Here is a 66,059-nt window from a genome sequence, read left to right as displayed (position 1 = left end):
CCTCAGAAAGGGGAAGTAATAATCCTGTAGCTGATAAGCAGAAGGCAGAATTTGAGAGAGGATTACTGACTCCCAGGCAAGTATAATTCCCACAATACTGTTGCTTTTCCACGGGGTTCCACCCCCAAAACCCTGGAAGGATCCTTGGGATGTCCGCCAATAATGTACTGCTTTCCGGACCCCTCATGGAGGGGAGAAGAAAGCCTGGGTTCTGAAAGGCTCTGCTAGAAGTCCATTTGGACAGAGGCAGAGAGGCTCCTGGGGGAGGCTCAGCTGAGACCAAGTTCTGGGAGCATCCTCCCTGGGGAAGGGTGTGGCCACAGCAGCTGGTACGGACAGATACAATCTGTGCCAGCCAGTGGCAGGTGGGCCGGCTGCAGCCACCCAGGACCTGCCACTCACGGTCACCTCTCTCTGAGCCTTGATTTCCCTATCTGTGAAAGGAAGGAGCCAGACTAAATGACCTCAGAATGCCTTTCTAGCATTGCTCTGATTTTGCCTTGTGCCCACACCACTGAAATCATGGCTCTCCTGAAGGACAGAGAGAGAAAATAGGGAGATGATTTACAATGACTTTCAGGAGTGCTTGTTATCCTTTGGGGCTCACAGCAGGTAAAAACCATAATCCTTTTCACCGGCTCCTCTGGCTACTACTTCTGAATCAGCCAAACCTGTCAGTCAAGAATGTGGCTGGGACCTGCATTTGCACTCTCCTAGGGGGCTGGCTCTTTAGGGTCCATGGAAAATTGTGTTTTTCTTACACATCCTAGGCTCATAAAATATTAGAGATGGCAGATAACTTGGAGGTCACTAGTATAACTCCTTCTTCTTACAGGGGAGGAAACTGAGGCAAAAATCAGACAAACCCCCCCCAAACTCAACCCACGGATGTGGGACCTTGAAGGTGCAAAGTACTTTCCTCCTAATGAGTCAGAAATAACATGTGATTTAGCCTTGCATAGAGAGTGCTTCTTCCCCTTGCCTAGAGACGAGGCTGGCGGCACAAAAGCATATCCCCTTTTAGTGCTGCATGGCGTTAATGTCCCTTTGTTGGCAATTTGTAGTTTCTGAGATCTACATCCACCATGTCATCTGTTTCTCAGAATAGCCTCACACATGGTAAAGCTCATAGAAGAACCATTCTCCCCATTTATATATGGGAAAATCAAGGCTCTGATGGGCTCAAGGTCACATAGCTGTTCATGGAGAAGCAAAGACCGGAATCTGTACTTTCTTTCTTGGAACCCATGGCCGGCTCTGCTGAAGACAATCCACCACCTGGAGCCAAGACCGCACTGCAGTTCCCTTTTGACATCCCACCAAACTGTTCTGGGTGGGTTTTATAATTCTGTCTCGTCAGAAACGTCAAGGTCACTGACTTTGATTAGCCTGAGTGGCAGCTCTTGGTCAAAAGCCTCAAATATTCAGAGGGGTCATCGCCTCCAAGTGGGTGGTCCCAGGATTTGTTTTTTCGAAGGCTTGGTCACTTCCTTCGAGATCATTTTCACTCCAAAACCACGCTAGATAAAATCCCTTCCCAAACAAAGGTGAGATGGAATTCATCTGGGGGCGGGGAAGCACTTGGGGCCTTTTTCAAGAGAGCCAATCATAAATGTTGATTGGGCTCCTAATCTCACCACAAACTACAAGTTAACCCTGTTTTTGGTAGGCAAATCCCGTTGAATCCATCAGATATTTCTTAAATGTCTGCTATATGTACAGAGAATAATGCCATACGAAGAAAAGGTTCCTATTCTCCTGAGAAAGGTGGGTGCACATACATGACACATGTAAGTATTTACATGGCTATTTGAGGGAGAAGGGGACATTAGCTAAGAGAGGGGACATCTAACCCAATCCTTGGTGGGGATAGGGGAGAAATCTCTGGGATCCCTTCCAATGATCTCTGAGATTCTTTCTGACTCTGAGGATCCATGAAGCTGTTAATCCTGCCTCTGTCCAGAAACTTCCAATGATGGAGAAGCCATCAGCTTGTTCCATTTTGGCAACAGTTCTGTGTTTTTTTTTCTTCTTCTTCTCATATTGAGTAGAACTCCTGTTTTCTTCTGGGTATCAGGGCCTCATAGAGTGTTTTATACAAAGTAAGAACTTCATAAATGATTTTTCAATGAAATGTATTTCCCTAAAACTTCCATCCTTACGAATGTCACTGACTCTCTTTAACCACACAGGAAATCAAAATGTAGTTCCTCATCTGTTTGCTGAGAGAAAGCTTTCAGTGAATGGGGTATCCAAAAAAGAGGCATTTAAGCAAATCCTGAAGAGAAGAGCGGCCCCAGAGAGCAAGCAAGATCCTGCCCCTCAAAAGATGAACCTGATCCAGCCACTTCTATGGCCTTAATTTCTTTATCTGTCAAAGAAATCATCAGACCAGTCAGTCTCTAAAGTCCATGTCACCTGTCATATCCTAAAAATCCAGTGAATCTGAGTGATCTGAATTTTTGCACAAAAGAGCAAAAAAGAAATAACAATGGCCAGAATCTCTGGAATTGGTTCAGTGCCCTTGATCGATCAACAAGGGGATTTCTCAGAATCACAGAACCTCAGGGTTGGGAGGGACTTCAGGGACAATCTAGCCCCCTTCTAATGCTATCTCTCTTCCCCAAAATAAAGTCCTTCTATGGGAAGATGATACCAAACAACAGAGAGGGGTTAGAGTTGCTCAGATCTTCCTTTGCTTTTGCTTTCTCTGCAGAGGAGATGGACTAGTGTGTTCCAAAGAAAGGAGCTTCATTTAAAATCCTGAGGAAATTCTAGGATAATTTATGAATCTATGCTATGATGGTTTGTTAAAATGTAAAAAAGAGAAGTGGTAATTTCAAAGAGCCAAAGTATTCTTTCCTTTAAAAAAAAAAAAAAAACCCAGAATTATTTTGCTAAACAAATAATCCCATGGGTATAGTTAACTAAAAGCTTTTAACAAAGCAGCTCATGTATATAAACAAATAAGAAGGGAAATAGGTAACTTGGAGAAAAATCTTTGTTATGCATTTCTCAGGTAAAAGTTTCATTTGCAAATTACATAAGAAATTCAAATTTATAAGTCATTTCCCAATAAATGGTCAAAGGATATGAATAGGCAGTTTCCAAGGGAAGAATTCCAAACTATCAATATTTGATGTTCTAAATTACTTGTAATAAGAGAAATGAAAATTAAAGGATCTATATGATTCTACCTCAGATTTAACAGACTGAAAAAAGATAATCAAAATGAAAAGTGCTAGAGAGGCTATGGGAAAATGAGTGCATTAGTACACTTTTGGGGAAAATGTAAATTATTCTAGCTCTCCCAAAAAACAATTTGGAATTGTGGTCAAAAAGTTGTTAAACTGTTCATCTTCTTGTGCTAATTGTGCTAATACTCCAAGAAATCAAAGGAAAAGGAGCAAAGAATTGTATATAAAAATACTTATGGCAGCTTTTTTAATGATAGCCCCAAATTGGAAACTAAGAAGAATTTCTTCTGTTGGGGAGTGGCTAAACAAATTGAGGGATGTCTATAAGTAATGGAATTTTGTTGTACCAAAAAAAAAAAAAAATGACAAAGTAGTTTTAGAGAAAATGGCAAAGACCTTTGGGAACTGATGCAGAGTCAAGTGAACAGAACGAACAGAACAAACAGAACGAACAGAACGAACAGAACAGTAAAAACAACTTTATAAGAAAAATCGCTTGGAAAGACTAGATTTTGATGAATGCAGACATCACTAGTCCACGAAAATGAAGGTGAAACATGATCTGAGGCCCTTGCAGAGAAGTGGTGGATTTAAAATGAAGCCGTGACTAATGCAGGAATTTGTTCTGCCTAATTAGGTAGATATATATTGAGGGATTTGGTTTTGATTTTTTTTTTTTATTTACTCAATGTCATAGGGAGAGAAAGGGTAGTAGTGGCAGAAATGGATTACTTTTTTAGCTTTTTATTTGAGAAATAAGACAAACAAAGTATTTCATTCTTATGGAAAAGATGGAGAGATAATAAATTAAGACAATTTATTTAGCACAGAAAAAGTGCTAAGTCAATGTTTACTGACTGACTGACAATACAATTAGAATGCTTTGGAACTGTTTGAGTGACTGGATTAAAAAACCAACCCTCAGTTCAAATACCACCTCAGATACTTGACACTTTCTAACTGTGTGACTTTAAGCCAGTCACTTAACCCTGATTGCCTCCCCCTCCCCCTCCAAAAAAAAAGTAGTTTTTAATGTTTCAGTGTCAGGATGGGAAGAGATTCTCTGATGGAGTAATCCTGAGATCCATGTTTGGCCCATATTTTTATCAGTGACTTGGATCAAAACATAGATGTTATTGATAGATGATGTAATCAATAATTAAGAGAATCATTAAGCATTTATCAAATACCTATTATGTGCCAGGCACTGTATAGTACATGATAGAGTTGAGATCCACAGGAGTCTTGCTAGGTACTGACCTAAATATGCTAAGATGCAACTCAATAAGGATAAATGTAAAGTCCTGTTCATAGGTGCAAATAATCAACTTCCCAAGCAGAAGATGAGGGAGGAAACTTTTCTCAAGGGGATCTGGGAGACTTGGTGAAGCTCAAGCTTCTCAGCCACAGTGTGACACATGGGACAGAGAATTAATGCTCTCTTGGGATGCATTAAAAATGGCAGCGCTTCTGGAAAGGGGAGGGAGGTCATCATCCCTCTGTGTTCTGCCTTAATTAAGACTCTTCAGCAGTGTTCCCTTAATTCAGACTGTCATGATTTAATGAGCCCAATGATAAACTGGAGAGATTCCAGCAGAGAACAGCAAGGGGGATGAAAGGCCTTGAGTCCATTTAACTGGAGAATGGGTTTAGGAAACTGAGAATGTTTAACTGAGAGAAGGGAAGAGTTGAGGAAATAACAACTGTCCTTAAATATTGGAAGATGCCATTTGAAAAAGGGTTTAGACTTGCTAAGGTTGGTCGAGTAGGTAGGAGCGAGAACAAGGGTGAAGGGGGAGGGGAAGCAAAAAGGGGACAAATTTATCATTCAGACAAAATTCCTTATAATGAGAGTTGTCCCAGAACAGAATGAGCCATCCATGGAGGCGGTGGGTTTCCCTTCCTTGGATTTCTTCAAACAGACTGGGTGGTTACTTATTGCATTTATAATAATAACAACTAGCATTTATGTCATATTTTAAAGTTTCCATAGCATTTTTTGAGGAAATGGAGACAGGAAGGCATTAAATGGAGAGCCCAGAATCGCCAGATCCTGCTCTGTTTTATAGTAGAAATTCCATCCATCTACATCTTGGACTCTGACTGCTTGGTCAACATGATCTCACCTCTCAAAATACATGATTCTGTAATACCTGAAGACAGATGCTACCCCCCTGCCTAATTCTCTCTTTTTGGACCTGAAAGACCTCAGTTCCTTCAATATGATTCCCTTGGTCCCGCTATCTTTGTCATCCTTCTCTAAATGCTCCCCATATTATGAATCCAATTTAATGTAATAAGCATTTATTAAGCACCTACTATGTTCCAGGGACCAAATGTTCTTCCCAAACTAGGACAATCAGACCTGTCTCCAACTGTAGTATCATTAGGGGCACCCCGGTTTAAGAAGGACATTTACAAACCAGAGAAAATTCAGAAAAGGGCCTCTGTGGTGGTGAAGGGCCTTGAAAGTGAATGATACAGTCCCCTGAAAGCCATCTAGCCCAAGACAGATGGGTTGATGAGGTGGATAAAAAAGAAGTGATCCAAGTCGCATGTATTAGTGGAGAAGAGACAGGATTGGAACTCCCATCCAGGCTAATTCCACTATGCTGGCTAGCTTTGCCCGGCCCCTCTCTTGGGTCAGTATTCAACCCTCCAGTGACCTGGACTTTGTATCTTACTATGTGTTCCCACCTCAGGGCCAAGATCTTCAAACTGTCCTATTCCGACAGGATGCTGTTTTCTGGGACTTTGTTTTAAATAGGTCATTATAGCCACTAAAAGAACTGTGCCCAGAGCATGGACTTCAGAGTTCTGATTTTTATGGCTCACAAGAAGGGGACTTTTAATGCTCTGAGCACTCACAACCCTCCCGGCCAGTCCCTCTGTCGAGGGACTGCCAATGGGAGGATCTGTTTGTGAGTGAGGCATCCATCCTCCAGGTGATGTGGCCAACCACGCTCACCTCCCTGAAATAATAACTGGACTTTTAGAAAGTGCCTTTAACTCCTTAGGAACCGGGCTCTGGCCTCTGCTTCACTGCTGGAAGTGGAGGAGGAGGCTGAGCCCTCCATGTGACTGGCAAGCTCAAGTCAAGGAAGGAAGGGAGGGAGGGAGGGAGGGAGGAAGGAAGGAAGGAAGGAAGGAAAGAAGGAAGGAAGGAAGGAAGGAAGGAAGGAAGGAAGGAAGGAAGGAAGGAAGGAAGGAAGGAAGGAAGGAAGGAAGGAAGGAAGGAAGGAAGGAAGGAAGGAAGGAAGGAAGGAAGGAAGGAAGGAAGGAAGAGAGGGAGGGAGGGAGGGAGGGAGGGAGGGAAGGAGAGAGGGGAAGAGAGAGAAAGGAGAGAGAGAGGAGAGAGAGAAGAGACAGAGACAGAGAGAGGAGAGAGAGAAGAAACAGAGAGAGGGGGGGGAGGGGGGAGGAAGAGGGAGGGAGGGGGAGGAAGGAAGAGGGAGGGAGCTAGGGAGGAAGAGGGAGGGAGGGAGGGAGGGAGAGAGAGATCTCAACTCAGTCTTCATTCTATCTTTTTAAAGGATTTTTACTACTTTAGGCCTGGATTTCCAAAAGGTCTTTCAGAAGTGACCAGAAATCAGCATCATGGGCGACCTCTGACTATTCCTCTCCCTGCCTTCCCCATCACCTTATTAAATATCTTGGATTTTGTTTCCTCCAGTTCGTGTTTGGCGCGTCTGCCTGAGATTGTGCAAGAAAATAAAAATCACAGAAAGAACTGGAACAGATCATATGAACTTAAAGGAACTAAAGAATGGTGGACTTGGAAGGGAGCTGAGAACTTAGTGTTATAACACAGGCCATAGAATGCCAGAGCTGGACAGAACCACAGAGCAAGATTATTAGAACTAGATGGTCCTCTAGGATATACTATAGCATATTTAATATGTATGGGAATGCCTGCCATCTAGGGGAGGGGGTGGAGGGAAGGAGAGGAAAAATTTGGAACAGAAGGAAGTACAAGGGATAATGTAAAAAAAAAAAAAAATTACCTATGCATATGCACTGTCAAAGAAAATGTTATAATTATAAAAATTAATAAAAAAAAAAGAGTGATAAAATAAAAAAAAAAGAACTAGATGGTCCTGGAACATAGAGTGTTAAAGCAAAAATTGATTCTTTGGACATAGAATATTAGAAAAGGAAACTTAAAGCTACAATAGATCTAAGATAAAAGAATGTTAGAACTGAGAGCAAAATTAGAACCAAGAACGTTGGCATTGAAAGGAACCTTAAAGCATAGAATGTTAGAGCTTAAAGGAACTTTAGACGCAAAATGTGTTAGAACGTAGAACATAAAATGTCTGAGCTGAGAAGGATCATAGAACCAAGAATAGGGCAATCCATAAGACCTAGAGGTAGAATGGTCCTTAGAATACATTGTTGGAACATGGAACACAGACTGTGCTAAGTGTTAGATTGTGCTAAATGCCAGAAGTAACTGACCAACAAAGAATGCTAGAACAATTATTTTTTTTTATTATAGCTTTTTATTTACCAGATATAGGCATGGGTAATTTTTCAGCACTGACCCTTGTAAAACCTTTTGTTCCAACTTTTCCCCTCTTCCCCCATGTGGCAGGTAGACCAATACATGTTAAATGTTAGAGTATAAATTAAATACAATATATGTATACGTGTCCATACAGTTGTTTTGCTGCACAAGAAGAATCGGACTTTGAAACAGTGTACCATTAGCCTGAGAAGGAAATCCAACATGCAGGCGGACAAAACTAGAGGGATTGGGAATTCTATGTAGGGGTTCACGCTCATCTCCCAGAGTTCTTTCTCTGGGTGTAGCTGGTTCTCTTCATTATTGAACAAATGGAATTTGGTTCATCTCCTTGTTGAAGAGAGCCTCCTCCATCGCAATTGATCATCCTGTAGTATTGTAGAACAATTATTTTTTGAGGTGGAAGAGATCAAATGGACCATCTGGTTCAAATCTGTCATTTTAAAGATAAGGATCGTATGATGATACTTAACAGTCAATCCAAAAACTTCTCTGGGGCATTAAGCTGAGCTCTGGGCAGCTAGGGGGCAACGTAGTGCACGGAGCAGTTAACACTGAGTTAGGAAGATTATGGTCCCGAGTTCAAATCCAGCTCCAGACCCTTACCAGTTGGGTGACCTCGGGGATGTCACTTAATCTTGCTTGCCTCAATTTCCTCATTTGGAAAATGGGCTAAAAAGTAAATGTCAAACCCCAAATAGAATCACAAACAAGACAATATGATGGGATGGAGGGCAACATGATGTAAGCATTCAGCTTAATAAAATAAGATAAAAGAAGAGATGTTTGTTTGGAGCTGGAGAGAGTCCTAGCAGATGAGACGTTGACACGCGTTGGATGACGCGGAGGAGGAGCTCTGGGATCTCGCTCTCCATTACGGGGCATGGATTGGCTCCTGTCTGCGTCCTTTCTTCTTGTCCCATTCGGGACTCTGTGGTTTCCTTAAAGGGTCTGTGAATAGAGTTCAAGAGATCCATAAATTTCTACAGGAAAAAAGTTGTATCTTTATTAGCCTCCAACTAAAACTTAGCATTTCCTTCAATTATTTAAAAGCGAGAATCGGAGAACGGCCCCCGGGCTTTGCCAAACTGCCCACGTGCCGAAACAGGCGAAGAGCCTGACGAGACATTGCTGGACGGCCTCAGCTGCTCTGGGAAAGCCGCCCGCAGAAGCGCTTCCGGAGTCCAGGGGAAGATTCTAGAGAAGGCGCAAAGGGCGAGGGTGAAGGCTGACTTGGGGTCTGCGCTGACTGGTCAGTTTGATAAAGGAGAGAATATCAGAAAGGTTTCTTTTTTTTTTTTTTTTTTTAATTTTTTATTTTATTTTATAATTATAACATTTTTTTGACAGTACATATGCATGGGTAATTTTTTACAACATTATCCCTTGCACTTACTTCTATTCAGATTTTTTCCCTTCCTCCCCCAACCCCCTCCCCCAGATGGCAAGCAGTCTTATATATGTTAAATATATTACAGTATATTCTAGATACAATATATGTGTGTAGAACCGAATTTTTTGTTGCACAGGAAGAATTGGATTCAGAAGGTAAAAATAACAGTTTACATTCATTTCCCAGTGTTCCTTTTCTGGATGTAGTTGGTTCTGTCCATCATTAATCAATTGGAATTGGATTAGCTCTTCTCTATGTTGAAGAAATCCACTTCCATCAGCATACATCCTCATACAGTATCATTGTTGAAGTGTATAATGATCTTCTGGTTCTGCTCGTTTCACTCAGCATCAGTTGATGTAAGTCTCTCCAAGCTTCTCTGTATTCCTCCTGTTGGTCATTTCTTACAGAACAATAATATTCCATAACCTTCATATACCATAGTTTACCCAACCATTCTCCAATTGATGGATATCCATTCATTTTCCAGCTTCTAGCCACTATGAAAAGGGCTGCCACAAACATTTTGGCACATACAGGACCCTTTCCCTTCTCTAGTAGTTCCTTGGGGTATAAGCCCAGTAGTAGTATGGCTGGGTCAAAGGGTATGCACATTTTGATAACTTTTTGGGCATAGTTCCAAATTGCTCTCCAGAATGGTTGGATTCTTTCACAACTCCACCAACAATGCATCAGTGTCCCAGTTTTCCCACAGCCCCTCCAACATTCATCGTTATTTGTTCCTGTCATCTTAGCCAATCTGACAGGTGTGTAATGATACCTCAGAGTTGTCTTAATTTGCATTTCTCTGATCAATAGTGATTTGGAACACTCTTTCATGTGAGTGGAAATAGTTTTAATTTCATCATCTGAAAATTGTCTGTTCATATCCTTTGAAGAAAGGTTTCTTTTTAACCTTGATTTGATCCATTTATTTTTGTCTCAAAAACGAGACCGTGGCCCTGCGGTTCCTTTGCAGATTTAAATCATGAGCCTAAGCCTGGGATTTCAGTCCCCCACCCCAGTGACTGGGGCAAATTTCCTGATCCTGGCCCTCAGTTTCCGCCTTTGTACAATTAGTGGTTGGGATGAAACGGATCCTTTCTAATTAATTAATTTAATTAGTTAAAATAATTAATCAATAAAATTGATAAAATAAATAATAAATAAAATAATTAATTTAATTAATTAATTAAAACAGACAGAACTCCAGTTTATCCTACCAGTAATGGGGGAGCCCTGAAGATGCTTCAGCATCAGTCAGGGGAGGACTTGAATGAATGAATGAATGAACTAGCATTTATTAAGCGCCTTCTGGATGCACAGGGCCATCCTGACCTCTGGCTGCATACAACAACAAATCCTTGAAGTTCTTTAGTTGGGGGCAGTCCTGGGGCTCTCTGCAGTTAGGAGCCAACCGGGGTGGGGGAAGACAGGATGAATTAGCTTCTCAGACGCGCTCATTTCCTCAGTTAGTTACCTATTAATGAACCCTCTGCTGCTCCGGAGTTCAAAGGGCAGGATCTATTTATTATTGGAAACCACCTCGGTATCAAACGGCGGAGGGGGAGGGGGATGCTGCCCCTGGGGAGCCCAACAACAGACGATTAATTTTTGAAGAAAATCTCCCTCCGCCTCCCCCGGCGGAGTAATCTTCCGCTCCCTGACCCGACAGCGCACGCGCTCACACAAAAGCTGGTTGTAAAATAAAGAAAGCTTCATTTCGGACTTTACTGCTGCAACTACCGTAAACTGTGCAGAAACCCGAGCCGGCCCATTAAGCTGTCTGCTCTTTCCTGTTGAAACAGGGCCTCTCCGGGGCCTCGCGCCGCCGAGGGAGCCCCTGACGGGGCGACATCCAGGAAGGGGAAGGCGTTGCCACGGCAACCGGAGCAAGTCTCCCGCCGCTTCTCCCGGAGAGGACCGGGCCGGCGCGAGGGACGGAGGCCGGCGCGGGCCGGGAGGGGACGGCAAGGGCGCCCCCCCACCCCCCCGAGGCCGGCCCCACGTGGCCTCCGGTCATAATGTGGGCATTCAGGCAGAAAATCACCTTCTGAGGGGAGCTTGTTTTTGGCGCGGAATCCTCCCCGGCCTCTTTGAGGATGGGCTCGCGAGGTGGCGGGAGGAGCGCTCCGGGGGACGCCGGTGTAAAGGAGGCGGCGTCCCGGGCCGTTTTCGCTACCCCCCTCCCTTTTTCAAAGAACCATTTGATGGAGCCCGATTCGGTGCTGGATGGAAAGCAGGGGGACGCTCAGAGGCCTCCGACCCGAGCCCCGCGCGCCCTTTGCCGGCTTCGTCCCGGCTGCTCCTGAACCGGACCGGCCCACTCTGGTTCCGGGCAGGGCCTCTGGCCGCCCCTCCCCCCGCGGCCCTCCCACAGCCTCCCCGGCTCCCTTCGAGGAAACGTTGCGCGACCCCCGCCTTCTCCTCCCCCTCCCTCCCCTCCCCCCCCCCCCCCCCCCCCCCCCCCAGTCCGAGGGCCTCCCGCTGCTAATTGTCTCCTTTTCATCCCACACTCGGCTTGGGCTCCTAACTCTGTGTATTGCCTTCCCTATCTGATGTGAGCTCCCTGAGGGAGGGGCTGTCTCTGGTCTCTTAGTACATCCGGGGCTTAGCACAGGGCCTGCACATACCGGCACGTGGTGAATGCGCATGGCCTGGGCTCCTTACTCCGATCTGCACTTTCCCATTTGCCAGCTGGGGGGGGGGGGGGGAAGGGGGGGAGGGGTCAATGGAACAGCGGCTCTGAGCCTGTTTCCTCATCTGTAAAGTAAGGAGCAGTCAAGTGATGTCTCCAGTCCCTTCCAGAGCTCAGTCTCCCCTTTTGTTCCCACATCTCATAGTAGAAGTCCCTCGTAACTCCGCATCCTGTGTCCTAAGGCACGATCCATATCCAATGGTCTGAGTTCTAAGCTCCCTCCCGGCTCTGACACCCCCTGTTCTAGGCTCCCTCCCCAGCTCTGACACCCCCTGTTCTAGGCTCCCTCCCCAGCTCTGACACTCCCTGTTCTAAGCCCCCTCCCAGCCCTGACATCCCCTGTTCTAAGCTCCCTCCCATCTCTGACATCCCCTGTTCTAAGCTCCCTCCCATCTCTGACATCCCCTGTTCTAAGCCCCCTCCCAGCTCTGACCTCCCCTGTTCTAAGCTCCCTCCCAGCCCTGACCTCCCCTGTTCTAAGCCCCCTCCCAGCTCTGACTTCCCCTGTTCTAAGCTCCCTCCCAGCCCTGACCTCCCCTGTTCTAAGCTCCCTCCCAGCCCTGACCTCCCCTGTTCTAAGCCCCCTCCCAGTTCTGACCTCCCCTGTTCTAAGCTCCCTCCCAGCTCTGACATCCCCTGTTCTAAGCTCCCTCCCAGCTCTGACATCCCCTGTTCTAAGCTCCCTCCAGCTCTGACACCCCCTGTTCTAAGCTCCCTCCCGCTCTGACATCCCCTGTTCTAAGCTCCCTCCCAGCTCTGACACTCCCTGTTCTAAGGCCCCTCCCAGCTCCAACACCCCCTGTTCTAAGCTCCCTCCCAGCTCTGACATAATTCTCTCAAAGAAGTTGCAGACAAAAATAGGGGGAAAAAAACAAAACAAAAAAAAAAAAAATGGGTAGTTCTGTTCTCCAAAATGTTTACTTCTAGATGTTGGGTGGGAGAAAGGTGGATGGATCAGCTTCTCCCATTTGTTAGTAGCCCTAGTGTAATTGACAGTTTTCAGACAGGTATCAGTGGAAATAACATTTTCCAGCCGAACTTGAAAGCTCAACTGTGTCCCAGGTTGGAGTCCGGGGTGCGGTCCCTGGGCAGGCCCCTGCCAGCACAGCCCAGCCCAGCCCGACCTCTGAGTCAGTGGCAGTCCAGATTTCCCAGCCCAGAGACTCCAGGGAGGACTCAGAAGGTCGGCGGAGAAGGCCTGTTCCAAAGGGCCGGCTATCTCATGTTCAGTTCCAGAGCAGTCCGGCTCAGCGGGAGCCCCCAGTCCCAGCCACAGCCAGCACACTGACTTTTACAGCTACCTTGGGGCGAGACAGAAAAGAGAGCTTGTGGTCAGACTCCTCGAAGAGTCTCTGAAAACACCTGCACAAAACCCTGGAAGCTTGGGACAGTGCTCCCTCCACCCTGGAAACGGAGCCCTACTTTAACAGAGTTAAAAGAATAATAGGTTAGGAAACTGAAAATAAAATTCTGACCACTTAAAGTTAATATGGTAACAAGGAAGACAAAACACAGACTCAGAAGATGATAATAAAGTCAAATATCCTCCATCCAAAGCCTCCAAGAGAAATAAGAATGGAAGAGTTCAAAAGAGATTTTGAAAGTCAAGAGAGGAAAAATTAGGGAAAGAATTGAGAGAGGTGCAAAAGGAAATACAAAAAGCTGATGAGGAGAAGGATGCCTTCAAAAGCAAAATTGGCCAGTTGGGAAAGGAAGTATAAAAGCTCACTAAGGAAAATAATACCTTAAAAAAACAGAACTGAGCAAATGCAAGCTAATGACTTATGAGTAATCAAGAAACAATCAAGCAAAACAAAAACTGGAAAAAAAAAGTGAAATATGTCATTGGAAAAACAACTGACATGGAAAATCGATCCAGGGGAGATCATTTAAAAATTATTGGCCTACCTAAAAGTCATGATCATACAAAAAGTGTGGACATCATCTTTCAAGAAATTATCAAGGAAAACTATCTTAATATTCTAAAACCAGAGGGTAAAATTGAAATTGAAAAAATCCACCAATGTCCTCCTAAACGAGATCCCCAAATGAAAACTCCCAGGAATATTATAGTCAAATTTGAGAACTCACAGATCAAGGAGAAAATATTGGAATCATCCAGAAAGAAGCAATTCACATATAGTGGAGCCAGTCAGGATAACACAAGATTTAGCAACTTCTATATTAAAGGACCAGAGGGCTTGGAATATGATATTCCAGAAAGCAATGGAGTTAGGATTGCAACCAAGAATCACCTACCCAGCTAAACTGTGTATAATCCTTCAGAGGAAGAGGTGGTGATTGAAGAAACAGGATTTTCAGGCATTTGTGATGTGAAGACCAGAACTGAATAGAAAATTTGATTTTCAGATACAGGACTCTGGAGAAGCATAAGGAGCTAATCAGGAAAGTGATCTCATAAGAGACTTCATAAGGTTTATCTGGTTATATTCCTACATGGGAGGATGAGACTAAGAATGTTCTATTCTTATTATTATGTTAGTTAGAAGAAGTATAAATAGACAGAGGGCATGAGTATGAGTTGAATATGAAGTAATAATATCTTTTTTAATAATGAAGTTAAGGGATGAGAGAAGGATGTACTGGGAGAAAGGGAAAGGGAGAAGGAGAATGGTGTAAATTATATACCAAAAAAGAGGCAAAAAAAAAAATGCTTTTACAGTGGAGGGGAAGAGGGGAAGAAGAAGGAGAATGAATGAACCTTACTCGCATCAGAATTGACTCAAATAGGAAATAGCATACATAATCATCTTTCAAGGTAGGGTAGAAATCTATTTTCTCCTGCAGGAAAATAAGAGAGGGAGGGTGATAAAAGAGAAGGCATATTGGGAGAGGGAGTGCTCTACAGGAAAACACTTTTGAGGAGGGACAGGGTAAAAGGAGGTAGAATAAATGGGGGGCGGAGTTCAATTAGCAATAGTAATTATGAAAAAAAATTAAATGAAAATTTCTCTGATAAGACCTCATTTCTCAAACATAGAAAATATGATCATAAGAGCCAAGCCCCAATTGATAAATGATCAAAAGATATGATTTGTGCCCAAAGGGCTGCAAATTTGTGAATATCCTTTGACCTAACAGCACCATGACTAGGAATGAATACCAAAAGAGATTCGGAACAAAACAGAAAAAAAAAAAAAAAAAAAAAAGGAAAATGACCTATATGTACAAAAAATATATATTCATACCATCTCTCTTCTCAGGATAAAAAAAAATAGAAATTGAGGGGATGTCCATCAATTGGGGAATGGCTCAATAACCTGTGTTTGCACTGGAATATTATTGTTCTATGGGAACTGATGAGCAGGATGCTCTCTGGGGGAAAAAATCTGCAAAGTCTTCCAGGAACTTAAGCAAAGTGAAATATATTGTACACAAAATAATAGTCATGTTCTGGGATGACCAGCTTTAAGTGACTTTGTTACTCTCAGTAGTACAATCATCCACAATTACTCTGAAGGATTTATGATAAAAAAATCCCATCCATTTCCAGAGAAGGAACTGATTGTGCCTGGATACAGATTGAAGAATTCTCTCTCTCCCTCTCTCCCTCCCTCCTTCCCCCTCTCTCTTTCTTTTTAACTTAATTTTTCATGAGGGTTTTTATTTTCATTAGGGTAGGAGAGCTATGTTTTCTTTCACAACTTGACTTTTATGGAAATGTTTTGCATACCTTCACATGTGGTTTTTTAATTATAGGTGGGCATAAGGCAGAGAACCTAGAACTCAAAAATCTTAAAAACAAATGTTAAAAAAAATTGTTTTGAATGTAACTGCGGGAAAATATTAAATAAATAAATAAATTTAAAGAAGAAAAAAAAAAAAAAAGATATAAAGGCTCCCAAAGGTTTTATTATTCATTGATCATAAATCAGCATTTGATTGGTAAAGTGCAAAAATCTGAGATTTAGATCTATGGCAGACCTCAGAGGTCACCAAATCCAACTCTGTCATATTAAAGAGGAGGAGACCCAGGGAGATGAAATGACTAAGGTCACATAGGTGAAGCAAGATTTATCATGCATTTAACAAAGTCTTATGGGTGTGATGGAGCAATGAGGGCTAAATAACAAGAAGTTAATAGGTCTGGAACCAGCTGACCCACCAAAATCAATAGGTACTGGGTTAAAAGAGAAATGGCAATCAGGGAGTCTGTGCTGGAGGATCATCTGCCTCTATATTTGATCTTATTCTATTTCTCATCTTAAGCGATGAAAAACATTTTGGCACACATGATATGCTTGTATGCATACAAATCCACTGGATTTGTGTGGTGGATAATGGTTTAATCCACTCTTAAAAGTTAAATGAAAGGTATATTATTCTACTAGACCAAAGATTTAAAATATTGAATTAGAAAAGATCTTAAATAGCATCTTGCACAGGAACCATTTTTCAGATAAGGAAACTGAGGCCCATTCAGTCAATAAGCACTAATTAAGCCACTATTATGTGCCAGGTACTGTGCCAAGTTCTGGGCTGAGAGTGATGTAGTAACAAAGTCTGAATTCAAACCCACATGCTCCGACTCCAAATCCAATGTTCTTTCCACTTCGCCGAGAAGACTTAGTCTCTATAGACTTCAAATTTTCATCTAGTAAAACATTTTTAAAAGGTATGTTTGGCAAATGAAGACTACCCAGAAATGCCCACTGCTGTTTCCAGGCTGTTTTTCCCCAACAGCCCTGTTTTTTTTCCCATCAACAGCTGGGTTCTATCATGAGGTGATAAAATTGAGCCACAATTTGGGACTTCGTTAGGAAATATTACATCATCCCAATACAGGGACCTTTAATTAATTGGGCAGGTTTTCTTTGGTCTGAGTTCTACAAACATCTCCAATCTTGACATCATAAAGACTTTGGATCCTCAAGACCCATCCATGATGTGGATATTGGGAATTGATATACGACTAAACCACAGGAAGCAGCCCAAGTCTCCGTTGGAGAGTAGGGTGAGGAGCACTGTCCTTCAAGCCCATTGGGCCAGTAAAAGGCAAAATGAACCATTCTCTCTTTTACAACTGACTTTTACAGCTCACATGATGTCAAGGATTTCAGAAGCTTTGGTCTCCTCTGGTTCCAAACTCGAAGAACGCAATCACTTCCATCTTCTTTTTTCTTCCATTGGGAAACACTAGCATTGGGTGCCTGGAGATGAATTGTTTCCAATTCTGCAAGCAGGAATTTGAGGAAAATCAGTAGGAGACAAACGTGTATAAAACTCAGCAAGCCAACCGAGGCCAAATAAAATGATGAACTGAGGGCCAAAAATAAATGCTTGTCCAAGAAAGAGCCCAGTAATGGGGGGAACAATTGTGTATATGTTCATGCAAGTACATGTTTAATGGGACATTCAGTGTGAGAGCGTGGTTTTAAATCCTAATTCTTTTGCAAAACTGTGTTATCTCAAGAAACTAAAGTAGAAATAATACCTACATTTTCTTTGATGCTTACAACCCCCTGCGAAGTAGGGAGGGGATGGCAGTGTTTTGTACCTATAAATCACTGGTGATGTTCCCTCCCCCCTTTTAAAAATCCTGAATTTAATAACTACCAAAAAAAGTAAGCTTTTCCACATATTAAATAGAATATAAAAACTATATGGGGAAAAAACACATAAAACCACAAATCATCTTGATGTACACGGCTTATTTTTCCAAGTAAGTTTATAACAAATTCAACATGTAATTTTCAAAGTTATCCTGCTTTGCCTGTGCTTCCTTTTGGATTTCAGTCTATTCCTTTGAAGCACGGTCTATTTTCCTTGTGAATTATTCTGGTACTTGGAAAATTTCCCCACTGCATTGTGCAGACAATGGAAATGACTGCATCCATTTATTGTGCATTTAACGAACTCTCATTCTGGGAGGAAATAAAGATTCATTCACTGTTTCATCCTTTAGGATTTTACTTTCCATTGGGGATAAATACCCTGTCCACAAAAAAAGTAAATGAAAGCATATACAAAGTAAATACACAGTGAAATATGTAAAAAGTAAAAAGAGAAGATAAAGGAATAACCTTTGTAACAGGGCTTTACAAATATCCAATTTGATACAATTTTTGAACATGAAGGGGACATTTGTTGTACCTGATGGAGTTAAAACCCAGTTAAAACCTCCAACCCTGGAGAGGATCTGGCATTTCCACGGAGAAAGGGATGGGAATTCTAGCAGATGGAGATGACAAGAAAAGGTGTCCTAGTCAAGAAGAACAATTCATGTAAGATACTGAGGTAAAATGTCCTATATAAGAGTAGTAAGGAGGCCAGTTTGACCAGAAACATGGAGGACATGAGCTGGATTAATATAGTTAAATTGAAGCCTGGATGTAAAGGGCTTTAAATACTTCTCATGGAGGAATTTATATTTTATCCTAGAGGCAAGACAGTTCCATTGACTATGCTTGACCAGGAACGTGACTTAGTCATACCCAAACTTCTTTTTTTTAAATAAAGCTTTTTTCTTTTTCAAAACATATGCATGGATAACTCTTTGACATTAACCCTTGCAAAACCCTGTGTTCCAATTCCCTCCCTTTCCCCACCCTCTCCCCAAGATGGCAAGTAGTCCAATATGTGTTAAACACATTCGATTCTTCTACACATATTTCCACTATTATCATGGTGCACAAGAAAAACCAAATCAAACTGAGGAAAAATGAGAAAGAAAATAAAATGCAAGCAAGCAAACAACAACAAAAAGAGTGAAAATGCTGTGTTGTGATCTACACTGAGTCCCTACAGTCTCTCTCTGGGTGCAGATGGCTCTCTCCATCACAAGATCATGGGAATTGGCACCAATCATCTCATTGTGGAAGAGAGCCACGCCCATCAGAATTGATCATCCTATAGTATTGTTGTTGAAGTATACAACAATCTCCTGGTCCTACTCATTTCACTCAGCATCAGTTCCTGTCAGTCTCTCCAGGCCTCTCTGTATTCATCCGGCTGGTCATTTTTTACAGAATAATATTCCATAATATTCATATACCACAACTTATTCAGCCATTCTCCAATTGATGGGCATCCACTCAATTTCCAGTTTCTGGCCACTACAAAAAGGGCTGCTACAAATGTTTTTGCACATGTGGGTCCCTTTCCCTTAAGATTTCTTTGCAGACCCAACCTTCTTAATAATTATTTCATTTGTTATTTTTGTGCCACCAGCATCTGGCACAGCACCTATTACATGGTATTCTTGGATTGTTACTGAATTAACTCAAATAATGGAGTAATAGACAGAGCTGGGAGTCAAGAAGTTGAAGGCAAATCTTTCTATTACTTGGGTATCCTTCAATGAACTCTATCCTCTTTTGGCCTCAGTTTCCTCCTCTGTAAAATGGAGTCAGAAGAGATGACCCTTTAGCTTCCTTTCTGCTCTAAATATATATTTCTTTCATCCATATGAATGTTCTCTCCAACCATTCTGAATACAGCTTTTAATGGATGGTTTCAAGAATTACTAAAGACAATTCACACACACACTAATATATATCTTCTATGTGTATATATGTATATATACATGTATATACACACATAATATATGTGCATATATAAATACATGTGTATTATATTATATCATATGTGTATTCTCACATCATCACTCAGATTTATATCATATGTTAAGATTTTTATCAGAATGAGCAACCAGTTCCGTGGTGATAAGTCTCTCAAACAATAATTAATAAATATTTACTAAGAATCTAATATGCTCCAGACACTGTGAAGTCCTAAAGATATAAAAGCAATAGAGAAAAAGTCCCTTCCCCCAAGGAGCTTTTAATTCACACAACACGACATGTAAACAAATGAATTAAAGATAATTTTGGGGGGAGAGGAGTGGAATGATAATAGCTGAGGGATGCTCTCTGACCTAAAGAAATTTCATGTGGACAAAATAATGGATTTTTGGTTTATTTGACTTCCATTAAACTAGTTCCTAAGTAAGTGTAGCTAACTTTTTCACAGAAGTCCACTACAGAGAAGGGTAGTTTTAAAGCTGAAGGAAAGCTGAGCCCAGTCAAATCTCATTTTCCAGGAGAAGAAACTCAGACCAAGAGAAAGGGTGGAATTTATCCAAAAACGTGGGAGGGAGGGAAGGAAGAATACTTGAAGACTTCAGGTACATTCTTCTATAGGAGGTAGTGAGCTGAAAATAGGGACTCAGAGGCAGAGGTGGGAAGGGGATCTCCAGGCATGTGAGTCAGTCTGTGTATCTACAGAGATGAGAAATGAAGCCACGTGTGAACACCCCAAAGCCAATGGGCTTGAATGGAGTCCATGAACAGGAATCATCTGGTATAAGATTGAAAAGGTAGATTTGATTCAGGGTATGAAGGACTTTAAATGGGAAACTGAGGCATTGGAACTTAATCATGGAGCTAACAGGGAATCATTTATTGAGTGGGGGGAGTAACATAAACAGGTCTGTGCTTTAGGAAAATCACTTTTCAGGAAGGATGGACTTGGTCAGGGAGAAGGTGAAGTAAGGAGCTCAGTTAGGAAGCTATGGCAATAGTTCAATTATAAGTGCTGGGTGGGCCTGAATGAGGAAAGAGGAGGGGATCGAAGTGAGAGATGTTGGGAAGATAAAGAATTTAGCAACACTCAGAAATGTGGGGTAAAAGGGAATGACTTCAAGATCATGAACTTGAGAGAGACTGAGAGTGGTGGCAACTTTACCAGATCTGGAGAAATGAGGAAAAGTGCATTTGGGGGAAGATTTCGGCAAACTGGGCTGGAGAGGCTTATGGGACATCATTGAAAATCTCTAAAAGGCAGCTGCACTCTCCGTAACCCATGCCCAGGGCTCCCCTTCAAGCCTTTCCAGTTTTATGGCAACTTGACTGTCCTCCCCACCATTGTCCCTGTCATCTCCATTGCCCAACGAGGCGTCTGATGAGGAGATGATGACATCCCTGAGGATGGGGATGGAGAGATGACAACGTGGGTGCTAATTTCTTTACTCCTGTAAGGATTTCTATAGGCACTGGCTCTGTGGATGACCTTGACTTCCCAGAAAACCAATTTCTTTTCTGAACTCACTTGGCAACATCTGTCCCTTTGGCCCAGGACTCCTGGATGACTGTTCTTTCTATGGAAATCACTTTTGGTTCCACATAGCCAAGCCAAAAAAAGCTTCAGTCCTTTCTCAGAACAATGACTTTGCACCCAAACTCCAAAAGTCCCCCCTGACACCATGTCTGGAGCACCGGGTCCTCCAATAAATTCCTCTCTTTCTCTGGCAACTTTTATCTTATATATGTAATGGGTAAGAATCCTTATTTCAAGTACATTTCTTTTCAACTTGTAGAACTATTCTATGTACTAAGTACATGTAAACTAGAGAATCATTATCTTAATTCCACAACCTTGCTGTAGGGTACTGAAGTAGAAAACTCAAGTGCTGAACTAGATAACCAACGTCTTATCAATTCCACTGAGTTAACGTCTTTTTTTAAGAATCCTTGTTTCAAGTTCACTTCTCCAGAATTCTGGCCCATTATAGGACATTTATTGATAAAAGGAAGAAAGAAAGAAAGAATGAATTCAAGTACAGATGTTTAGATAACGAAGCTTCCCATCACTACCAATCATGTTTCTAGAATCTGTCTCCCAAATTATTCTGTTCCTCCTTTCCTTCTAGGTGACCTAATGATAAATATTCTTCTATTTATTCTTGTTTATTATCTTTAACCAAATGCTCTTTGCCATGCTTTGCCTTTCTGTTTCCTGGATTTCTTCACTTGTTTCAATATCATTTTAACATACAATGTTCCTTTTTCCCTGTTTCTTATCTTGTTTAATTTTGGATGAGTTATACCCATCCCAAACCATATTCCAGTCATGAACCTCATCTCTCCAAGTCTCAATGTATCTGTGAGGTCAAATCTGCCTCCTGTCATGAGGGCTTTCAGTCTGTCTTGCTTGTTTCCTATGCTTAGTGCATTTTAAAATGGAGTTCATGTGGCGTAATATTCACTTAAAAAACAAAACAAAAACAACAATAACAACAACAACAAAAAATCACCTGCACACTTCTAGAGAGTTCAACTGCTGCTGTTGCTGCTGCTACTACTATTACCACTATTACTACAACTACTGCTACTACTTGTACTACTATTACCACTTCTATTATTACCACTACTACTACTATTATTACTATTACTATACTACTACTACCACTACTACCACTGCTACCACTACAACTATTACTATTACTACTTTTATACTACTTTTATTACTATTATCACTTCTGCTACTTCTTTTACTACTACCACTTTCTATTATTACCACTACTACTACTATTATTACTACTACTACAACTACTGCTACTACTTCTTTTACTATTACTACTACTATAACTACTGCTACTACTTCTTTTACTATTACTACTATTACTACTACTATAATTACTGCTACTACTTCTTTTACTATTACTACTATTACTACTACTATAACTACTGCTACTACTTCTTTTGCTACTACTACTATTACTACTATTATAACTACTGCTACTACTTCTTTTGCTACTACTACTATTACTACTACTATAACTACTGCTACTACTTCTTTTACTACTACTACTACTATTATTAGTACTATCACTACTACCACTTTCTATTATTACCACTACTACTACTATTATTAGTACTATCACTACTACCACTTTCTATTATTATTACCACTACTACTACTATTATTACTACTATCACTACTACCACTTTCTATTATTATTACCACTACTACTACTATTATTACTACTATCACTACTACCACTTTCTATTATTACCACTACTACTACTATTATTACTACTACTACAACTACTGCTACTACTTCTTTTACTATTACTACTATTACTACTACTATAACTACTGCTACTACTTCTTTTACTATTACTACTATTACTATAACTACTGCTATTACTTCTTTTACTATTACTACTATTACTACTACTATAACTACTGCTACTACTTCTTTTACTACTACTACTACTATTATTACTACTATCACTACTACCACTTTCTATTATTACCACTACTACTACTATTATTACTACTATCACTACTACCACTTTCTATTATTACCACTACTACTACTATTATTACTACTATCACTACTACCACTTTCTATTATTATTACCACTACTACTACTATTATTACTACTACTACAACTACTGCTACTACTTCTTTTACTATTACTACTACTATAACTACTGCTACTACTTCTTTTACTATTACTACTATTACTATAACTACTGCTATTACTTCTTTTACTATTACTACTATTACTACTACTATAACTACTGCTACTACTTCTTTTACTACTACTACTACTATTATTACTACTATCACTACTACCACTTTCTATTATTACCACTACTACTACTATTATTACTACTATCACTACTACCACTTTCTATTATTACCACTACTACTACTATTATTACTACTATCACTACTACCACTTTCTATTATTATTACCACTACTACTACTATTATTACTACTATCACTACTACCACTTTCTATTATTACCACTACTACTACTATTATTACTACTACTACAACTACTGCTAGTACTTCTTTTACTATTACTACTATTACTACTACTATAACTACTGCTACTACTTCTTTTACTACTACTACTACTATTATTACTACTATCACTACTACCACTTTCTATTATTACCACTACTACTACTATTATTACTACTATCACTACTACCACTTTCTATTATTACCACTACTACTACTATTATTACTACTATCACTACTACCACTTTCTATTATTATTACCACTACTACTACTATTATTACTACTATCACTACTACCACTTTCTATTATTACCACTACTACTACTATTATTACTACTACTACAACTACTGCTACTACTTCTTTTACTATTACTACTATTACTACTACTATAACTACTGCTACTACTTCTTTTACTACTACTACTACTATTATTACTACTATCACTACTACCACTTTCTATTATTACCACTACTACTACTATTATTACTACTATCACTACTACCACTTTCTATTATTACCACTACTACTACTATTATTACTACTACTATAACTACTGCTACTACTTCTTTTACCACTACTACTACTATTATTACTACTATCACTACTACCACTTCTATTATTACCACTACTACTACTATTATTACTACTATCACTACTACCACTTTCTATTATTACCACTACTACTACTATTATTACTACTATCACTACTACCACTTTCTATTATTACCACTACTACTACTATTACTACTACTATAACTACTGCTACTACTTCTTTTACCACTACTACTACTATTATTACTACTATCACTACTACCACTTCTATTATTACCACTACTACTACTATTATTACTACTATCACTACTACCACTTCTATTATTACCACTACTACTACTATTATTACTACTATCACTACTACCACTTCTATTATTACCACTACTACTACTATTATTACTACTATCACTACTACCACTTTCTATTATTATTACCACTACTACTACTATTATTACTACTATCACTACTACCACTTTCTATTATTACCACTACTACTACTATTATTACTACTATATTACTACTACTACCACTTCTACCACTGCTGCTACTACTACTATTACTATTACTCTACTATATTTATTATTTTATTTGTTGTAGCATTTAAGTTTGCAAAGAAAGTTACAAGGAAGGGGCCGCTCGAAGGGGGGACAGACCGAGTCCGGCCGCAGTCCGGAGAAGCCGAGTTCGCAGTGACTGGGACACTGGCACTCTTTAGCTGTCAGACACACTGTCTGGGATGCCCACGAGGAAGTTACAGGTCATGTCCTCCCGGGCTCCGGCGGTCAGTGTCACTGTCCCTGCTGCTCCTAAAGCTGAAGAGCCGCGGCTCTGCTCAGGATGCACGGCTACTAAGTATCTGAATCGGAAACCGCAGCTCCTTGGGGGGGAGGGGGAGCCCCGCGGGGGGAGGGTTTCAGGGCGTCTCCAAGCTTCGCGTTAGTGGGTTTTGGCGGGGGAGCGGGACGCGGGCGCCGGAGGCCCGCCCCGAACCTGGGCTCCCTCAGGGAGCTGGATCCCCCGGAACCCTCCCCCGGGAGCTAATGCGCAGTCCCGCTGCCCGTTCCGTTCTCTTTTGTTTCTGTTTCCGGCGCTGCCCTGACAGGGGACGGTCGTTTCCTCCCCCGAGGGGCCGAGACTCGGGCTCTGTCCTGGGGGCAGAGGGCACTCCCTTGACCGCCCCGGGTCTGGGGACATTTACTAACTGGAACCCCTCACCTGCTCTGCCCCTGGACTAGCCCGGGCGGCCTCAGTTCTACTTCCGGGGGCCTCAGTTTCCTCCTCTGTAAAATGGGGAGAAGAGGGACTCCCCGCAGCCCCCTCTGACCCTCTGCTGTCCAATCCGTGTAGAAGAGCAGAGGAAGGGATTTTTTCTGTGATTTACCGCTGCCTCCCAGGGCTGGGCTTCTGACTCCAGAGCCCGTGGGCGCCTCTCCCTGCCCTTCCCCCATCGGCGAGGACTCCTTCCGCTAGTTTTCGGCGTCCCCAGCGCTCAGCCAGGGCCGGGCAGTTAATTAACTTGATGTGATTCTGTGTCTTCTGGATGTCTGGGCGGGGGCCGGGGAGGGACCGGTCACCGATTAACCCATTGATCAGATTATTCAGCAAACATTGACCAGACCCCATTTCCGGGCCTCGTTCTGCGGTACAGTCCTGACGCAAAACTCGGCTAGAACAAATCCCACTTTCTGCTCCTCGGTGGAAATAAGGAGAAATCGGCCCTTTTTTGGTAGCTGACATTTACATAGGTTTTCATCGCCCTTTAGAGTCAGACTCTCCTTTAATCTTCCAGGCAATCCTGCCCTGTAAATGCTATGAAGATCCCCATTTTCCAGATAGAGAAACTGAGGCCGAGAGATTAAGAGGCAGGCTCTTGGGCACACAACTAGTCAGTACAGGAGGCGTGATTGTAGCCCAGAGAGTTTGGGTCCCTAATGGGATGAAAGTGTGTTAGAGAGACACAAAAAGGAAGTGCCCCATTGGTCCAAAGGAGGGCTATGAAGGAAGATTGGGGGGGGAGGGGCAGAACGGAGCTTTAAGGAACGGCCAGGGATTCCCCAAAGGGAAAAGTGTGGCCACAGTGAGACGCAGTCGGGGTCAGGGGCCAGAGGGAGGCACGGGCTGATGGAGAGGGAGCTGGAGCAGAGCCCGGATTAGAGGCTTAGGGCTGGAGAAGCTCGGGGCCCAGAGGAGCTGCCCGAGCTCCCAAGGGATCATCGGCTCCCAGGCCAGGGGCTCTCACCGTGGCTTCCAGCTCTTTTTCCGTTGTCCCCACCCCCTCCCACTTCCGGGGGTCTCCTCCAGACCTTCTGAAGGGAGTAGAGGGGTACTGGAGAGGGCGGAAGGGAGAGGGAGAGACAGACAGACAGACAAAGAGGTAGAAAGTAACAGAGAGACAGGAGAGTGAAGAAAGAGAAAGAAAAGAGAGACATTCAGACAGACAGAGACAGTGAAACAGAGAGAGGGAGGGAGAGAAATGACAGAGAGAGGTAGAGACAGAGACAGAAGAGTGAAGAAAGATAGAAAGAGACAAAGACAGAGAGAAGGGAGACCAGCAGACAGAGATAGGTAGAAAAAGAGAAAGACAGGAGAGCGAAAAGAGAGAGATAGACAGAGAGGAAGAAAGTGATAGAGACAGGAGAGTAAAGAGAGAGAGGGAGGGAAAGAGACAAACATTAACTTCTTCCTCCAGAGCCTTGAAAGTTATTTCAAAAAGTCAGTAAGATGTATGGAGTCCAGCTAAGTGCCCTGGGCCTCATTCCAAAGGCCCCAAACCCAGAATCACCCTGGTCCATTCACCAGAATCTGGAAAGGCTCAATAGGAAAGAGAAGTCATGGGCAGGGAGACTCCCGGTGCAGGGCAATTACAGGTTAATCCAGGACCGAGAGATAAGAGGCCATTTCCCAGCTGTCTCCAAAGGCGAGAAGCTCTGTCTGCTTTTTTTCAGGTCTGAACAAAAATGGCCAGGAAAGGCTAGAGCATCTGAAGGCATCCCGCATCCCCAAAGTGCCCAGGGGCCTGATGGAAGGGAGGAACTGACCTCTGGCAGAAGAGGCAAGGACTCCATCCAAGGCTCCTGGGCTGGAGAATCAAGAAAGCAAACCCTAAAGCATTGTGTGTGTGTGTGTGTGTGTGTGTGTGTGTGTGTGTGTGTGTGTGTGTGTGTGAGAGAGAGAGAGAGAGAGAAAGAGAGAGAGAGAGAGAGAGAGAGAGAGAGAGAGAGAGAGAGAGAGAGAAAGAGACAGAGACAGAGAGACAGAGAGAGAGAGACAGAGAGAGAGACAGAGAGAGACAGAGAGAGACAGAGAGAGAGAGAGACAGAGAGAGAGAGAAACAGAGAGAGAGAGAGAGAGACAGAGACAGAGAGAGAGACAGAGAGAGACAGAGAGAGACAGAGAGAGACAGAGACAGAGAGAGAGAGAGAGAGAGAGAGAGAGAAGAGAAGAGAAGAGGAGAGAGAGACAAAGAGAGAGACAGAGACAGAGAGAGACAGACAGACAGACAGACAGAGAGAGACAGAGAGAGACAGAGAGAGAGAGAGAGATGGAAAGAGAAGAAAGAAACAAAGGAAGGAAGGAAAAGAGGGAGGAAGGAAAAACAAATAGACACAGAGAAACAGAAAGACAGATTCTGAGCTGACAGACAGATAGGCATAGATAAGTAGAGTGAAAAACATTCAACTAGAAAGGAAGACAGACAAGCAGACATAAGAATTGGTTAATAAAGACAGACAGATACACATATATAGAGAGAGAGGGAGACAGAAAGACAGGCAGATAGCAGATACAGCAGTTGATGGATAAAGAAAGATAAGCAGAAGATACACATAAAGACTAATTGGTTGAAAAAGACAGAGACAGACAGACAGAGGCAGAGACAGAGAGGAGAATAAAGGAGTCAGACTGGGCCTCTAATTTCATTGGAATAACAAACTCCCAGGTGAGGTCAGCCCCTCACTCTCACAGGCCAGGGCCTTTTCTACCATTTTAGAATTCTCAAAGTTTGCCTCCAGAGGCGCGGGACTGCCCAGAACGACACCGCCAGTGGGAGCAAAAGCTGCTCTTAAGCTAACACCTGTCTCCTAGACTGAGATGTCTCTCATGAATCTATTCAGACTGAGTATGTAAAGAAGGCTAATTCAGGGTAATATTACAGAAACCATTAGGAAAGGCTTTCTAGAGAACAGGAGTCCTCGCCCTTTTTGGGGGCCATGGACCCCTCTGGCAGTCAGACCCAGAAATGGTGGGTACAATGCCCCTGTAAGCCACAGAGAGAAAGCCATTTTGAGTGATCTAAAGAGGAGTATAACATATATAATACATGTTTATATCATATTATATATACTATATAAGGGGAGTTATAAATGTACTAAGTTGGGGTACAACTTGAGGCACAACTTGGGTACAAGCACCAAATAAAACATCCCCTGCCTCCAAGGAGCAGGTAGGCCACTGGGAAACCCCATTCCAGTGTATTTGATTATAGAAAGAGCAATCACCTTTGGACACGGTACCAGGTTCTAGTCCCTGCTCCACCCCTAATTGAGCTGATAGCTCTGGACAAATCCCATCTCATCTCCTCACCTCAATTTCCTTCTGCAAAGTAGCCCCGTTTTTTTGGGGGGGCAAACCAGAGGATCATGGAGCTAGGCCTGAAAACGGATGGTAGGTGGTTCTGGGGAAGCAGGCGACCCAGGTCATGCATGTGACAAGTGACAGCTGAATTTAAAATTTCCTTCCAATTGGAAGATCCCACGATTCCACCCAGAGCCCCGTTCAAGGTGTGCAGGCACTTGAGCAGCCGTCCATAAACAGGCCAGGCCGTTGATGGTCACCTGCCTCCCTCAATCGGGCGTTCTCACACCCAGCAGACAGCAACAGCCATGGGAATGACTTCTCGAACAGTTTTTGTTTGGTCTAGAAAGGACACAGACTGTAATGAGGCCATTAATTCTTTCCCCTCCTGCTTCTCACCTTCCCGTGGTAGAAACCTCTCCTAGGCACAAAGGAGCACTGTTTGGGCTCAAGCTGACCCACCTCAAGCAGCTGGGCCCAAGCTTCTCCCTGGCTCGGCTTGGCTCAACTGCCCACTCTTAGCAGGACTCCCACAAAGCAGCTCTGACCTCCAGGAGGTTGGTCTGCTCTCCCCCAGAACCCCCTTGGGAAACATCCCTCTGTGCTCTGCCAACCAGCTTCAGGGAAAGGAGGCCTGAAAACTCCAAAGTAAAGACAGAATTCTTCTGTCTGCCAGATTCCTGCTTGGAGGTGACATAAAATTAGCCAAAGGCCCTGCCTCCCCTCAAGACCACCCCCTTTTACAACATTCCTGCTCGAGAAGCCTCCTTTTCATTTTTCGGTTATTTCCCACCCAACCTCCATGGTCAAGAATGAACGCGACTGTTTATATTAATTTTTTTTAAAGGAAAAACCCTCACTCATCTGAAATGCAAATAAAAGTTCAAAATAAGTCTTTTGAGGCACACTTTGGAGTCTGAGGTTAAATCAAGGTGACAGGTGGTGGAATGGCAGGGACACTGAACAGGAATTAGGAGACAGGTTGGGCTTTCCTTCCAGCTCCACTATTTGGACGTCACCATGTTCATTTCCTCTTTCTGGGTTTCGATTTATTTATCTGTAAGAATAAGGGACTCCCTGGACAGATATTCTACATTGGAGCAGCTCTAATTGGGAGGAAGTTGTTTTCTTTTTCACTGATGTTAATTGAAGTAATAACAATAATGGTTGACATTTATATGGTGCTTTAAGATGGGCAAAATAAGGTTGGTATTATAATTATCCCCATCTTACAGAGTTTAAATGACTTGCTCGGGTTCACATCCATAGTATCTGAGGCAGAATTTGAACTCAACTCCTTCCTCTCTTCCAAGTCCAACATTCCTGACTGCTTCTAAATCTGCCTCTCAATAATTTCCCATCACTCTTATTTTTTTCCCTTTGGAGCCAAGCAAAATAAAAACTAACATCTTTTCTACATAATCAAGCTTTTTTTGTGATAAAGATATTTTTCCTTTAACTTTGTATGACAGAACCTACATCACAGGATATCATGAGGATGAGATGAGATAATCTATGTAAAGTGCTTTACAAATCTTAAGTGTCATATAAATGCCAGATGTTGCCATTATCTATGATATTGTTGTTGTCTGACTCTTTATGACCTCTCCAAGGGGTTTTCTTGGCAGAGACATTTCCTTCTCCAGCTCATTTTACAGATGAAGAAACTGAGGCAAATAAGGGAAAATGTCTTGCTAGTAAGCTTCTGAGGCTGAATTTGAACTCATGAATCCTCCTGATTGCAATCCCAGTGCTCTAACCACTATAGCTGCCTTTTTTATACATGCTACCACTGTTTTTATGTTTTTCCTAAAATGCCACAGCCAAGATTGAACTTCAAATTTCATTCATGTGGTCTTAACAGTGCTGAAGGCGGCAGGACTTTGGCCTCCTGAATTCTATGTTCCCATTGCCCTCCGTGGGGCTGCTCTGCTGCATTGTTGCGGTTCAGTAAAAAACCTCCAGATCTCTTTCACAAAATCATTGCCCTGCCAAGCCTCCCACTTGTCATACTCGTGTTATTGTTATTTTTTAAAGTATAATCCCTATTTAGAGTGATTCTATTGGGTTCAGAACCTATTCCTATGACATGGAACCTCAGAATTCCTGGGAAAATATTGACCATCTTAACCTTGCCCTACGAATTAAAAAACAACACAACAACAATCGATGGCTACATCCCAATCTAATTGGTTTCCTTTGTAAACCTATGTATTTTATTTTATTCTCTTAAAAATGTGTTTCTGAGGAAGAAGATGTAGGTCTAAATGGGACCCTGGTTGTACATACCCGACCCTGGTCCATGGCCCAAGTGACTGCCCATGAGGACTGAACTGGATGAAATGGGAAAGGGGGACTGGATACAATTCCTGCTGTCACAAGAATTAGGAACTCCGTTCCCTGGCTGGACAAAACCCAGAAAATAAAAAGTAGCTGATGCTGGCGTGTGGGCCCTGAGGCTGGAGTCCTCCTTTTCCTTAGGAATAACTCTTTACATATCCTCAAGTTTCCACCCTCTGTTCTCCTCAACCTGAGACTGCTAGTCATTAATTCAAGGTGGGATCTCATGGCAGGTGCTGTGGAAGAGTCATTGTGCAAGTCAACAAATCCATTGTGCAAGTGGTCCCTGAGCCCAAGGGACTTACAGTCTAATAGGGGCAGATAACATGTGACTGGGATCAAATACAGTGCCAGGAAGACTGTGCATAGGACAAGAAAGGTCCAAACAAAGTGTGATGGGAGGGAAGCTCAGGGAATATTCTGCATAACCAATCCTGGGTCTAAAAGGACCTTGGACATGCTAGAGCAGGGGCTGAATCTAACAAGGTGGCATTCAATAGGGATGAACCTAGAACGTCACATGGGAGTCCCCCACATCCTCGCTCCAGGAGGTTTCCTAGCCCATGGTTGGATGGCATATGGATGGAAGCTGCTCTTAGATTCTTAGATTCTGAGATGCTCTAATTCGGACATCTATACCATAATACCAGGGAAGGAAAGGACAGAAAAAGAAGAGTTCCAAAGCAGCCTGAAAAAGAGCTGAGAGTTTTAATGGACTTCAAGCACAATGTGAGAAAATAATGCAATGTGGAAGACATTGAGATAGACAGGACTTCCAGGAAGTTTTTCTTCACTCTGACCTCATAAGGAATAGGGTGTTCTGTTATGGATGTCTCATTTTTAAATTATTAATATTATAGCTTTTTATTGACAAAACATATGTATGGATAATTTTCCAACATTGACCCTTGTAAAAACTTCTGTTCCAACTTTTTTGTTCCCTTCACCCGGATGTCTCATTTTTAAAAGAGAGAAGGAAAGAGAACAAACTTTTATTAAATGCCTACTGTATGCCCTGCGCTGTGCTAAGTGTTTTACAAATATTACTTCTTTTGAGCCTCACAACTCTAGGAAGGAGATACTATTATTATCCCAATTCACAGTTGAAGAAACGGAGGGAGGCAACTGAGACAGTTGAGGGACTTATCTAGGGTCACATGACCAGTAAAGTATCTGAAGCTGAATTTTAACTCAGGTACAAGATTCTATTCACTGCTAGACCAGCTGTGTCAAACTCAAACAGAATAAGACCACTAAGCCACACATAGGGATTCTTATCTGTCACATACAGACTTAGAAAACCACATGTTAACATTATCTCTGTTTTATTGCATTTTTATTTATTTTGTTAAGCATTCCCCAATTATCTAAGTGTACCTGATCTAAAGCTATATTATATAGCAGCAGTCACCAAAACCATTTGGTATTGGCTAAGAAATAGACCAGTCGATCAGTGGAACAGATTAGATACAAAGGACAAAAAAGGGTACATCTATAGCAATCTAATCTTTGACAAACCTAAAGATACCAACATTAGGGATAAAAATTCATTATTTGGAAAAAACTGTTGGGAAAACTGGAAATTAGTATGGCAGAAATTAGATATGGATCCACACTTAACACCATATACCAAGATAAGATCAAAATGGGTCCATGATTTAGGCATAAAGAATGAGATCATAAATAGATTAGAGGAACAGAGAATAGTCTACCTCTCAGACCTGTGGAGGAGGAAGGGATTTATGACCAGAGGAGAACTAGAGATCATTATTGATCACAAAATAGAAGAGTTTGATTACATCAAACTAAAAAGTTTCTGTACAAACAATACTAATGCAAACAAGATTAGAAGAAAAGTAACAAATTGGGAAAATATTTTTAAAAGTAAAGGTTCTGACAAAGGTCTCATTTCCAAAATATATAGAGAACTGACCCCGATTTATAGGAAACCAAACCATTCTCCAATTGATAAATGGTCAAAGGATATAAACAGACAATTCTCAGATGAAGAAATTGAAACTATATCCACTCACATGAAAGAGTGTTCCAAATCACTACTGATCAGAGAAATGCAAATTAAGACAACTCTGAGATACCACTACACACCTGTCAAATTGGCTAAGATGACAGGAACAAATAATGATGAATGTTGGAGGGGCTGTGGGAAAACTGGGACACTGATGCATTGTTGGTGGAATTGTGAAAGAATCCAGCCATTCTGGAGAGCAATCTGGAACTATGCCCAAAAAGTTATCACACTGTGCATACCCTTTGACCCAGCAGTGCTGTTATTGGGATTATATCCCAAAGAAATACTATAGAGCGGAAAGAGACCTGTATGTGCCAAAATGTTTGTGGCAGCTCTTTTTGTTGTAGCTAGAAACTGGAAGATGAATGGATGCCCATCCGTTGGAGAATGGTTGGGTAAATTGTGGTATATGAAGGTTATGGAATATTATTGCTCTGTAAGAAATGACCAGCAGGAGGAATACAGAGAGGCCTGGAGAGACTTAAATCAACTGATGCTGAGTGAAATGAGCAGAACCAGGAGATCACTATACACTTCAACAACAATACTGTATGAGGACGTATTCTGATGGAAGTGGAAATCTTCAACATAAAGAAGATCCAACTCACTTCCAGTTGATCAATGATGGACAGAAATAACTACACCCAGAGAAGGAACACTGGGAAGCGAATGTAAATTGTTAGCACTACTGTCTCTCTACCCAGGTTACTTATACCTTCGGAAGCTAATACTTAACGTGCAATAAGAAAATGGTATTTACACACATATATTGTATCTAGGTTATACTGTAACACATGTAAAATGTATGGGATTGCCTGTCATGGGGGGGAGGAAGTGGAGGGAGGGAGGGGATAATTTGGAAAAATGAATACAAGGGATAATATTATAAAAAAAATAAAAAATTAAAAAAAAACATTCCCCAATTATATTTTAATCTGGTTTGGGATACACTTAGACCATTGCCAGATGTGCATTAGATACCTGTTGCTCTAAACCATGGGTCTAGACCCAATTATCCTGGGCTGTATCAAAGATCAAATGAAATAGAGTAAAATAACTTTGCTAACCTTAAAGTATAATATTCATTCTAGATATTACATCATCATCACCATCAACAGCAATGATAATAATAATAATAATAATATTTTACATCATGTTATATTTATTAAATTGTATTATATTATGGGAGAGAGAGAGTCACACAGCAAGGAAATGTTAAGTGTCTGAGACCAAATTTGAACTCAGGTCTTTCTGATTTTAGGACTGGTGCTCTTGCCCTATAATTCTTATGAGCACATTTTTATTTTCCCTTCCTTTTTTAAAAGAGTGAAACCCATAATCCAAGAGAACAAGACATCCCCTTCCTTCAACTAGCTCTGAATCTGTGTTATGTGAGGATGGTTGAAGAAAGTGAATATGCTTACCCCAGAGAGGGGAAAAAAAAGACTTAGAAGGCCATGAAAGGTGGGGTTCGTTTTTTGATGGCCCATTGAATGAAAGAAGGATTAGATTTGTTCTCTTTGGCACCAGAAGGCAGAGCCAGCAGAAATCAGTGCAAGTTCCAAATAGCAAGTTTAGTCTGGAGCTTATTAATATATTTTTAAATGAGGCATCCAGAGCTAAACACGGTGCCCCATAAGCTGTCTTACCACCACCCAGCACAGAAACACTATCACCACCTTCTTGCCGGGAGCTCGGCTTCTCTCATTGAAGTCCAAATTTAAATGAGCTCTTTTGGCCGGCACCCTTAAGTGAGCTTTTGATCCTTTAAAACCCTCAGATCTATTTTCAGACAAACTGCTAATAGATCACTCCTCTTCTATCCTACTTGCAAAATAGAGTTTTAAACACTAGTCAACTAATGTGCAACTATTAAACATTCACATTTTACATTTCTCCGTCAAATGTGATCATCATAGATTGATTTCAAAGCTTTATCATGTCATAATCTTTTTGGATAAATGTCTCTGTCATTCCTTTCTTTCTCCCTTTTCCATGTCATCTACAAATTAGCTAAGGAGATGGGTCATTCTTGCAGGCCTCTAGCTAAATCATTGATTCAAGGATTTTCTCTGGGATGATAGATATGAATGTCTAAGATGGAGGATTTAGGAAGTAGAAAGAACCTTCCCTCAATCCATTCTCATCACTTTTGTTTCTTTGTTCACTGTGGCTGCGCCTTTCACAGCTGTGTCAATTTGGACAGATGCTAAATACAGAGATCCAGAATGCACCCTGGGTTGAGATGCCATGTAATTTTTTTTCCTGAGGCAATTAGGATTAAGTGACTTGCCCAGGGTCACACAACTAGGAAGTGTTAAGTGTCTAAGGCTGGATTTGAACTCAGGTCTTTCTGATTTCAGGCCTGGTGCTCTTGCCCTGTAATTCTTATGAACACATTTTGATTTCCCCTTCCTTTTTTTAAACAGGGGAACCCATAATCTAAGAGAACAAGATATCCCCTTCCTTGAAGCAGCCCCAGTCATTAAAAAGATGAAGTGATAATATTTTGGCTTGAGAGCCAAAATCAATCCATAAAATATGTAGATTCATCAGTCCTGAGAGATGAACCCCAGGGGCCAGATTGGTGTCGAACACTATTTCTCTTTTCTCTGCACTTCAGCCAGACTAATCCATCTTTCTTCAAACCAATTGGCTGTTGCTCTGAGACATGCCAGTCTTCTCTAATTTTCCCAGCAACCACAATTTATTGAGGAGGGTTGTTTTTGCAGCCATAAAATCCATGGAGCAGGAGAGCCTCCTAAATGTGCCAAAGGTAAACAAGACCCTGCCAGCCCAAGCTCATTCTGGCTCATCCCGTCCTGATTCTTATAAATGCAAGAAAACCCATTCTTTTCCTCTGAAATATTGCTTAGAGGAAGATTGGCAGAACCAGCTGTCCCATGGCTAGGATAATTTAAAGAAAACAACACTCCAGATGTTTGATCACTTTACTGCACAATTAAGCTATCAGAGGGCTGATAAGGAAGTAAGCTTTTGGATACTTGGCAGAGAGGTGGGGTACTACAGGTGAGGAGCAAGCAAGGTTTATACTGTCAGATGTGACCATTGGTTTATTTTGTCTAACTATGCTTTTTTGTTACAAGGAAGGAGCCAATTAGAAGCCATAGTTCTCCCTCTCCCTTGTCTCTCTTTGTATGTCTCTCTCTTTTTGTCTCTGTTTTTCTCTCTCTGTCTCTGTATCTCCATCTCTCTTTGCTGTCTGTCTCTGTGTCTGTCTCTCTCCATATGGATATGTTTTAAAAGAGCACCAGTGAAACAAAAATGAAAACATTAATAAAAGACAACAATTATAATAGTGATGAAATTTGCTCTTTGGGGAAAATTTTAAAAATGCTTTGCCTTCCCTTCTTTGCAAAAATGGGACTTATGAATGTGGAATATTTTATATTGTCAGATTTTGTTGTTGCTAGTTATTTTTTAAAGAACTACTTTTCCCCCTCTTTTTTATATTTGCTGGGGGAAAGGGAAAGGAAAAGGGCATATTTAGAAATTTTTGTAAATTATAATTTAATTTTAAATTTTAATTTTGTAAATTGAAAGATTAAAAAAAATAAACAGTTATTCTTTTTAGGAAAAGGAATAAATAGTTTACATTTATCTGATATTTTATTGTCTATAAAGTACCTTTCCTGTTATCAACCCGGTGAGGTAGAAACGTTCATTTTACTGGCTAGAAAATTGAGGTATAGAAGATGCTAAATGATTCCCCCAATATTCCAGACCAAATAAAGCAGAATCTGGCAGCATCCGGTCAAACTAATACGTGGACAACATTACTGCCTAAAGTGAATACTAACACTAAGCAACACTGGTCCCATGTTGTCACTGACCTGGAACACTCCGATGAGCAGCCATCCCGCCATGAAAATTCCAGGGAATGGGAATCCATTGAGACTTTGAAGTTGCTCCAATTCCCCAGAGAGATTTGTCATATCTTATGCTTTCCATCCATTAATCCTGGTTCTAGAACTTCCTTCATTTGGGCTCACCCACTTCTCCCACTGGTGAGTTCCTTCTGGAGCCATGATTCTGTAGAGGGCTCCAGCCTGGATTTCATCCCTTGCCAAACCTGCTCTCAGTTCCTGAACTTTAAAATCATGGCCCCAGATTGGGTGCACCTAGCATGCAATGAGTACCTAATAAATCTTGTTTTCTTCTTCCCTTCCTCCTTTTATTTGCTTTTCAGATTTAAATCCTGATGTTCCTCTACCAAATGGAGATAAGGTTAGCTATAAAACCTCCATCACTGGATTTTGCAAATGTTAAAGTGTTCTTGAAAATGCCAGTTATCAGGATCTCGATCTTGTATTTTCCCTTTCCAGCAGAGGTTTCTGCATCCAGTGTGTGTCTGATAAAGATTTTATAGAAGGATGCTGACTACTTTTATATTAGGATTTCAAAAGAAATCATCTCTTAAAGGTTCTCAGGGTACTCCGGCAGCCAAGCAGGCCATTTTGCAGGCTCTTGACACTTAATCTACACAAGATGTCATCAAGGAGGCCATGGCCATTCAGGAGCAAAAATACACCTGGTCTTCCTTAGCTTTCCCCCTTCTACCCTTCAGCTGAAGAGATGGTAGAGAATAGGAGATCTGGGCTTGAAGAGAGAAGACCGATTTATGTGATGGAAAAAGTGATGAATACTGAGGAAAGAGAAATGGGCAAATTCCCATCTGTGTGAATTTTGTATCTGAGTCTCAGTTTCCTTTGTTGTAATTTGACCTGGTCAGCCTATGTCACTTCTAAGATCCTCTCCAGCTCTAGATTTTATTACCCTATCACCCATATTAGCATCTATAGACCCCTTGGTTCTAAGGGTTTACAATAAAAAAATCTTCAATGGCACCTTAAGCAGTTAATAATTATAGATTATTGTGAATGGTATATTCAATTACCCTGAAGACTCAGAAACTTTTGCTTTTGGTGCTATTTGTGTGGAAGGGGTTCACTGAACAAAAAAATATTGGGAACAATTGACTTGGGTTCAAATTTTACCTTGTGACTAAGTTGCCATGACCTTTAGCAGCTGAGTTTTTTGTTTTTTTTTTAATCAATAAAATGGTGACAGCCCTAATGGCACACCATAGCTCCTGGGACTGCTCAGAGGAAAGCACCTTGGGAACTCTCAAGAAGCACAGAGCTGTGCATTGTTCAGACAAATCCCAAAGGTTCTGAGGGGCGTGTGATTAGCATGACCAAGTTAGTGATTAAAAAACCCAACTATTGATATTTGATTTGGGGAAATTTCTCCAGGGCAGACTTAATAGTTGAGTCATTAAAAGAAGGTTAATTCGCAAAGTTAAAGCCTTTTCAGATCAGCTATTAAGGGAACTGGAGTAGCAGGAAGTAAGAGACTCCTTCCTCTGCACATAAAGTCATCTATCCTGACCCCAAGAGATCCAGGACTTGGATCTCCAGCCTCCATGATATGGGAATGAATTCAATGACCCTTTAGTAGACCCAGAGAAGAGATAATTTTGGGTACTGTCCTTTAATGGCTGAGGGCAATATTTATTTGTGGTTGTTGTTAATTAAGGTGCCCCAGAAATAGTTATGGAGGCAAGAAACTGGAAACGTACATGTCCATCAGCTGGGGAATGGCCAAATAAATTATGGGATATGAATGTTATAGAATATTATTGTTCTATAAGAGACACTCAGCAGGATGATTTCAGAAAGGCCTGGAGAGACTGACATGAACTGATGCTGAGGGAAGGGAGCAGAACCAGGACAACAATGTACACGGCAGCGACAAGATTATACAATGATCAATTCTGATGGACGTGGCTCTCTTCAACAATGAGATTATCCAATGATCTTGGGATGAAGAGAGCCATCTGCACCCAGAGAGAGGCCTGTGGGAACTGAGGGTAAATCACAAGGTAGCATCCTCACTCTTTTTGTTATTGTTCACTTGCACTTTGTTTTCTTACTCATTTTTTTCCCTTTTTGATCTGATTTTTCTTGTGCAAGAAGAGAATTGTATAAATATGTTTACACATATTGGATTTAACATATATTTTAACATGTATAACATATATCAGATTACTTGCCATCTTAGGGAGGAGGTAGGGGGAAGGAGAGGAAAATCTGAAACAGGAGGCTGTGCAAGGGTCAGTGTTGTCAAATTATCCATGCATATGTTTTGAAAGTAAAAAGCTTTAATATGGAAAAAATTTGAAATATAAAACGTAAGCTCCTTTAAGATAAGGACTGACATTCCTCTTGTTTGCTCCTCTACTTCCTAGCATAGTGCCTGGTACATACTAGGTGACTAATACATGCTTATTGACCAATTGGTTGATTGGCAAAGGATTTTAATCAATTGTTTTGCCTCGTGGCTATTTGAAAATAGACTGATAACATGGAACATGGGAAACATGGAGGATATCAGTCAGTTCATAGATTCATATTCTTAGAGTTAGAAAGAACATCGGAGGCCATCAGGTTCAATTGTTTTATTTTGCAGATGAGGAAACTGAGGCCTGTGTAAAGGAGGTCACACAGGTAAGCATCTCTAAGTCCATCAATAAACGTTTGTTAAGTTTCTGCCATGTTCAGGCCCCGTGGCTAAGCATCAGAAGTGCAACATTCTACTTCTTGTTTAAAGATAAGAAGGAGCTGAGGAAGCATGAATAACTAACATGTTAAGAAGATTTGGGGGTTTTTGTGACCAAAACTATGATAGAGCAGCTCCGGGGAACCTAATGGGCCCTTGAGCTGCGTGAAACATTTAGACACTACAGACACAAAGACAAAAAGGAAACGGTTCTTCCCAGAAAGTCTGGGCTGTCTACTATGATGGTAGTTCCATTCTGGGAGTGCGAAGAGTGAGTCGGGCTCGTGAGAGAGGGGACTTTTGGACACTTATTTGGACACAGGGAGAGGGAGAAGGAAGGAAAAAGGAAGGGAGGATGGAAATGAATTTGTTAGAATACTGGGTTAAGCACTGGAGATACAAAAGTAAATGTGAAAAGAAATCTTGCCTCCAGGGATACATATGGGAGAAATAACCCATATGGGGATTAGGAATGGGCAGAGAGGAGACAGAGAACGAGAAACAATGAAGTTCCTGAAGTTGGCTGATGTTTGCCAGGAGGAATTTGTAGAACCTGGCCGTGGTCATCATCCATTTTGTTTCCCATTTCTCAAAAAAGAGCAGCCAATGTTACTGCGTTACAGTGTTTTATCTGGATGGTTATTCCAAGTTCACAGATGGCTTTGGGAGCCAATAAAAGAGAAGCAAAAGGGATTTAAATTATAGGGGATGAGGATGACTAGCATTAATATCATTTGGTGTTTGCTCTGGAGCCCAATGGGCAGGGGAGAAGAGGGAACAGTTAATGATCACAAAAGCCAGCATTTCTGGAGCCCGGGAAGGTTTGCCCACTCTCCCTCCTCTTTAAAAGTATCTTTTATTATTATTCCCATTTCTCTGATGACCAAAGGGAAAGTGAGGAAGGTTTGCCAGATATAATGGAATAAAGCTGGCAGTATTTTAGTTCAATTCTCCTGACTTTTAACACAGAACTCTTTTTTTTCCTAGTCCAGAACTCTGTATTGCCCCAAACATTGCCAACATGGGAGAGTAACCAGGCTGGTACCTACAGTACCTCAGGGAGGTTCCATGCTGCAGAAAGTGTCCCCTTTGTTTCTTTCATCAGTCTCTCATTGCCCACCAGTTCATAGTCATTTCCTGCTCCCTAAATGGGCTTCTCTCCATCATGTCCTTTGCTTTCTCTTTACCCTCCCTTTTCTTGGGGAGACTGCCCGTTTAACTTTGCAGCCTTCTCCCCACCCTTTATCTGATACCAATCGCAAATCTAGTCATCCAGAGGGGATTAAATGTGCCTGCCCAGGGAGCAGATGTGGCCGGCACTTAATTTCCTGAGAGTAGCAGCATTCTCTCCCTGTTGCTCCCCTCAGAAATAACTTTACATCCAACACCTCCATTCCAGTCCAAAGAGGGAATAGTTTTCCTTTCAAATCCACTGGGGAAGAACAATGGAAGGGGGAACAACTGCCTGAGAAAGGACTAATTACAATTCATTTAGAAACCTCCCACACCCAACCAGAATTGCTCACTCCTTCCCAGCCTAGAACATCCCACACTTACATATTCTTTCAGGACTCTGGAAAAGCTACAAAAATAGGTGTCAGCATCATCTCTTTTGTTCAGCTCAAGCCCCCAAATGAGATCATAGCAGAAATTACAAAGAGAATCTATATCACTCTGTAAATGTGTACCATAATTTTAAACTCCCCCCCACCCCTCTCTCTCTCTCTCTCTCTCTCTCTCTCTCTCTCTCTCTCTCTCTCTCTCTCTCTCTCTCTCTCTCTCTCTCTCTCTTTCTCTCTCTTTCCTTCCTCCCTCCCCCTCTCTTTCTCCCTCCCTCCCATTCTCTTTCTCCTTCTGTCCCTCCCTCCCTCGCTTCTCTCTCTCCTCCTGTTCTTCTGTGTATCCCTCTCTCATATATGTGCTATAATATAAGCAAATTAAATGCATCCACTTATTGACACAGTCTGTTCTCCATGCTCAGAATGTACTCCTTTCCTTTCCTTTCCTTTCCTCCTTTTTAGAATCCTTCTTTTTAAGACTCACACCAAACAATGGCCTCTTTAGGAAACCCTCCTTGATTGCCAGCCCCTATAGAACCCAGGTGCTAAAGGCATTTTCTCCTGGCTCCTGACATTTTCCTCAAGTACATCATCTGGATTTTCTCATTATAGATGTCATAAAATCTGCCATAATGGCTTAGGGCCAATGTTGTCTTCTCCCAATAGAAAGTAATCTCCTTGAAATTAGGGAAAGTGTGATTATTTTTTAAAAAATCTTTGTATTTTTGGCCTGAACCTTTGTAGAGATATATTTAATATATTCTGAAGAGGTGCCCCCTTGTGTCCCCTTAGAGTGAACAAAGGAACCAAACCCTAAGTCTGGTTTTGTTCTCCACTGGGAACAACTCCCAAAACGATAACACCAGCCCCGGGAGGGTCCTTAGAGAAATCTAGTTCACCCTTCCTCATTTTCCAGATGAGAAACTGAGACCCAGGGAGGTCCTACTGTGTGCCTAAAGCCTCACAGACAACAAATGATGGAGGGAGGGTGGGAGCCTCTAGATCAGTCTCAAGGAAGAACATTGAACTTGGAGCCAGAAAAACCTGTTTTTAAGAATTGCCGCTGGCACTTGCTTGCTGTGTGTCCCTGAGCAAGACAACTCACATCTCTGGGTCTCAGTTTCTTCAGCTGTAAAATAGCACAGATGGGCTCCCTGACCTCCGAGTTCCTCTTCTAGCTTTGAATCTATGACTCTGGGGACTCTACTCTTCTCATTGAACAAAATCACAGGAACTGAAAGAGACCCTGGAGACATCAAAATCAACTGTACAGAAGAGCTCAAAGACAGGAAGGTGGGGAGCATCATTCCCTCAGCTCCCTGCTCAGTGTCCTCATCTGGGAAATGGGAAAAATATGGGAAAAACCCAATCTACCTCATAGTCTACGAGAGATGTTTATAATTTTTCACACACTACGAGGAAGGAGGAAGTGAGTTATTATTAGTAGGGTATGGATAAATACATGGCATCAGAGAAATGCAAACAAATTGTTCTGAGCGGGAAGGTCATTGATCTGGTGAGGAAAGAGAAATTACCCCCAGTGGCCCCTGATAAGGAAAGGAAATGCTACATAGCCATTTCTCAGAAATCCGGGCCATTCTTCATGGAAGCAGAGAGGCTCCCATGACTCCAGCCAGGCTCCAGCTATCTGCTGCCTCCATGGACCCGGCCACCCCAGTAGCCTCTGACCTGCTGACCTCCTCAAGACCCTCCTGAGGAAAATCAGACTTTCACTCATCCCTTCTCTAAGGGCCATGATGGGGATTGGAGCGTGATACAGTGGAGGGAATTCTGAGCTTGGAATCGGGGAATCTGGGTCCGTAGCCTGCTCAGCCGCTTTCTGAAATGGGACAGTTAGTTCACTCGAAGCTCGTTTTCTTCATCTGCAAAATAGATAAACGAGTAATAATAAATTGCACCTGTCTCATGGATTGTGAACAGAAAATGATAAAGTACATATATATTCACACAAATACATGTGTATATACTACACATTCATAAGAGATTATGCATGTATGTATATAATATGCAATAGTTCCTTTCCCTAGCTACAAGATGTATACATATTTATATATAGATATATAACATAATATATTGTTTTATTATATATGCATATATAGGCAAAGTCAAGTCAGACAACAAGCATTTACTTTTAAGCTTTGCACAGCACTTTATAAAAATGACTTTCTTTTATGCTCAAAATCAAGGGAGCTAGGTGCTATTATTATAATTATTTTACAGATGGGGAAACTGAGGCAGGCAGCGGCTAGATGGCTTTCCTAGGGTCCCCCAGTGAGTAAGTAACCGAGGCTAGGTTAGAACTCCAGTCTTGTAGGTCCAACCCTCCCTCCACTGCACAGTCTAGTTGCTATTTGTGAAACTTATGCCAAACACTGTGCTAAACGCTGGGGACACAAAGAAAGCCAATAAGCCCTGCCTTCCCCTGCCAGTCTAATGGAAGAGCCAGCAGGTAAACAAGATATAGCTCAGAAGAATCAAAGATAATCAACAGAGGGAGTCACTAGCACTAACAGGGATCTGGAAAGGCTTCCTGGTAAAGCTCTGTACGAAACTGGAACCCTCGTGTAAATGTACGTTGTTCTTTATGTCTGTTCTTATTACCCAGGAGAATGTCACAATCCAAGCAAGTCTTTGGGAGGGTTCTAATAGACCAGAGATGTAAATATGGATTGACACAAGTTACACTTCATTCCTCAATCATTTCCTCTGGAGAGGGAGAAACTGAAGTTTTCAGAGGTAAAGTGACTTGCCCAGGATCACACGGTGAGCAAGCATTAGAAGCAAAAATAATCCAAGTCCTCGGTCTACAGGCAGTACACATTCTATTGTGTGAGCTTTGCTTCCTAAACCACAGCAGAGGGTGTATGAAGGGACTGAACTTGCAATACAGAAAGCTTTGAGTTCAAATTCCAACTCAACCAATTCAACAAACACCTGGCATCAGGTCCCGAGCCTCAGTTTATCCTTTCACAAAAGAGCCTCAGTGGTCTCCGAGGTCCTTGCCAGCTCTTTATTTCTGAAGGAATCAGTTAAATTTAAATGAAATATTGCAGCAGAATTTTGTATAAAAGAACAGAAGGAAGAAAGAAAAGTATATTCTGGTCCCACTCCTGCTGGGATCTTTAGGTTCGAAAATTAAAAATCGCTTCTTTTAAGGAATGTCAGGGATCATGAATGCCCGTGTATGCACTAACTTTGGGATGCTCGTGGATTTCTGGAGTAGAGGGATTTCTATTCCTCACTTGATCTACTTGGTCCCAGAGGGTATGTGAATAAATGAAAGAATGAATGTCTGAATGTATGAAACATGTGGTAAGTACTTATTCCTTATAGAATAGGTTCAATATTGGAAAAATAAGACAGTCCTTGCTTCAGAGAACTTATATTCAAAATGGAAAGACAAGATAGATGGAAGCATCAGCTGCAGCTGGGAATGCCCCATAATCCTTAGGGTAGGGCAGCAAATCAAATAGGATTTTTTCTTGAATGTCATTTCCATTGATGGAATCACAGAGTTTTCGGATTTGAACAAGGAATTTGGTGGTAAGAAATGTCTTTTCTGGATCTTCAGTAGATGTGATTACAGCCCCAAGACATGCAGAAGTAACAGTGGAACAAAATAAGACTTCAGTTAAGAACATTTGTAATGATGAGAGTTGTTCCAAAGTATATGGGCTGCTTTGGGAGGTCTTCAAGTTGAGACACTGGGGATGTCACGTTCAAGGGTGGGTGAGACTTCATGAGTTTCCATTTTTATAGATTCCTCTGAGTTTGGGAGTTGAAATTATCTGAATTAAATGATTCCAAATCCACGACTCCAACACATTTTTGTGGGATTAAATCACAGAATGACAGAACAGAAAATTTGGATGAATCCAGTGGTCATTCTGTCCAACCCATATTCAGAAGGAATACCTTCCATGGCAGCCCCAAGGAGGGATGATCTGGCTTTAAGATCCTGAAGACCTCAAAGAAAGAGGAACCCAATACCTTCACAGCCAATCCCTTGTACTTTGGGACTCTGAATATCAGGGTTTTCCTCCCTGCCTTCAAGACTTAAAGCCAGCTTTCATTTTTCTTCTTGATTTCCTTTTTTTTTTTTTCAGGTTAATATGCCCAGTTTCTTCAACCAATCCTCATGACACCGATGAAGATCCTTCACCATCCTGGTTGCCACTATCCAGTTGACGAGTGTTCTGAAATCATGATGGTCAGAACTGTACTAAAGATGAACCTGCAGATAAGACCTGATGAAGGCAGAACAAGGTAAGACCATCACTTCTGTATTCCTAGAAATTATGCAATTTGCAATCACATGAATTATTTTGGCCGACACATCACACGCCATCTTGTATTGAGTTTGCAATTTTCTTACTCTTCATCTTAAACTTAAATTTCATCAAAGTGGCTGAATAACAATTCCCTCTCATCTTGTACTTGTGAAGCTGAGTTTTTGTACCAATGTAAAACTCCTTTTATTTCTATTATATTACATCCTATTCATTCCAGCTCAGTGTTCAAGCTCTATTTCAATTAATCCAGATTCATAAATTAATCACCCACTATATTCAAAGTCTTGTATTTTATGCTGGAAGAGATAAGCTTTTAATTAAGACATTGATTCCAATCTTCAGAAAGCCCCAATCTGATAGGAAAGAAACCAACAACATGTAAAATAGTATTATGTAAGTCCATTTGAGAAGTACGAAAACAACATAATCCTGAGATCTGAAGGGGGAGTTCATCAATAACAGGAAGACTCAGACTTCCTGATTTTTTTTTTGTTTGGTGGGATGGACTTAGAAATAATTTTGAAGGTTGGGTAGGAGTACAACAGCCGGAGGAGGCACCAGAGCGGGTAGCGACCCATCAGTCAAGACCTATGGGTATTAGAGTGTGGTTTGTCCTTTGAAGGGAGAGTGCTGTCCAATTGTACCAGAGCAGACAATGGAAAAAAGGTGTAATATAAAAGGTCTCTGGAATCAGAAGACCTTGGGGATGGGATTTTGGACAAGTCAGTTCTTCTCCAAGAGCCTCAGTTTCCTTCTCTGTAAAATTAGAGAGTTGGACTCTTTGACCTTTGAGGCTCAATCCTTGATCCTTTTTGAAAACAAAGAATAAACAATAACTCAAAAAAACAAAGAATGATACTATGATTCTGTGAATATTCATACCTTACAAGGAAAGGTATCGTACATTACATTTTACTCTACCCATTTTAAATTTTAAAAATCAGTAAACTGGGCAGTAGAAATAGAGAAGTAAGTAGGATTCAAAGTAGAGAGAGGATTTAACCAAAATAACTAAGCTAGGAAATAGTGTACATGTCTACTGTCTCTCGGTCAAGTTCTTTTGTATGACATCAAGCTGCCTCTAATTTATCCTGAGATGGCTATGGGGCAGCAGAATTTTTTTTTACTATAGCAAAGAAAGGCATTTTAATTGGTTGGTAGCTCCATATTGTTAGGAGACTGTCTCCTCAGTTATTCGAGTTGTGTTTTTTTTTTTAAGCTTTTTATTTACACACCATATGCAAGGGTAATTTTTCAACACTGACCCTTGCAAAACCTTTTATTCCAGAATTTCCCCCTCCCCTAGCTGGCAGGTAGTCCAATACATGTTAAATATGTTGAAATACATGTTAAATCCAATATATGTATACATATTTATACAGTTATCTTGCTGCATAAGAAAAATCACATCAAGAAGGAAGAAAAAGAAGAACTGAGAAAGAAAGAGAATGAGAATGCTCTGTTGTGATCCACACTCAGTTTCCATGGTCCTGTCTCTGGGGGTAGATGGCTCTCTTCATCGTTGAACAAGTGCAACTGGTTTGAATCCTCTCATTGTAGAAGAGAGCCACTGGACAGCAGAACTCCTGAAGGTTGGAACATGACTTATTTAAACGTGATATCTTCTCCTAGCTTCTACCCCAGTAAATCCATAATAAGCCCTTAAGAAGTTTTGTCATTTTTGTTTCAACATCATCTGTCTCAATCCTACCTATAATTATGCTCTGAAAACCTTTTGACAAGTAGGGGCCAAGTTTATTTTCTTGGTTGATAAAGAATCACATGATGAGGATGAAACAATATTTCTGTCGTATTGCTTGAAAATGAAGAGATCCAAAGTAATTTAGAGTCAGTAAAGGAGTAAAGGATATTTGTCATGGAAAATGATGCTGGGTGGGTCACATATAGCAAAGATGGTCTTACTGATTAGATCTCCCAGGACCACAAAGGAGCAAGCAGGATGCCAAAAGCTTGAGGGAAAGCTCAGCAGTTTGGACAGAATGGAAATGATGAATGCGGGTTCTCCATTCTGGGGTTTGATGCTTCTGCCCTTAGTTTCTGTCCAACAACGACAGAGCCTCACATGAACGACAGCGTGATTGATGATGAGGTTGTTATTATTTGTTTCCAGGAAAAATTTAAATATGGCAGTTTGCTGATTGACAAACATGCAACATCAGAGTTGGAAGCCTCAGGGACCACTTAGTTCCACTGGCACATTATGAGCATGCTTATCGACTGACTGTTCTTTGTGTAAATTGTACCAAAGCCTCTGGGTCAAAGACATCAGTGGAAGGGAAGCTCTCTTTTGGAGAGCTGCGATGGGTAGGAAGTTTTCCCTGGAATCAAGTACACTGACTTCCTTTCAAAATGTCCCGATATAACATAAACTACTTGAGGGCAGAAACCATTTAATCTCTACCTTTGTTTTCCCAGGACATAGTTCCAGTGTTTGAAATGTAGTGATCACTTAATAAATGCTAATTGATTGATTTGTCCCAGACTTTTGGGGACTTATCTGTCCATAGGGAAAGTCTCCAGGATTTAGATGAACTTGTGCACCATGGGGACCAGTATTGTTTCTTGTCTGTCTCCATCACCTGGCCAAGTATGGCCATGACTGCAGCCATGTCAACAGGGGCTTGGGCTGGGAGCTTTCACTTTGGGGAAAGAGAGGCAGTAGATAAAGGACTTGAAACAAAGGTGTGTAGGATCATAGAGAAGGAAGAGAAACAATTCAGCATAGCCACAGCCCATATTGTCAGGACCCTCATGAAAGATAAAGATGGAATGGACTGAATCAGTCTGGGCTCCTTGAAAGATTAAGCTAGACCTCAATTCCCTCATTTCTCTCTTCCCATCCCTGAAATGGCAGATTTACTCCAAAGGTTTTGTTGACTTAACTCTGATCATAATTCCTGATTTAATTATGAATTTAAAGCCAACTCACTCGAGAGAAAATCTGAGGAAGACTGGAAAAAAATCAAGAAAAAAAAATCAATGGCTTTGGAGTCAGAGGACTTGGGTTCAGCCACATTGCCTCAGTTTCCTTATCTGAAACATAAGGAATTTTGGCTCCATAAGCTTTAAAGTCCCTTCTGCTCTAAAGCTATGATTCTGAGATAGATACTAATGGTTTTTTTCTTGTGGTCTTTTGTGTGTGTGTGTGTGTGTGTGTGAAATAAGGGCAGGGGGGGGGGGAAGATCTCTCAAAAGAGAAAACCAATGAATAATTTGTGGTTTGCCAAAGATAAGAGGAAAAAGGTTCAGTCTGGGGCCATGTGTCAAGCTATAGACAAATGAGAAAGCATCTCGATGAGTTCTGATTTATGAATAATTTTATAAGCTTTCCAATAGTAGAGAAAGACTAAACCACTCGAATCCAAACCATCAGCAATTACTCAGTGCCTGAGCCATGAGTAAGTAGATTTAAATAGTTGGAAGGATGATGGGTAAACTGGAGAGCTGCCCTCACAGGCAATTAATTAGATGTGGTCAGTTTTGTTTCTACCTGCACCATCTTTCATGTGTTAGTTCCAAGGACTTTCTCTACCTCTGAGAGCAGGAGCTTTGGCAAGGGGGAAATCCCAGCCCAGGGGCCAGGAAGGGAAGAGCTGGGAAGGAAGGGTTCTGCCCATGTTTTGGAGGAGGGAAGTCTGGCAAAGAGGGAACAGCTGTTTTGCCTGTGATTGCCTCTACCCCAATGGCCCCCAACTGTAACAGATTAATTGATTCACTTGTTGTTCCCAGTTCTGTCCCCCGGGGCCAATTAGAACAAGCTTAAATCTTATCCACATTACAATCCTTCCAATGCTTTTAAAAAGCTATCAAGTCTGCTCTAAGTCTTCTCTTTTCCAGGCTAAACAAGCCTAATTCTATTGGAAACGATTTTCATACAACATGAACTCCCGGCCATTTACCATCCTGCTAATCCTCTGGGATTTGGTTGCTGTACTTGGAGACAATGTGATCCTACATCCTGAATTATATCAGCTCTATAAGTCGGGGCATGAAGCTGCTAGACGGTGCCATAGATAGAGCATTAGATCTTCACTTTTAGGAGTTCAATATGGCCTCAGACCCTCACTAGTTATGTGATCCTGGGCAAGTCACTCCCTGTTTGCCTCAGTTTCCTCATCTGTAAAATGAGCTAGAGAAGGAAATAGTTAAGCACTCCAAGATCTTTGCCAAGAAAACCCCAAATGGGGTCAAAGTCAGACACAACTGAAATGAGTGAATAAACAAAGATTTGTAATAACAAGGGGGAAGATGGTGTGACTGTTGGAAGATACAGCAAGCAGGCCAGTTGTCAATGGATCATAAAATAAGGGATGGGAAGGAAAGTATAAAAAGACTTGAAAGGTAGAAAAGGGGCCTAACTGGAGGGATTTGAGGGCCAGATAGACAGTGATCCTGAGTTCTGCTTTTGAGCAAGTTTGGGGAAGATTGATGGACAGGGGATAGGATGGATGGGAGATCTTTAGAAGAAAACGCAGGGAACCACATGGTCCAATTTTACAGAAGAGGAAGTGGAGGACCAAGAACAAGGTGGCACATAATTTTATTTTATTTTTTATTTATTTTTTAAAATAGTTTTTATTTACCAGATATATGCATGGGTAATTTTATAACATTGACAATTGCCAAACCTTTTGTTCTAATTTTTCCCCTCCTTCCCCCGCCCCAGATGGCAGGTTGACCAATACATGTTAAATATGTTAAAGTATAAATTAAATACCATATATGTATACATGTCCAAACAGCTGTTTTGCTGTACAAAAAGAATAGGACTTTGAGATAGTGTACAATTAGTCTGAAGGAAATAAAAAATGCAGGCAGACAAAATTAGAGAGATTGGAAATTCTATGAAGTGGTTCATAGTCATCTCCCAGAATTCTTTCTCTGGGTGTAGCTGGTTCAGTTCATCACTGCTCTATTGGAACTGATTTGGTTCATCTCATTGTTGAAGAGGGCCTCGTCCATCAGAATTGATCATCATATAGTGTTGTTGTTGAAGAATATAATGATCTCCTGGTCCTGCTCATTTCACTCAGCATTGGTTCATGTCAGTCTCTCCAGGCCTTTCTGAAATCATCCTTTGGCACATAATTTGAAAGTTAAAAGGCACTACTTTAATGGCAAAATGGCCATCATGTTGTCTTTGTAATCCAAATCTGGAAACTTCCACCCTTGTAGATCCTGGTCTTTATTTCTTACTTGCAGGACTTGGTTCCTCACTTGCAAAATAAACACATTGGAACAAATGATCTCTGATACTCTTTCCTACTCCTTACCTGTGATCCTATCCATAAATAAATATACATTTATTAAGCACCTCCTGTGTGTCAGGCACTGTGCTAGGCACTGAGGGTACAAAGACCCCAAAGAAGCTCACACATAAATGAAGAAGGAGACTATAAATATACAGAGTATAATCTCATTGTCTGAGGGCCAGATCTTGAGGTGGAAGTGGAGGAGAAAAGGGAGATCTATTTAAATCCACAAAATACAATATGATATTTCTGCTGGACATCATCATTCTAGACACAAATGCCATATTCCTCATATTGAATTTAATATAATACTTATTAAAGGATTCAGCAATGTAGAAAAATTTTTAAAAATTAAATATGAATAAAACACAATAAAAATACAGAAAAACAGTAATGAAATACAGGAAATCAGTATCTAAGTCCTCAAGGAATCAACAAATGCAAAAAGTGCAAAATTATATAAATAGAATTCACTTGTAAGGAAGCACACAGCAGAAAATAAAATTGCCTGCCCAATTAGACTTGAAAACAAGCAAGCAAACAAATAAAATGCAGATTTCTCTAACATTTGGGAAATGATTTAAGATTTGAACTCAGTTTTCAGGGATTTAGGAGAATGTGTGGTGTGTGAGTGTGTGTGGTGTGTGAGTGTGTGTGTGTGTGTGTGTGTGTGTGTGTGTGTGTGTGTGTGTGTGTGTGTGTGTAGGGCGAATTGTACCCCTAAGGAACTGGAGGAAATGTTTGTGTGTTTTTATTATACCTCTGAAGTAAATATTCCTTTGTAAAAGCTGATCTGATATGAGTGTTAAGTTAAACTAGAGTTCCAGTCAATGGGCCCCTAAAACATGGGGAATACAATTGGTGAAAGCACTAGCCAGTTACAGAGAGCAAAAGTCCCCCAATCCCTCCAAGGTACTGATGAATTCTGGGGGGGAAGTCAAATAGAGACCACCTGGACCTCAGGGAATAGAGCTAGAACAAAAGATTGGGCCCTTCACAGTTTCAGGGACTGCTAGAGATTCTCTGCCTGGGACTTTTCTCAAGAAAAATTATCATTCAACTCAACAAATATTTCATTAATTTCTTTATGTCAAGTCATAACTTGTGGAAATTGTCCTAGAAGAAATGGGATCCTAATATAATCCATATTCCCATGGCATTTTAAGCTCCAAAATGGACTTATCTCTGTGAAGTAGAAATGTAATTAGGATCTTAGAGTCAGTTCTAGAGCTGAAAGGGATCTTAGCAATTGCCCAGTTCAACCCACTGGATTTACATGGGAAGAAACAGAGGTCCAGAGAGGCGACTTGCCTCTGCCTGGCACACATGGGGCTTTCCCCCAAAGCCACTGAGTGGAAGAGCTACTATAGGAACTCAGGTCTTTCAATTCTAAAACATCATTCCATAGTTTCTCCCAGTCCATCTTGTGTGTTCTTGGAAATGCCTGGAATAGATTCTACCAGTAGTAAATAGCTCACTTTTATATAGTGCTTATTGTGCTCCAGCCACTGTGCTTAAGATTGTATGATTATTATCTCCATAAAACCCAGGGAGATAAATACTATTATTATCTTTACAGCTGAGGAAACTGAGTTACCCAAAGTCACATGGCTAGAAAGTGTCTGTGTTGATTTTGAACTCAGATCTTCTCCACAGAGGGCCACTAGATTCCCACTGTCCTCATAAGGTCTTCCCTCCGAAGTCCATCCGCCCTGAATTCAGCCCAGTTGGGCCCCCGCGGCCCATTGTCAAAACACATCTCACACTCTGCGAGTGCAGCCCTTTTCTGAGAATTATAAAAATTGCTCTATTTGGCAGCATCTCCTGCCCTGAAATCAGTCAACCAAACACAACAATAAGCTCAGCCAGCAAGGGAGAAAACACGCCCCACCAACGATTGTCCAATACCTTAAAAATGTGTGTGCTCCCCAGAGCCCAGGCGAAAGGGGTCCCTCGGATGCCAGGTCACAGGGAGCCCATTTGGAGGGGAGGCTGCACGCTCTGCCAGGTGGGCGTCACCACCCTGGAGTCAGAGAGGTTTTGCAAGAATCAGAAAAAAAGGTTCCAGCTCTGAGAAAGGGCAGCTGCTGGAGTCAGCGGTGAGCCCAATGAGGGGGAGGCTGGGACTCAGGACATGTGGCAAGGCCTCTGAGCAGCAGAGATGGGATGCAAGTTGTGATCAAGGAAGGGAAAAGTTTCAAAGCTTTTTACAATTTAAAAAAAAGGAGAATTTTATAATTTAAAACTACTTTCCCATTTTACAGGTGAGAAAACTGAGGTCCAGAGCGGTTGCATGGGGCAAGGTCTCACAGGCAGCCTAGTTTGATTTAAGAAAATCTTTCTTCTAGAGTCAGGAGAAGTAGGGTTTTGAATCTGGTTTCACCAGGAACTTTCTTTTTTTTTATTTTTTTTTTATAATATTATCCCTTGTAATCATTTTTTCCAAATTATTCCCCCCTCCCTCTACTCCCTCCCCTAGATGACAGGCAATCCCATACATTTTACATATGTTACAATATAACCTAGATACAATACATGTGTGTAAATACCATTTTCTTGTTGCACAATAAGCATTAGATTCCGAAGGTACAAGTAACCTGGGCAGATAGACAGTAGTGCTAACAATTTACATTCGCTTCCCAGTGTTCCTTCTCTGGGTGTAGTTGTTTCTGTCCATCATTGATCAGCTGGAAGTGAGTGGATCTTCTTTATGTTGAAGATTTCCACTTCCATCAGAATACATCCTCATACAGCATTGTTGTAGAAGTGTATAGTGATCTTCTGGTTCTGCTCATTTCACTCAGCATCAGTTGATGTAAGTCTCTCCAGGCCTCTCTGTATTCCTCCTGCTGGTCATTTCTTACAGAACAATAATATTCCATAACCTTCATATACCACAATTTACTCAACCATTCTCCAATTGATGGGCATCCATTCGTCTTCCAGTTTCTAGCTATAACAAAAAGAGCTGCCACAAACATTTTGGCACATACAGGTCCCTTTCCGCTCTTTAGTATTTCTTTGGGATATAAGCCCAATAGCAGCAATGCTGGAACAAAGAGTATGCACAGTTTGATAACTTTTTGGGCATAATTCCAGATTGCTCTCCAGAATAGCTGGATTCTTTCACAACTCCACCAACAATGTATCAGTGTCCCAGTTTTCCCACATCCCCTCCAACATTCATCATTATTTGTTCCTGTCATCTTAGCCAATCTGACAGGTGTGTAGTGGTATCTCAGAGCTGTCTTAATTTGCATTTCTCTGATCAGTAGTGATTTGGAACACTCTTTCATATGAGTGGATATAGTTTCAATTTCTTCCTCTGAGAATTGTCTGTTCATATCCTTTGACCATTTATCAATTGGAGAATGGTTTGGTTTCTTATAAATTAGGGTCAGTTCTCTACATATTTTGGAAATGAGACCTTTGTCAGAACCTTTACTTTTAAAAATATTTTCCCAATTTGTTACTTCCCTTCTAATCTTGTTTGCATTAGTATTGTTTGTACAGAAACTTTTTAGTTTGATGTAATCAAAATCTTCTACTTTGTGATCAATAATGATCTCTAATTCTCCTCTGGTCATAAATTCCTTCCTCCTCCACAGGTCTGAGAGGTAGACTATCCTCTGTTCCTCTAATCTATTTATTATCTCCCTCTTTATGCCTAAATCATGGACCCATTTTGATCTTATCTTGGTATATGGTGTTAAGTGTGGATCCATATCTAATTTCTGCCATACTAATTTCCAGTTTTCCCAATAGTTTTTTCCAAATAATGAATTTTTATCCCTAATGTTGGTATCTTTGGGTTTGTCAAAGATTAGGTTGCTATATATGTACCCTTTTTTGTCCTTTGTATCTGATCTGTTCCACTGATCTACCGGTCTATTTCTTAGCCAGTACCAAATGGTTTTGGTGACTGCTGCTATATAATATAGCTTTAGATCAGGTACACTTAGACCACCTTCCTCTGACTTTTTTTTCATTAGTTCCCTTGCAATTCTCGACCTTTTATTCTTCCATATGAATTTTGTTGTTATTTTTTCTAGGTCATTAAAATAGTTTCTTGGGAGTCTGATTGGTATAGCACTAAATAAATAGATTAGTTTGGGGAGTATTATCATCTTTATTATATTCGCTCGGCCTATCCAAGAGCACTGAATGTCTTTCCAATTATTTAAATCTGACTTTATTTTTGTGGCAAGTGTTTTGTAATTTTTCTCATATAATTCCTGACTATTCTTTGGTAGATGGATTCCCAAATATTTTATACTCTCAACATTTGTTTGGAATGGAATTTCTCTTTGTATCTCTTGCTGTTGCATTTTGTTAGTGATATATAAAAATGCCGAGGATTTATGTGGATTTATTTTGTATCCTGCCACTTTGCTGAAATTTTGAATTATTTCTAGTAGCTTTTTAGCAGAGTCTTTGGGGTTCTCTAAGTATACCATCATGTCATCTGCAAAAAGTGATAGTTTAATTTCCTCATTTCCTACTCTAATTCCTTGAATCTCTTTCTCGGCTCTTATTGCCGAGGCTAGCGTTTCTAGTACTATATTGAATAGTAATAGTGATAGTGGGCAACCTTGTTTCACTCCTGATCTTACTGGGAAAGGTTGCAGTTTATTTCTATTGCATATTATGCTTACTGACGGTCTTAAATATATGCTCCTGATTATTCTAAGGAATAGTCCATTTATTCCTATACTTTCAAGAGTTTTTAGTAGGAATGGATGTTGGATTTTGTCAAATGCTTCTGCATCTATTGAGATGATCATATGGTTTTTATTAATTTGATTATTAATATTGTCAATTATATTAATAGTTTTCCTAATATTAAACCAGCCCTGCATTCCTTCACCAGGAACTTTCTATATGACTTTGGAAAAAGTCCATGAATCTCTCTGGCCTTAGTTATCTGTAAAAATGATGATGTTGGATTTCATGGCCTCCACAGTTCCTTTCGGAGCTAAATCTACGGTCCTAGCAGTCTCTCAAGTACTTCTCAACTTTAAGGGGAAGAGATTGGGCCAAGGCTCTTTCTACCAAATGGGAGAGAAGAATGTTAAAATTCTGGTTAACCAACTATTAACTGAAAAATTTTTGAAACTGTCAGGTTTAACCTCAGTTTCCTCACCTGTAAAATGGGAAATATAACACCTGTAGTAACTACCTCCCATGGCAGTTGTGGGGAATTAAATGAGAGAATCAAGATAAATGAGAGAATCTACAACCCCAAGTATCTAAGTACTCTACAACAACGAGGTAAATGTGTGATATTGTTACTGAGTTCAGCTATCTTGAAGACCTGTTAAGAATCAGGTTGGATAAGAGATCAAAGGATCACAGATTTCCACTGAGAAAGATTTCCAGTCTCACAGAACCAGCAGCCTTCTGCCTTCTCCAACTGGATTCTCACCTTGTGCACAATAGAGCTCATCATCTTTCTCTCCAAACTCTCCCCACTTTTTTACTCTCCTTTTACTGCTGAGAGCATCATCATCTGTCTGGCCAACCTGGCCAGAAACCTAAGTGTCATTCACTCCACAATTACACCGTCCCCCTCTCCAAATCTGTCAGTACAGTTATGTAACCCAGTAGATAGGATGTGAGTTCAAATCTGGCCTTAGACATTTACTAGCTGTGTGACCTTGGATGAGACACTTACCTTTATTTACCTCAGTTTCCTTATCTGCAAAATGTAGTGGAGAAGGAAATAACAAATCACTCCAATATCTTTGCCAAGAAAATTCCAAATGGAATCACAAAGAGTCGGACACATTGAAATGACTGAATATCAATAAATTAGGATAGAGTGACAGGGTTGTCCTAGAGCATGGAAGCCTAGAAGGCCCCAAGAGTAGCAGATAAAATAGAAACCCATTAAGAACAGTTCGTTAGAATAGGAAGGGACCAGATGGAGGTTCCTTCTCCTTCCCCTCAAAGTTATCTTCTGGCTGAACATCTCTATGGCCCAACCTTCCTCCATCCCCCATCTTCCCCAGCTAGGGCTCTTGCTTACCTTCCTGGCATCATGCCCTCAAAGTCTTTCACCTGGGTACTAAAGCCTCTCCTCAAGGATTCTCCACACACCCTTGAATTTGACTTCAAAAGGTGATTTTACATTACCCTAAAACATAAGATGTCAAAACTTTAGGGACTTCAGAACAGAGTATCCCCACTAGAAGGATCTTAAAATATAAAATATCAGAACTTGGAGAAAAGAAATCCTTAAAACAGAGATTCTCCAAGCTGGGAGAGATCTTAGAAAAGCATTTCAGAGCTGAAAGGAACACCAGAAATAATTTCAATCAACTTTCTGCTTTGACAGTGAACCAAGGCTAGAACCATTCTCTAGATTCTATGTTAAGCATCTTCTCCAGCATCGGACTCTTCATTTCCAAGGCAGGGGGCGGTGACCTTCCAGGATCATGCAACTTGAAAGCTGATTATAAGTTTCATCATCCCTCTGCACTAGAAATTTGCCAACCTTAGAGAGCTGGCCATTCTGTTGTCTTGCCCTTGAAAGTCCCTACAAAACCAACCCCCCAGGGGCCTCCCTGGTGGATCCTTCAGCAGCTGGGTGTGTGTGTGTGTGTGCAAGGGAATCATTTTAAACGATATCAGGACCAAGGACTTTGCACTGAAGGAGCCTTTTGGATTCATTTCAAGGTCCTTCTTCCATTTTAAACTTTTCAATTATTTTTTTTACCACTAGTCAGAATTAAAAACTTAGTTTCTTAAAATTGGTGAACGACCTCACTTCTAACTTTCAATGGAGACTATAGGAGCCTCTCATCACCTACTTAATTAGGATTGTGGTAAAGTTAAAAAGGGGGGAGGGCTGGCTCAAGTCCCAGTCATGCTATTGCTCTCTCCAGATCTCAGTTTCTTCATCTGAAATATGAGGGAGTTGTATCCGATGAGTTCTAAGTCTCTGAAGTTATCATTAAACAATTAGTTGGTCAATCAATCAATAAGCATTTCCTAAGTGCCAGGCCCACGATCCCTACTATGCTAAGCCTTGGAATGGTTGGAAAGGCCAAGAAAGAAGTCCTTCCTGCCCCCAAGGAGCTCACATTTTAAAAGGGAATAGTTGTAAATGGACACATTTATACAACATAGATAGTGTAGACTTCTATTAGCTTCAGAGGGCAGAGCTCTAGCATCTGGGGACCCAGAGTCTCAAGCTAAAGTGAGATTTTGAGCTGATCTCTGTCCTACCACGTGCCAGCCGTGTTCCATCTGTCCCTGCTCTGAGTCTCTTGTCACCTCATCTGAGCGATGGAAAGAAGCACAATCTGCTTCAACTGCCATTTATTCGGCACTATTATGGAAGACAATGATGGAAAGGAAGCCATCCCTGCAGTGATGAGAAGGGGATCTGCCATGTATAAGAGGCAAGGTCTGATGCTGGCAAAGGAGTGGAGGGAGAAAATATTATGTAAACCCTTAAACATGGCAGCAATGTAAGTTATCATTAGGCTTATAACATTATAGGCAAATTATTATAACATGAGGCTTCTTTGTTCAGCTTCTAGAACCTGTGACTTCAGTGGGTCTCTACCAATGCAGAACACAAGAGTGTTGGTTCTAAAGCAAAAACAAGCTGGGTTCAAGTCTCACTTATGGCATTAAGTAGACAAACTGTTTAATAATTCTGGGTCCCTGTTTCTTCATCTGGAAAATGAGATTTGAGTTAGATGGACTCTAGATTATGAGTCTGAGGGCCATGTGCTTTGAGAGCTTACGTAGTTGACAACTTGGCCATTGAATCCAAGTGATGAGGTCCTCTGTGCTGAATTAAGGACGTTTCTTGAGGTCCAGATGTATAACTTTGCCTACTATAGCTTATAGTCTCTGATTAAAATCTACAAAAAAGTAACTAGGGATATCTTTGCATCATGAAACCAAAATATCAGAATATGATTATAGTCAAGGACTGTATCAATATAGTATTATAATCTCAAGAGGCATTTTAGTTGTTAGGACCCTCACAGCAGGTCAAACATACCTAACCTTAAATTCTTCAATCACTTACCTTCCATATGATCCTGAAAAAAGTCTTTAACCTCTGTTTGTCTCATCTATAAAATGGAAATAATATCAGATTAGTTAATATTAGGTAACAATCAAAAAAGGGTTGGTTGAGACGATCAGATGAGATCATACATCAAAGGATATGGTCAGGAAGTTTTCAGATGAAGAAATCAAAATTACCTATAGTCACATGAAGTATTCTAAATACTTTTGATTAGAGAAAGGCAAATTAAAACAATTCTGAGGTGCCACCTCGCATCCATAAGATTGGCTAATATAATGACCAACAAAAAGAAAAAGGATAAATGTTGGAGAGGATATAGGAAAATTGGAACATTAGTGCATTGTTGGTGGAGTTGTGAACTGATCTAACAATTCTGAAGAACAATTTGGAACTCTGCCCAAAGGACAACCAAACTGCACACATACCCTTTGATCCAACAATAACACTACTATGTCCTTATCCCAAAGAGATCATTAAAAAGAGGAAAGGATGTATGCATGCAAAAATATTCATAGCAGATCTTTTCATGGTAGTAAAATATTGAAAATTGAGGGAATGCTCATCAATTGAGGAATGGCTGAACAAATTGTGGTATATGAATGTAATGAGATATATGGTATCAAAGAAATAATAAACAGGCAGATTTCGATGGAAGGGGAAGGAAGCCTGGAAAGACTTGTCTGAACAAATGCACAATAAAATGAACAGAACCAGAAAAATACTATACACAGTAATAGCAACATTGTATGATGATGATTAAATATATAAATTTATTTATTTATGTAAATTTATATTGAATATACATGACCTAGCTCTTCTCAGTAACATAATGATCCAAAACAAGTACAAAGAACTCATGATGGGAAATGTTATCCATATACAGATAAAGAACTGATGGATTCTGAATGCAGCTTGAATCATAATTTTTTTCACTTTTTTTTCCTGTGTTTTTTTTTCTTTTTGATCTGTTTCTTCTTTCACAACTGTGATTATTATGGAAATAATGTTTTACATGATTTCACCTATATCAAATTTTGATTTGATTTTTTAAGAAAAGATTTTAAGAAAATTTTAAGAAGAGGGGAGTGAAGGGAAAAAATTGTAACTCAAAATCTTGTAAAAATGAATGTTGAAAGTTGTCTTTCCATATAATAGAGGAAAACAAAATACCATTAAAAATAAGGTCATATGTGTCAAATGTTTTGCAAATATTAATGAACTACATAAACATCAGATACTACAATTCTTATTATTATTTCTATTATAACTATAACTCATGTTTGAATTACAGTTCAAACATGAGTTATAATAGACTTAGTAATGAAGGAGGGTTTGCAAAGTACTTTACAAACATGTTATTGATGCTCATAAACAACCTTGGGCCCAGAAGGCTTCCCAGAGGAGGTGAGACTGGAGTTGGGCCTTGAAGGACAAAGAAATGATGTTAAGGGTTAATCAGCTTCAGTTAGGTCACTTCTTTCTGTGGTTCAGTAATGGGAAGGAATGATGAGAAGGGATTAAGAACTAAGTAGCTGGAAATGTTGTATTTGTGTTTAATTTCCCTCTAAATGGAAACTGCTGGTTCCAGGCAGGAAAATTGATGGTAGGAAGTGGGGAGAACCAACAATAACAGCAACAACACAAAGGTTGTTGATTAAAAAAAAGAGAAAGAGGAACAAACATAGCACTGGCTGGCCGGAGGAAGCGTAGGGAGCTGGCCAGAGGACAGCAGGCCGGGCCATGGCTGCTGGGGGCACATGTTTGTAAGAGGAGGGTCAGTGAATGGTGGGGCGGCTCTGGGCCCATTGGTGAGAACCCCTCCATCTCCTCCCCTGTGGCTCATTAAAGCCCTTACTTTGGGCATCTCCTGAGGAGGGACCTGATTCCTGTACCCCAGACAGCATCTGTGAGAATATTTAGATAATTAATAGATTTATATCATTAGATTACATAGATTATTAGATAATATAATAATAAATAGATAATTCCTGTGGGAACAATGCCTTCTCTAATGGACACAAGTTATCTGTGGCAGGAGAACTAAAGCTCTGGATGAGAGAGTATGTAAAGTGGGTTCCCACCAGATCTCTGCAGAGCAGACTGGAATGAATCAAATTAGATTAAATGAGGAGGGATGGAAGTGAAGTCTTACATAGAAGGGCAGCGTCCAACTTCTCCCTCACAAGATGAGGAAGCCCGACTGGGCAAATGTCTGTCTGAAAAAGCTGATCCAAGAGGGAGAGTTAATGATACCTAAGCCCAGCACGTGTCAGTAATGGGATGCAACGGATAAAACATCCTGGGTTGTATTCAGAAAAGCTACTGGGACCCCGAGTCCTTGGCCACGGCTGGGCTACACGTGGCGTGTCACGTTCAGTTCTGGGCGTTGTGTGCTGACAAGGACACTGCGCGTTGGAACATATTCAGAAGAGAGCATCCAAGATGGTGGGAGGGCTGGAGCCCATGGTTAACCTTCAGGAAGCCCCAGAGATGTGCTGGACAGTCCATGTGTGAAAGAGTTAGATTTGTTCTGCTTGATCGTACAGGTAGGACCTGTGGAGATAGAGATCGAGATGGGGATGGGGATAGGGTTGGAGAGAGATGGAAATGGGGATGGAGATAAGGGTAGGGATGGTGATGGACATAGGGATAGAAATGGGGATGGAAATAGGGATGGGGATGGGGATGGAGATAAGGATTGAGATAGAGATGGGGCTAGGGATAGGAAGAGAGCCACAGGGCAAAGCAGCAGAGAGACAGATACTGGTCTCAGATCAGAGAAAACATGCTCAGAACTGGAGCTGTCCAAAAGTGAGTCAGTTGGGGGTACCCATAATGCACAGAGCGCCTTCTTCCTGAGTTCAGGTCCAGCCTCAGACATTTACTAGCTGTATAACTTTGGGCAAGTCACCTCACTCTGTTTGCCTCAGTTTGCTCATCTCTAAAAATGAGCCAGAGAAGGAAATGGCAAACCACTCCAGTATCCTTGCCAAGAAAGCCCCAAGTGGGCTCATAAAAAGTTGGACATGATTGGAAAATAGCCAAAAATGTAGTGGGCTGCCCCAGACACTGGTGAGTTTCCTTTCCTTGGAGGTCTCTAAGAGAAAGATGGAAAAATTGGGCACTTCATAAACTGGGTGCCTATTTGGGTTTGGGTTCTACGAGATGACTCAGAGGTCCCTTCCTGCTCGGAGCTTTTGGGTCTCTGCTGTCTGAGAACCGGCCTGGTTGGATCTTTACCACATTTGGAGTTTCTCACTCCTTGTTTTTTCATGGCAAGAGCAGACAAGTCCTTGCCAAGGTATGGCATCAAGAAGGAGCATGTGCCTTCATTCCTGAGCTAATGAGGACTTTTTCCCCCCAAGTTCCTTCCTCTGAAGTTCATGAACCTATTTTTTTTAAATCACAACAATAATAAATCCAGTTCCATTACATCCAGAACTTTGGCTTCAGGAAACCAGGACTAATTGGTTAAAGCCAGAGCCTGGGGAAGGGGAGGGAGGAGGGAGGAATTTTAAAAAGACACGCTTATAGACCTGCTCTGTCTTCTGCTACTCCCTACCTCCATGGAGAGCCTCCATTCAGAAGGGACTTCACTCCCTGTGTGCAGCTTACTGTTCTGTAAAGAGGGCCATCGCCTCCATCACAAGGGGCAAGGGGGGCTACTCCTCGGATTAGACAAGGGCTAAGAGCTGAGCTGAGCCCCACCTACATGAGACCATCCAGATGGAGAGCCAAAAGGGGCCCAGGGATGGGCCTTTATTTAACAGAGAAGGAAGCTGAGTCCCAGAGAAGGGAAAAGTTCAAACTCAAAATAATGACAGAGAAGGGATTCGAACTCAGGTCACAGTATCAGAGGCATAAAACTGGAAATGACATAAGAGACCACTTCATCCAATCCCCTCATTTCCCAGATGGAGAAACTGAAGAGTAGAGAAAGGACCTCAGCTTCCACATATGCAGAATGGGACCAACAGTAGCCCTGATCTCATGGGTTATAAGGAGGATCAATTGGGATCATGTGTGTGAAGTGCCTTGGGAACATTATATAGTTATATGGAAAACAGTTATTGACAGATGGGATTCCACTACAGATTAGGTCCAACCCTATTTTCTCCTTTCTTAAAGCTCCAAATTGGTACGTTTGGGCATGATTACCCAAAGGCAAATGAGCTGCCCTGGAAAGTAATGAGCTCCCCGTGGCCGAGGCTGGATACTCACTGATTCTGCAGCTACCTCGGCTCAAATCGTCTCCTCCAGCTTATGGAGGGCAGGGATTGTTTCAGTTCTACCTTTCTATCTCTGAATGCAGCACCCAATACAGTCAAGTTTCCATGTGTGGCCGCCATGAATAGTGTCCATCCTCATTTCTTCCTTTTAGAATCTGCTTGCTTTAAATCTAATCTCAAATTGTGCCTTCTGTAGATCTTTCTGGGTCTCTTCCCACCCCATCCCACTCCCATCGCTAACTCTTTTCTTCTGAGATCACCCCCATCTACACTGGATGCAGCTGGTATGTACCCAGACCGCCATATTGGATGCCAAGGGGAAAACCCAGATTGAGCCACAGTCATCCCGAGTTTGAGCTCAGATGTGCCTTTATCCTGATGTTTCTTTAATCAGATGGAAATAGCAAGAGCAACAATATGGAGGTAGCAAGATGCCTGCCATGTTGGGGGTACAAGGAAAAGGGCAAAAACCCATCTCCTCAGGTCCTATAAAGGAGCAAAGGAAGATCGAGCTGGAGATGAGAAGAGAGGTTCGACTGTACTTGACTTTGAGGCTCATTTTGGAGTTTGGATTTTATCTGTGAACAGTGGCTCAGAAATTTGAGCCAGTGTTCAATGTGAGCCCATTTGATCTTTGAGTCTCCCCCAGAGGCAAGAATGGAGAACTGCTGATATTGGTCCTTGGCTACCCCAATCTATCCAAGACAAATGCTCTCCCCATGCTTTCCTGGACCATTCTATGGCTTGGAGTGCCAAAATAAGTCATCTGATGGATGCTGTCTCAATGAAGAGCCTTAGCCAGGCGGAACTGGAGCCTTTCTGACTTGCTGGGGCCCAAGAGAGCTTGAATTCCTGGGTCCCAGGATCATCAACAATCCTCTGCGGAGGAAGTATCAGAAAAGAACTCTGCTGAAAATACCCGGGGTATTGAAAAGAGGTAGACCAAAAGGTAAGGATTGGGATAGACATTAAGACAGGGATGGGAATAGGGATAGGGATGGAGATGAGAGTAGAGATAGGGATGAGGATGGGCTAAGAGATAGAAATAGGGATAAAGAGGGGATAGAGATAGGAGTGGAGATAGAGAAAGGGGTGGAGATGGAGATGAGAATAGGGATGGAAATGGGAATAGGGATGGACATGGGGGTAAAGAAAGGGATGGGGATGAAGAGGGGATAGAGAAGGAGTGAAGTAAAGAAAGGGGTGGAGATGGGGATAGGGATAGAGATGGAGAGGAGATAGAGATAGGAGTGGAGATAGAGAAGGGGATAGAAATAAGGATAGAGATGGAGATAGGGATGGGGATATGGATGGAAATAGGGATGGAGAGAGGATAGAGATAGAGATAGAGATGGGGATGGAGATGGAGCAACTGGGCCTAAGGATAGAGAAAGGATTAGGACCTGAGATAGTGTTAAGCTATGAAAGGGATAATGTCTGGATTTAGTCCAGGCCCAGAGCTCTAAATACTCGAGAGCCAGCCCAGCTGCCTCCTAGACAAACTGGGGTTCATTGATTTATCCAAAGTCACACGAGTAGTAAGTGTCTAGGGCTAGATTTGAACTCAGACCTTCCTGCTCCAGGCCCAGTGTTCTATCCACCTCATCACCTGGCTGCCCCAAGAGTGATTACATTCTACAATGATAATGATTTTATTAAAATGATGTAATATATCTTCTACTATTCGATAGTATCTTCTACTCAATCATGCTCTTGTGACTACAGAATGTATCTTCCCTGAGGGCCAGTTTCATCCCTGAATTTTGATTCTTAGCACTTCACAGTTCCAGGATGTTTAAGAAGCTCTTGGTAGGAACTTGAACGACATACATGTGACTTTTTGTGGCCACATTCCTTCCCCGTAGTAGAACGTAAGCTCCTTGAGGGCAGGCGCTGTTTCTTGTCTCCACATCCCCAGAATCAGACTCCATAAAAGGCATTGATCATTGAGTGGTTCATTGCACTCTCACCTTAGCAGGAAGCCCTCATGCCATGTTTTAAAGAGGAGACTACTCCAGCTGATGGCCCTAGCCTCCTTGAGGACAGTTAATGGTCTCGATTTACTTCTCAACCCCTTCATCTAATAGTTTCTGGCATAGAGTAGGCTCTGAAGGGTCCTACTGATTGATTGCTTGAGGACTTCATGCACTTGGACCACTTCATTCCCACCATCACTGCCACTGGTCCAATCCCTCAGTATTGTTACTATTAATATGACTATTGTGTTCAAGAAATACTTATCAGATCAATTCAATAAGCTTTTATTAAAATGATTCTCTGTGAAAGGCGCTGGAGAAAGAAAAATAAAACAAAAAACCTCCCCCGTTCTCTAGGAAATTGAATTCTACTGGGTCAGTATAGTTCATAAAGAGATAAATACATCCATGAGTATTTGTATAGCTATGATGGGCAAGAGCAGTTGAGTCACTCTCTGTATTGTTAAAAGAATGGGAACTCTGATCATTTAAAGCATTTTTGAGGTGATGATTATTTGAGGGGGGAGAAAGTGCTACTGACTAGAGGAAAAGCTTCCTGTAACCGGTAAAATGTAAGGTGACTTTTGAACAAAGTCTCGAATTCTATACTGGAGAAGGATGGCCTTCCAGGCAATGCATTCCTAGGGCTTACAAGCTTCCAAAGGCCCCCTCGACATTTTAAATGATAGGGTTGGGTTGCTTGGTTTTTTGTTTGTTTGTTCATTTGTTCATTTATTTAGTTTTTTATGGTTTTTTGTTTTGTTTTGTTTTGTTTTTTAATTTTTCCTTCCCAGAATCCATTGCGTGCAGTTGAAGGAATGGAAGGGATTTGTATTCCAGCAAAGATAATCTGATTTGGAGAAGAGGAGGTGTATTAATGATAGGTTTAATACTTCCTAAGTTGCTGTCCTAAACATCAGGGAAGTTTGTACAGCTGCCCAGGAATCCCCCGATGGAGCTAAAGAGGGAGTAATTAAGCAAACAAATTAATGGCCACTGAAAGTTGGGGGACGTGGGGGTGGGAAGTGGTGCCTCTGGGTCACTGAGACACATTCATCCCTGGGTCCTCACAAGTGCCCCCTGGCTCCCTGACATGATGAGCAGCTGCTGCTGAGAAAGCAGGCTGTATTTCTTATGAAACAGCTATCAGTCTAGGAGAACAATAATGCCGTTGATGGGGAAAGGTCACCAGAATTTCTAGGACACTTG

The 66,059-nt window shown here is 41.4% G+C and overlaps 1 long non-coding RNA gene across 2 annotated transcripts; it reads right to left on the bottom strand.

Annotated features, from left to right (window-relative positions):
* Positions 1–7,679: 7,679 nt before the first annotated feature.
* Positions 7,680–37,010, bottom strand: LOC141541593 (uncharacterized). 2 transcript variants are annotated; one of them, XR_012481851.1, is made up of 3 exons: positions 36,723–36,998; positions 16,863–17,007; positions 7,680–8,673 (listed from the first exon to the last, which is right to left on the bottom strand). It is a non-coding gene; the product is annotated as an uncharacterized LOC141541593 (long non-coding RNA). The 2 variants fall into 2 exon arrangements; XR_012481852.1 differs by having other exon boundaries at positions 8,417–8,673; positions 16,354–17,007; positions 36,723–37,010.
* Between the last annotated feature and the right edge of the window lie 29,049 nt (positions 37,011–66,059).

Source organism: Sminthopsis crassicaudata, chromosome 4, assembly GCF_048593235.1.
Source record: "Sminthopsis crassicaudata isolate SCR6 chromosome 4, ASM4859323v1, whole genome shotgun sequence".
NCBI lineage: Eukaryota > Metazoa > Chordata > Mammalia > Dasyuromorphia > Dasyuridae > Sminthopsis > Sminthopsis crassicaudata.
The sequence above is the reverse complement of the archived record's forward strand: the minus strand, read 5'-3'. Positions and strand labels throughout refer to the sequence as shown.